The 72,089-nt window shown below is 46.3% G+C and overlaps 1 protein-coding gene across 1 annotated transcript; it reads right to left on the reverse strand.

The window, feature by feature from the left end:
- Nucleotides 1-647: 647 nt before the first annotated feature.
- On the reverse strand, nt 648-39,735 carry e2f2 (E2F transcription factor 2). Its single transcript, XM_072457306.1, has 7 exons — nt 39,448-39,735; nt 24,069-24,165; nt 21,101-21,320; nt 5,974-6,135; nt 4,744-4,858; nt 2,014-2,209; nt 648-892 (listed from the first exon to the last, which is right to left on the reverse strand). Exons 1-7 carry the CDS (start codon nt 39,733-39,735, stop codon nt 648-650), a joined length of 1,323 nt encoding a protein of 440 aa, XP_072313407.1.
- Between the last annotated feature and the right edge of the window lie 32,354 nt (nt 39,736-72,089).

Here is a 72,089-nt window from a genome sequence, read left to right on the forward strand (position 1 = left end):
GCCCCCTGCTGGCATAAGACTGCCCCCTACTGGCATAAGACTGCCCCCTGCTGGCATAAGACTGCCCCCTTTTGGCATAAGACTGCCCCCTGCTGGCTCACATAGAGACACAGGCTAAAAGCTTCATGTAAGTGACATGAGCTTCATATGTACAAATATCACAGCATAAGAGTAACACTGACACACACATTGACACACTCACACACACACTTAGTGTGGCCAACAAGGGCAAGGTTAAAGGTCAAAGTATTTTTGCGATTTGAGCCACGTTTTCTCCCTAAAGGAGAACAAATTCACCTGAAACAAAGACAATGTTCTACATAAGAATAGTTTCAATTCCTGGTCCATATTCTGCTATGGAGGGCGTGTACCTTTAACTATACGCTCTACTTTGTACAACATATTGTACAAGTACTTCATTGTGTACAACAATATGTTGAAGGACTTAAGGGAGAGCTCATTTCCCTGTATTTCTTATTTAGGACACATTTCATAATGAAACTGTGAGTGAAGATCTGCATCACCTGAAACTGCATCATCTGGACCAGTCTAACCCAAACTTATGAAGCTGATGAGTAAATGCAGGTCATAGGTCAAACGTAATGAAGATGACGTGTGTACAGCTGGAGCAGCAGAGTCTGTGACCCTCAGCTCCTGAGCAGGTCGCCCAGGTCGTAGGAGTCGAAGAAGTCGGACACGCCCTGGTGCTCCTCCAGGCTCCACAGGTAGTCGTCATGGTCCAGGGGCGGAGAGAAGCTGACGAAGGGGAGGGAGGGGCCTGGCAGCAGGGAGGGGCCTGGCAGCTGGTCCTCAGTCAACTGAAGCATGCTGGGAGGCAGACCCAACAGACCCTCCACGTCAAGGAGCGATGAGGAGGAGCCGGACACACCCACTGTGTAAATCATGGGAGTCATCATGGGAGTCATCTCATATTTGTACATTCAATATTTACAACAATGTGCGGCGGCGCGTGCGGCGGCGGCGCGCGTGCGGCGGTGGCGGCTCGTGCGCTCGGGCAGAACATGCAGACATCCTTGAGTCCCACACAGGTTTATGCAGCGTGGTTTGAGCACAAATCCACGGGATTCCTGTTAGAGGGCGGAGCATGAACGGGCCTCTGAACACGCCCACAGACTGAGCAGCTGTGCCAAAAGCAGCTTACCGCAGTACTGCCCAGCGGCCTGTAGAGGACACTAAACAACACCATGAGTTCAGCCAAGCGTCAGCAGCAGTGACTGGAACAGTGTAGATGTGACACACGGTCATTGATGGTCTTGACTGCCCTGACCAAACACCACTGCTAACATGTTACAGCCTTATTCCAAAAAAGACTTACATTCATTATTTCCCTCAAAATTCTACAAAAAAAAGCCCATCATGACATGTGATATGTGAAAGGTTCTGCGGATTATTTGCAAAATGATTAAAAATACAAAACAAAAAAAGTATTCACAGTATTTGCCATGTCACACACATGGAGCTCAGGTACATCTGTGTATGTTCCAGTGTCCAGCACGGATCAGGGTTCCCTCAGAGTGGTTCACATGGTCAGTACTGGTTCATATACAGAATCAGGACAGTTACAGAATCCAATATGGCCGCCCTCAACACGCTTCACTGTCAGATACTATTATTAAGACTTAGGGTTGTAAACATCACATGCCTTGTACACTTGAGATATAGACCCAAGAGAAGATGATTCAATTATTGTGTGTGTGTGTGTGTGTGTATGTGTGTGTGTATGTGTGCGCGTGTGTATGTGTGTGTGTGTCTGTGTATGTGCGCATGTGTGTGCGTGTGTGTTGCGCATGTGTGTATGTGTGTGTGTGTGTGTGTGTGTGCGCGCGTGTGTGTGTGTGCGCATGTGTGTGTGCGCATGTGTGGGTGTGTTGCGCATGTGTGTATGTGTGTGTGTGTGTGTGTTGCGCATGTGTGTGTGTTGCGCATGTGTGTGTGTGTGTGTGTGTGTGTGTGTTGTGTGTGTGCGCATGTGTGTGTGTGTATGTGACTCACAGTTGTTGGGCTCTGCTCTGCTGCAGTAGTCGTGTGTGGACGTGGCCTCCAGTGCAGGGGGCCCAGTGGGAGTGGGGACCTCCTTCTTTGGGGTGAGACGTCCCTTGACAGGACTGGCGTCCTCCAGTCCGTCCTCTGGACACAGATACACCTCGATGGGGCCGTTGTTGCTCTTCAGGTAAATCTGTAACATGCTCTGCTGAGGAGACAGTCACACTGAGTGAGACACTTTGATCTGTGTGTGTGTGAGTGTGTGTGTGTGTTCTCTGGTGGAGGGTGCGCTACTTGCTCGTCTCCATGGAGATGTTATTTCTTTGCCTTGAATGTTTCACAGAATGGCCTTCAGCACATTCAACTTCATGTTCACATTATTTACAGGTGTTTTACTAGTCCTGACTCTGGCACCAGCAGGAGGCCGGTCCATGTTTAGTCCTGACTCTGGCACCAGCAGGAGGCCGGTCCATGTTTAGTCCTGACTCTGGCACCAGCAGGAGGCCAGTCCATGTTTAGTCCTGACTCTGGCACCAGCAGGAGGCCGGTCCATGTTTAGTCCTGACTCTGGCACCAGCAGGAGGCCGGCCCATGTTTAGTCCTGACTCTGGCACCAGCAGGAGGCCGGTCCATGTTTAGTCCTGACTCTGGCACCAGCAGGAGGCCGGCCCATGTTTAGTCCTGACTCTGGCACCAGCAGGAGGCCGGTCCATGTTTTGTCCTGACTCTGGCACCAGCAGGAGGCCGGTCCATGTTTTAGACCTCATCTCAGTACAGGCTCTGATGAAGGTGAGGCCTCTGTTTTAGTCTTGCTGGATCTCAGTGCTGCATCCGACACTGTCAATCATGGGATCCTTCTACAGAGGTCAGAGGACTGGGCATCACTGGTACGGCCTTATTGGTTGAAATCCTATCTTGAAAACAGGAAATACTTTGTTGAGATTGGTGACTGTGTCTCTGTGAGCATTGACCTGTGGGGGGCCCCAAGGGTCAATCCTTGGACCCTTTCTGTTCAATCTGTACATGCTGCCATTAGGACAGCTAATACAAAACAGTGGTGTGTCCTATCACAATGATGCAGACAAGTCAGATCTATGTCTCACTGACGCAGGTGATTATGGACCAGTCAATTCACTCTGTCACTGCATCAAACAGATCAGTGTGTGGACCGGCCTCCTGCTGGTGCCAGAGGGCCTCATGCTGATACCAGAGGGCCCCTCCTGCTGGTGCCAGAGGGCCTCCTGCTGGTTCCAGAGGGCCTCCTGCTGGTGCCAGAGGGCCTCCTGCTGGTGCCAGAGGGCCTCCTGCTGGTGCCAGAGGGCCTCCTGCAGGTGCCAAAGGGCCTCCTGCAGGTGCCAGAGGCAAAACAACTTTCTCCAGCTGAACTCAGACAAGAGTTGCAGGATGAAGCAGAGCGTATTCTTTCTTCTCTCTCAGTTGAGATTTGCTCTTGTCATTGAAGAAAGAGACTTGGGACTTGGTCGGTCCTGGTTGGTCCGGGTCGGTCCGGGTCGGTCCGCTGCAGCATGACACGCTGTATGTCGCTGAAGTGGAGGAGCTTCAGTGTAATCGGTCTTGGACACTGGTTTGGGAGCCAGGGAGCAATGTGGACGGTCAATCTTTGTTTAAACAACTTTGGTTGGAAGATTTAGATATTCTGACCTCCAGGTCTCCATATTCTGGTAAATCAGTGCCCAGACCTGGCTCATTAGCTTCATCATATTAGCCCGCAGGATGGAATCTGTCTTTCAAGTCGAAGAATTCCTTTTTGGCTGCTGTAGCTCGGTTATCAATCTGGTTAGTGTTGGAAGTTAGAGCTCTCATACCAGAGAGCGTCTTTATAGTGTCAGTTATATCCACAGAGCTGGGTCTATCCCTGGTCTCCTCTGGAGCGGCGCCGTGCTCAGAGCAGGTGCAAAAGCAGGAGGCGGAGCTAGTTAGCTGTAGCATTTCTAGCCTGGCTCTGGATGTTGGTGTGATTGATTGGTTTAATAAACATTGCCAAGAAATAAGTGTCTAAGCTGATTATATGTCTGCTCCACGCAGCAATGTCACACCAGGTAAAGCCAGAATATAGAGGGATAAATCCAACAAGAGTGTCTCATCTCCCGGGGCGTGGTCTTTCCTCCCTGAAGATCTGTCTGGAACTACTTTGGTCGTCCAATCTCTCTCTCTGGCGCCAATATTCAACCAATCAGCACAAAGGCGGAGTCAGGAGGACGGAGTGGGTCATTTCCCCATGTGGGACAATAAAGGAATATCTTATCTTATCTTAGACATTATATTACCAAATTGCACGGATTAAACATCCTCAAGACATTACAAATCAATGCAAACAATATTGACAATATTTACATTTTACAGTAAATTGTCATGTTGGTGAAGTCTCTTTAAAGAGTTCATTTGGATCCAGTTCTCCTTGTGCCAGAGTCATAAATCCCTGACCTCCAGAACGGGCTGGTGGGCTGTGTAGCAACCATGGCGAAGCTCAGAGGTCATCTCCACTCAGAGGTCATCTTCATGGAGATACATACTGTGTGTTTAATGCCACATGTGGAACAATCCAGGCAAAGCAGTAACATGAGGTCATAGGTCAACAGACAGCAGACCTTTCACCACATAATGTGCCTTTAAAATATGGCACATATAAAATGAATGTAGGACCACGTGAGTGCAACAAAATTATGTGTACTATGTGTACTCTAAGTGTAGTTTTATGTGAGACTACAGGGGCCTTACCCCCGGTGCATCGGGCACTTCCAACTTGGTCTCCGCGGGAGCTTTGACTGCGATGACCGTCTGGTCCTGGAGGCTGGACATGGAGCGCAGGTCCTGGTACGTCACATAACCCAGCGTGTCAAGGGTTAAGGACAACAGAGACATACAGAGACATACACAGACATACAGAGAGATAGAGACGTACAGAGACGTACAGAGGTACAGAGAGGTACACAGACATACAGAGACATACAGAGACGTACACAGACGTACAGAGAGATACAGAGACATACAGGGACGTACAGACGTACAGAGACGTACACAGACGTACACAGACGTACAGAGACATACAGATACGTACAGACACGTACACAGACGTACAGAGACGTACACAGACGTACACAGACGTACAGAGACGTACACAGACGTACAGAGACGTACACAGACGTACAGACGTACAGACGTACAGAGACGTACACAGACATACAGAGACGTACACAGACATACAGAGACGTACAGACACGTACAGACACGTACAGAGACGTACAGAGACGTACAGACACGTACAGAGACGTAGAGACATACAGAGACGTACACAGACGTACAAGACGTACAGAGACGTACAGAGACGTACAGAGACGTACAGAGACGTACAGAGACGTACAGAGACGTACAGAGACGTACACAGACGTACACAGACGTACAGACGTACAGAGACGTACAGAGACGTACACAGACGTACAGAGACGTACAGAGACGTACAGAGACGTACACAGACGTACAGACGTACAGACGTACAGAGACGTACAGAGACGTACAGAGACGTACAGAGACGTACAGAGACGTACAGAGACGTACACAGACGTACAGACGTACAGACGTACAGAGACGTACACAGACATACAGAGACGTACACAGACATACAGAGACGTACAGACACGTACAGAGACGTACAGAGACGTACAGACACGTACAGAGACGTAGAGACATACAGAGACGTACACAGACGTACAAGACGTACAGAGACGTACAGAGACGTACAGAGACGTACAGAGACGTACAGACGTACACAGACATACAGAGACGTACACAGACGTACACAGACATACAGAGACATACAGAGACGTACACAGACGTACAGAGAGATACAGAGACATACAGAGACGTACAGAGACGTACACAGACGTACACAGACATACAGAGACATACAGAGACATAAGGGCGTGTCACGGCTCAGTGAGTGAAGGATATCTCTGACTGCTCTGGTCGTCCGGCAGCTGCTTGAGCTGGACTGTACTGGACTGGATCAGGTTGTCCAATGCTCTCTCTGCCCTCTCCAGCTCACAAAGCTCCTTCCTCAGGACACCGGCCTTCTGCCCGCCGCTGGCCCCGCCCTCAAACACGTCTCCAACGCTTCAAACACAGAACAGCCAATTAGTAGATGGACCTCACTGTGTTATAGAGGTTATGCACTGATTACATCATATGAACAAACACAAAGAAAAAAGAGAACGAGACCAGAGAGATAAAGGACAAAGAAAACAGTACAGGCAAAGAGAAAATCAAGGCACAAAACCCTAACAAAATGCCCCTTTTAGTCCAAAGTCAATCAAATTTGTCAATAAGTCCAAATGTAATTTTTTCCATGCTACGAATGTCCAGTATTATATAATATAGTGTCCAGTAAAGTTAGTCCAGTCGTTGATCGCCGGAGCATTTTGTTTCATCCATTGTTTGTGAGTCTTTCACGCTGCTGCAGGAGGAGGCTCCTGAGGGGCCCCTGAGGCCCAAATACAGAGTCCTGAGGCCCCAATACAGAGTCCTGAGGCGCAAATACAGGGTCCTGAGGCCCAAATACAGGGTCCTGAGGTCCAAATACAGGGTCCTGAGGTCCCAAATACAGGGTCCTGAGGTCCCAAATACAGGGTCCCGAGTCCCAAATACAGAGTCCCGAGGCCCAAATACAGAGTTCTTAATCCAGTGGATGGTGATGTCATAAATTGTCTGTAAGACTTTGTTGATCTCAGTCTAAACTTGTGAAAAACAGGACAATCCCAAAACACATGATAGTGGTTTGTCTCCTGCTGCTACATCCTCTCCAACAAAGTAATCAACGATCTCCTCACCTCTGCAGACTCCGGGGCCCTCAACATCCTGTTACTACTAGACCTCAGCGCAGCCTTTGACACTATAAACCAGGGGTGTCAAACTCATTTTGGGCCGCGGGCCGAATTTTGACGCTCAGGCTGGGTCGCGGGCCGAACATAACGTAAAACATAAAACAATTAAAAAATATATAAGAAATAAATAGCTTCATATAGCCTACGCTGTTTTTGAAACAATTACTGGATCAATTAAAATAAATTACAAACACGTTTGTTCTCATAAACTAAAATGTATTAAGAAAAACAAGTGTCATTTCACCAACACTGTGCTTCAGTTTATGTGCATTACAACTTCAGAGTTGATCTAAAAAGATAAACATTTTGTCTATTGTTAAATATTGTTAAATAGGTATTTGGAACTGAAAAATATTGTATTTGACTTTATAACAAAATAAACTTCTCAAGTTAAAAAAAAACCTTTTAAATGTACTAACTAACATTTCCACGTCTGTGTAGTTCTCTGTAGTTCTCTGTAGTTCTCTGTAGTTCTCTGTAGTTCTCTGTAGTTCTCTGTTCACCTGAACTGACTCACCACTAAATACAAACACACGTGGAGCGTTTAAGGAGGTTAAGTTACGCCTCTGGCCTTGAAAATAATATTTTAGAATAAGTGCATGAGCCACAATGTTCCATCAAACCAAACTCTTTTCTCAAATCGTGGGCCAAATATTATGTACAAAATAAAACAATAAAAAATATAAGAAATAAATAGCTTTTTACAGCTTAGTAATAGTTGTGGAGACTATTGCACAAATGTGCAGCAGGTGAAAGACTGAGTCCATATTCATGCAGCAGCAGGAACAGGAACATGGACTTTTGATGTGATTTATGATATGAAATGTTCATATCACAGACATGTTTCTGCTCAAACTCAATATGAGCTCGCTATTTTCATAGTTTAAGTTGATCTTAGTGACAAATGATTCATGTAATGACTCAAATGAGGTCATTGTGTTTGTGTTGTTCACAGTCACATTAGTGTGGACACAATCATGTTCATACTTTATTACACTCTGTCCTGTGTTTGGACCTGTGGCTCCTGATCTGTCCAGGTTTGTAGAGGTTTGGATGTTTTCCTCACAGAGCATCATCATAGAAGTTAGTTTTCTTGTTGCCAACTGGGTGTTGAGGGCCCTGCACTTGACTGGCTCACATCCTACCTCACCAACAGGCAACAGTTCATCTCCCTCTCCGGTCACTCATCCACCCTCTCCCCAGTAAAGCAGGGGTCCCCCAGGGCTTAGTCCTCGGCCCCCTCCTCTTCATCTGCTACCTCTTCCCCCTTTGGTCACATCCTCCGCCAACTCAACCTGGACTTCCACTGCTACGCTGACGACACCCAGATCTACGTCACCACCAAACCCACCCAAAACCCTCCCCTCACCCACACCCAAACCCTTCCCTCACCCACACCCAAACCCTCCCCTCACCCACACGCAAACCCTCTCCTCACCCACATCCAAACCCTCCCCACACCCACATCCAAACCCTCCCCTCACCCACATCCAAACCCTCCACTCACCCACATCCAAACCCTCCCCTCACCCACATCCAAACCTGCATCTCTACAATAAAAACATGGCTAACTCACAACTTCCTCAAACTGAACAGTGACAAAACAGAGCTCCTCCTCATTGGCACCAAATCCACTCTCAATAAAACTGGTCCCTTTTCACTCACCATTGATACCTCGACCATCACCCCCTCCACCCTGGTACCCAATCTCGGTGTCATCATGGACCCCACACTCTACTTCACTCCCCATGTCAGCCACATCGTCAAGACCTCATATTTCCACCTCCGCCGCATCGCCAAAATCAGACACTGCCTCACCCTCCCCGCTGTTGAATCCCTCATCCATGCCTTCATCTCCTCCCGCCTTGACTACTGCACCTCCCTCCTCACTGGCACCTCCTCCCATTCCCTCCATAGACTCCAAATGGTCCAAAACTCCGCTGCCCGCCTCCTCACCCACACCCGCCTCCTCACCCACACCCGCCTCCTCACCCACACCCGCCTCCTCTCCCACACCTGCCTCCTCTCCCTCACTCACAACATTTAAATCCCGCCTAAAAACATACCTCTTCACCCAAGACTATGACCTACCCTACCCCTAGCCTCCTCTACCCCACTGTCTACACTTCTACCCCCTGTTACATCCCCATCTTTTTCTTTCTACTTCTTCTGTCTTGTTTATTTTATCTGTATATTATTGTGTATTGTACGTGCTGTCCCCCCCCTGTCTGTAAATACCCCCCTTTTTTGTATATGTCAAAGCGTCTTTGGGTCCCTGAAAAGCGCTATATAAATAAAAGGTATTATTATTATTAACAGTCTGCCTCCTGCTGCCACATCCTCTCCAACAGTCTGCCTCCTGCTGCCACATCCTCTCCAACAGTCTGCCTCCTGCTGCCACATCCTCTCCAACAGTCTGTCTCCTGCTGCCACATCCTCTCCAACAGTCTGCCTCCTGCTGCCACATCCTCTCCAACAGTCTGCCTCCTTCTGCCACATCCTCTCCAACAGTCTGCCTCCTGCTGCCACATCCTCTCCAACAGTCTGCCTCCTTCTGCCACATCCTCTCGTACAGTATGCCTCCTGCTGCCACATCCTCTCCAACAGTCTGCCTCCTGCTGCCACATCCTCTCCAACAGTCTGCCTCCTGCTGCCACATCCTCTCCAACAGTCTGCCTCCTTCTGCCACATCCTCTCCAACAGTCTGTCCCCTGCTGCCACATCCTCTCCAACAGTCTGTCTCCTGCTGCCACATCCTCTCCAACAGTCTGTCTCCTGCTGCCACATCCTCTCCAACAGTCTGTCTCCTGCTGCCACATCCTCTCCAACAGTCTGTCTCCTGCTGCCACATCCTCTCCAACAGTCTGCCTCCTGCTGCCACATCCTCTCCAACAGTCTGCCTCCTGCTGCCACATCCTCTCCAACAGTCTGCCTCCTGCTGCCACATCCTCTCCAACAGTCTGCCTCCTGCTGCCACATCCTCTCCAACAGTCTGCCTCCTGCTGCCACATCCTCTCCAACAGTCTGCCTCCTGCTGCCACATCCTCTCCAACAGTCTGCCTCCTGCTGCCACATCCTCTCCAACAGTCTGCCTCCTTCTGCCACATCCTCTCCAACAGTCTGCCTCCTGCTGCCACATCCTCTCCAACAGTCTGCCTCCTGCTGCCACATCCTCTTCAACAGTCTACCTCCTGCTGCCACATCCTCTCCAACAGTCTGCCTCCTGCTGCCATATCCTCTCCAACAGTCTGCCTCCTTCTGCCACATCCTCTCCAACAGTCTGTCCCCTGCTGCCACATCCTCTCCAACAGTCTGTCTCCTGCTGCCACATCCTCTCCAACAGTCTGTCTCCTGCTGCCACATCCTCTCCAACAGTCTGCCTCCTGCTGCCACATCCTCTCCAACAGTCTACCTCCTGCTGCCACATCCTCTCCAACAGTCTGCCTCCTTCTGCCACATCCTCTCCAACAGTCTGTCCCCTGCTGCCACATCCTCTCCAACAGTCTGTCTCCTGCTGCCACATCCTCTCCAACAGTCTGTCTCCTGCTGCCACATCCTCTCCAACAGTCTGCTTCCTGCTGCCACATCCTCTCCAACAGTCTGCCTCCTGCTGCCACATCCTCTCCAACAGTCTGCCTCCTGCTGCCACATCCTCTCCAACAGTCTGCCTCCTTCTGCCACATCCTCTCCAACAGTCTGCATTTCCCTGTGAGTAATGGGCACTTTGACATGGAGTTATAAAGAAACCAGACACAATTTTCCAACAGAATTGCCTCCAAACATGTGATCCTGTGGTTCTCCAGTGAGATGTACTTATACTTTCACATTCTTCATCCTCCAGAACAAAGTGACCCTCTCTTTCCCATTTACCCTTCATGTGTCATGTGAGTGTCCAGAGTGTTAGAACATTTTAAATGTAATTTAGATACGAATCCCCATGAAAGGGACTTTAATGAATGTTTCAGTCAAAAGGCTCTGATGGTCATTACTCTTTTTGATTTCTTGATTATAATAACTCTGTAACTGTAAATAACTGTAAAAGCCTATAAAAGTCCTGTTTCTCCAAGTCAAATGATTCTTTCACCTCCTCAAAGCTCTTCGGATGATTCTCTTTTAAATCTGGTAAAAAACCTTTATACATTTTGTTGTCCAGACTTTAAATCTTGAGTCTGAGTTGTAGGTGTGACATTTGGATTGAAAGCCAGTTTAAGATTATAACATATTTGTATGTTTTGATCAGCTCCTTCCATGTTGTAAGAACAGATTTGACCCAGGGATTCTTCACTTCCTACGTCAGACTCAAACGTCTGTTATCTGCCAGTAAGACCTGTACACGAACCTCCGGTACCACATTACTCTCAATATGAGACCATTGAGCTTCATATTCTGAGTCACACCAGCAACACTCTGATCTGAGCTGAAATAAAGTATTTTTCAGACAAGGTAAACCCCGCCTCCTTTTTCTTTGATAACCTTGCCATACAAATCTAGAGATTGTTTTTTCCACTCAAACAGTCGGTTGGGGATGGAAATTTGGAGGAGTCGAGAACAGATAGAGAAATCTGGGCAAGACATTCATTTTTATAGTTTAAATCCTTTGACTTAGACTTAAGTAGGAGATAAGGATCAATTTATCAAGATATTTTTTTATAGTAATAAAAAGAGGGGTATATTTTTTCTCCAGAATAGTTGATAGATCTCTATCAAGTACAACACCTAAATATCTAAGAGATTCCATTTGCCATTTAAATGGGTAAATCTTTTTAAAGGTCCAATTCATTTGTATCCTGACATTGGACCAACTTCTTTAATTTATGACACTGGGTTTGGACATTTCTGGTTTGGTCAAATACAATAGAACATCATCTGCAGCAACTTTATGTCCCATCAATTGTAACTCTGTGAATTGTTTTTGATTGTCTAATAAATTAGGCCAATGGTTCCAAATACAAAGCAAACAGGAGTAGAGACCAGGCACAGCCCTGTCTCACTCCTCCTTCAAGAGTCAGTGGATCTGTCAGATGACCATTGATTTTAATTCTTGATGTTGGACCATCGTAAAGATCCCCAATATGTTTCATTATTACATAATCTATTTGAAATGTAATAAGTCCAGCTACAGAGTCAAAATCCTTCTCAGCGTCCAAACTTATAACATCTTTGTTTAGTTGTGTTTGCATTTGTCTCATTGTGTGTGAGGATCGTCTTATGTCGTCTTGTGTTTGTCGATTGTCATGAATCCTGTCTGATCTTTGTGGATTCAGTTTGGGAGGATTTGTTCCATTCTTTTGGACATAATTGAGGTGAATAAACGATAGTCCACATTCAGAATAGAAATAGTCTCTATGAGGCACAGTCCAGTCGCTCCTTCTCTTCTTTTGGTCTCAGGGACATGATGGACTCTTTCACACGAGGAGGGGAGGATGTTGTTGTTGTTGTTGTTGTTGTTTTATGGCGGTTGGCATCCGAGCATTGCATTACCGCCAGACTTTATTCCTCAGGCTTTGTCGCAGTCCTTAAAAGTTCTTATTCCATTGCTTTTGTTGTTGTTGTTGTTGTTTTATGGCGGTTGGCATCCGAGTGTTGCATTTCCGCCAGACTTTATTCCTTAGACTTTGTCGTAGTCCTAAAAGTTCTTCTTCCAGTGCCTTGACTTCCAGTGCAAGGTGACCCAGTCTGGGAGAGACGGGAGATGGCGGAGGAGAGTGGATCGGTGGTCGAAGACGTTCTGGACGGCGTGGAGGAGCAGCCTTTTCTGGCTGCACGTGCCCGGAAACGTAAAAAGTCCCTTAGCTCGTCCGAGGGTTCTGGGAATGAGCAGCAGGATGAGGCTGAAGCTATTGATATCCGGGGTGAGAGCAGAGCCTGTAAGGTGATCATAAAGCTTGCACAGGATAGTGCATCCTTTAAGGAGTGGAATTCAGTGGCATTGTCAAAGAGCCTAACTGTAGCTGTGGGAGTGATCAAGAGTTCGAGTGTCCTTAGAGATGGCTCGCTGCTGGTCGTGTGCAAGGACGCGGCTCAGCAACGGAAGGCGATTGGAACTAAACGTCTGGGTGGAAAGGACATTCTTGTGTCTGATGCTGAAAGAAACACGGTCAGAGGAGTTATCGTAGGTGTCCCTACGGCGACATCTGTGACTGGAGCTAAGGTGGTGGACGCTAGGCGGTTGAAGGTGACCCGGTCTGGGGTAAGATGTGACAGCTTTTCGGTAATGGTAACACTTGAAGGGAGGTGCCTGCCTAGTAAGGTGTTCATTGGGTTCATGTGCCATGACGTTAGGCCATATGTTCCACCGCCCCTGCGTTGCTTTAAGTGCCAGCGCTTTGGGCATATTGCAGCGGTCTATAGAGGGAGGCAAAGATGTGGTAAATGTGCAGGAGATCACGAGTATGGGAAGTGTGACGTGGGAGCAAAACTGAAGTGCTGTAACTGTGGGGAAGAACATAGCTCAGCCTACGGGGGATGCAGGTTTAGCAAAAGAGCTGCTGAGGTGCAGAAAATAAAGGTCTCTCAAGGTATATCCTATGCAGATGCAGTCAAGAAAGTTTCAAGTAACGAGTTTAGAGTAAATACAGAGAGAGGAGCCAGCGCTGCTCCCAGCCAGGGCGAAATGAGAAAGGCCAGCGTGGCTCCCAAGAAGTGTGAAGGTTTCAAGAGTGGAGGTCCCAAGTGTGCAGGTTCAAGAATTAATGAGAATACCCTGGTTGTGGATAGAGAGGATTTTGTACTCTTTATGGTGGATGTTGTAAACTGTGCTGCTCAGACTCAAAGTAGAACTGAAAGGATCAGGATCATTGCTAAAGCTGCAGGGAGATTCCTTGGAACAAAGGAGCTTGATTGGGCAGATATAGAAAACAGGCTAAAGGCGCTAAATGGGAGTCGGAGTGATGGGCGTCTGCTTTTGGGGAGTCAGAGTGATCAGAGTGACGAGATGGGGGTGGGGCTGGTCTCCTGTCCTCGCCCAGTCTCGTAGATGCACGGCTACCAAGCGGCGACGTCAGTGGAAATATTAAAGCCTATAGAATAAAGCCTAAAGAATAAAGCTGTACGGTGGAAGCACCGAACGTCAAAGAAGGAGAGGAAGATGAAGAAGAGTCTCCCTGGAATAAAGCCGGTTGGTCTCTGAAACAACAACAACTATTCTAGTCACAAAGACATATCATGACCTCATGGGCTTTGTAACACCAAAGCAATGGAAGGAGTACTTTTACGGACTACGACAGAGTCTGAGGACTACGACAAAGTCTGAGGAATAAAGTCTGGCGGTAATGCAACAATTGGATGCCAACCGCCATCAAACAACAACAACAACAACTTCCAGTGCTTTGACAAAGCCCAAGAGGTCATGAGATGCTGTTGTTGTTGTTTTATGGCGGTTGGCATCCGAGTGTTGTTGTTGTTGTTGTTGTTGTTTTATGGCGGTTGGCATCCAAGTGTTGCATTACCGCCAGACTGTATTCCTCAGACTTTGTCGTAGTCCTCAGACTCTGTCGTAGTCCGTAAAAGTACTCCTTCCATTGCTTTGGTGTTACAAAGCCCATGAGGTCATGATATGTCTTTGTGACTAGAATAGTTGTTGTTGTTTCAGAGACCAACCGGCTTGGATGCCAACCGCCATAAAACACCAAAGCCCTGGACTAAAACTGTGAGGAGACCTTGCTCAACACCCGGTCTGGAGAGACGGGAGATGGCGGAGGAGAGTGGATCGGGGATGGAAGACGCTCTGGACGGCGTGGAGGAGCAGCCTTTTCTGCCTGCACGTGCCCGGAAACGTAAAAAGTCCCTTAGCTCGTCCGAGGGTTCTGGGAATGAGCAGCAGGATGAGGCTGAAGTTATTGATATCCGGGGTGAGAGCAGAGACTGTAAGGTGATCATAAAGCTTGCACAGGATAGTGCATCCTTTAAGGAGTGGAATTCAGTGGCATTGTCAAAGAGCCTAACTGTAGCTGTGGGAGTGATCAAGAGTGCGAGTGTCCTTAGAGATGGCTCGCTGCTGGTCGTGTGCAAGGACGCGGCTCAGCAACGGAAGGCGATTGGAACTAAACGTCTGGGTGGAAAGGACATTCTTGTGTCTGATGCTGAAAGAAACACGGTCAGAGGAGTTATCGTAGGTGTCCCTACGGCGACGTCTGTGGATGAAGTTAAGGAGAATTTGACTGGAGCTACGGTGGTGGACGCTAGGCGTTTGAAGGTGACCCGGTTTGGGGTAAGATGTGACAGCTTGTCGGTAATGGTAACACTTGAAGGGAGGTGCCTGCCTAGTAAGGTGTTCATTGGGTACATGTGCTATAGCGTCAGGCCATATGTTCCGCCGCCCCTGCGTTGCTTTAAGTGCCAGCGCTTTGGGCATATTGCAGCGGTCTGTAGAGGGAAGCAAAGATGTGGTAAATGTGCAGGAGACCACGAGTATGGGAAGTGTGACGTGGGTGCAAAACTGAAGTGCTGTAACTGTGGGGAAGAACATAGCTCTGCCTTCGGGGGATGCAGGTTTAGCAAAAGAGCTGCTGAGGTGCAGAAAATAAAGGTCTCTCAAGGTATATCCTATGCAGATGCAGTCAAGAAAGTTTCAAGTAACGAGTTTAGAGTAAATACAGAGAGGGGAGCCAGCGCTGCTCCCAGCCAGGGCGAAATGAGAAAGGCCAGCGTGGCTCCCAAGAAGTGTGAAGGTTTCAAGAGTGGAGGTCCCAAGTGTGCAGGTTCCAGAATTAATGAGAATACCCTGGTTGTGGATAGAGAGGATTTTGTACTCTTTATGGTGGATGTTGTAAACTGTGCTGCTCAGACTCAAAGCAGAACTGAAAGGATCAGGATCATTGCTAAAGCTGCAGGGAGATTCCTTGGAACAAAGGAGCTTGATTGGGCAGATATAGAAAACAGGCTAAAGGCGCTAAATGGGAGTCGGAGTGATGGGGGTCTGCTTGTGGGGAGTCAGAGTGATCAGAGTGACGAGATGGGGGTGGGGGTGGTCTCCTGTCCTCGCCCAGTCTCGTAGACGCACGGCTACCAAGCAGCGACATCAGTGGGCATATTAAAGCCTATAGAATGAAGCCTAAAGAATAAAGCTGTACGGTGAAAGCACCGAACGTCAAAGAAGGAGAGGAAGATGAAGAAGAGTCAACACTGCAAAGCAGATTCCGCCCATTCCAATGCCAACCGTATCGCTATGAGTTCCGACGTGAAAACAGAAAGGCGATCTGTCAACCTCTTCTTGACCGCCAGCCCCAGGTCAGGCACAAAATAAGCGGCGCCAGTACGCCCACTCTCAGGATCCCTAGACCCGTCGGTATAAATAAACACATCACCTGAGTGCTTATCAATGAGCGCTTGAACGGCAAACTGCGGTGCCCTCCCAGCGACTCCTCTAAGCTTGCCATGCAAGCTAACATCAACAGGAGCCGGGACAAACTTCCACGGAGCTATAGCAGACAAAGCCACCGACGGGCTCACACGCAGATCACCAACCCCCGCAAGCCGCGCCTTCGCATTTCCTACCTGGCTAAAAACCATACCGCCAGCTTCACTCTGCCCCCCATCAACCCTGAGAAAGTCCCTCACCGGGTGAGAGCTCGTATGACCTTGCACATTCACCCAGTAAGCCAACAGAAGTTCTAGCCTCCGGAGCCGCAACGGCAATTCCCCCAACTCAACCTGCAGCGCCGAGACAGGGGAGGTCCTAAAAGCCCTACAGCAGATGCGCAAGGCCTGGGCTTGCTCCACATCAAGCTTCTTTAAGTTAGTCTCAGCCGCAGACATGTAGGCTATACAGCCATAATCAATAGCCGCCCTCATGACGGCCCGATAAATACCCAGGAGCGACCTTCTGCTGGCCCCCCAGTCCTGGCCGGATAGACAACGAAGCAAGTTATTCACCCTTTTGCATTTACCACTGACCTCATCAATGTGCTGACGCCAACTAAGCCTCTCGTCAAAGGTGACCCCCAAGAACCTCACCTCCCTGACCTGTTCGAGCACCTGCCCATGCAGTCGAAGGGAGACGTCCCTATGCCCATTGAAGAAACAGATCACTTTAGACTTCCGTACGGACAGTTTAAACCCCCACTTCAGGGTCCACTGCTCCACCTGCTGTATTGCCCTTTGCAGTTTCGCCTCGTAAAACCGGAGATTCCTCCCTCTCACCCATAGAGCGCCATCATCAGCATAAAGGCTCCTCCCAACAGACCCATCCACGTCGTCAAAGATGTCCTTAATCATAACATTGAACAAGATAGGGCTACACACACTCCCCTGCGGGATCCCATTCTCTACCTCATAGACCCCAGAGTAAGCAGCGCCCACTCTGGTTTGGATACGCCGGCCAGACAGAAAGCTCCGGACCCAGTTAAACAGTTTACCCTTCACACCACACTTCCGCAGCTTAATGAGGAGCCCATCCTTCCAAACCATATCGTACGCCTTCTCCACATCAAAGAGCACCGCAATAACCTTTTCTTTCTGAGCCCTGGCCAGCTGGATATCAGATTCCAAACACAACACGGAATCCATGGTGTTCCTGCCCCTACGGAAACCACTCTGGTGCGCGGGAAGCAAACCCTGACTCTCCAAGAAGTAATCCAACCGCTCGGTAACCATGCGCTCCATCGTTTTCCCGAGCTGCGACGTCAAGGCAATCGGCCTATAACTTGAAGGGTCAGACGCTGGCCTACCCGGCTTCAGAACCGGCACTACCGTAGACTGTTTCCACGCAGATGGAACACAACCTGAATCCCAAACACGGTTGAAAAGACCCAGGACTAGCCCAAGAGTTTTATTAAGGGCCAGTTAAGTTTCCAAAAGGTAAGGAGTAAGTGTGTCTTTAGAGCTTTATACCACTCTGAGGTGTATGTTTAGAGCTTTATACCACTCTGAGGTGTGTGTTTAGAGCTTTATACCACTCTGAGGTGTGTCTTTAGAGCTTTATACCACTCTGAGGTGTGTGTTTAGAGCTTTATACCACTCTGAGGTGTGTGTTTAGAGCTTTATACCATCCGGAGGTGTGTGTTTAGAGCTTTATACCACTCTGAGGTGTGTGTTTAGAGCTTTATACCACTTTGAGGTGTGTGTTTAGAGCTTTATACCAGTCTGAGGTGTGTGTTTAGAGCTTTATACCACTCTGAGGTGTGTCTTTAGAGCTTTATACCGCTCTGAGGTGTGTCTTTAGAGCTTTATACCACTCTGAGGTGTGTCTTTAGAGCTTTATACCACTCTGAGGTGTGTGTTTAGAGCTTTATACAACTTTGAGGTGTGTCTTTAGAGCTTTATACCAGTCTGAGGTGTGTGTTTAGAGCTTTATACCACTCTGAGGTGTGTCTTTAGAGCTTTATACCACTCTGAGGTGTGTCTTTAGAGCTTTATACCACTCTGAGGTGTGTCTTTAGAGCTTTATACACTCTGAGGTGAACCTCGTGGTTTATCAGCTTCTTGCCTTCATTGGCCCAGGTGATGTGCTTTTACTATAGTGATGAAAGGGACTGCAACTGCAGAATGATCTTTCCTCCCTCTGAGACCCCCAACAGTTTGAGATTGTTCCTGCGGGACGTGGACTCAAGACTCATATTTTTGCCCTCCCCCTGGAGCCACATAAGCTTTCACCTCAGCTCGTCTATCATGTCAGAGATGTTCTGTTCTGCTTCAGCAAAGCACGCTCCTCCTCCTCTGCCTTTCAACACCAATATTAGAAAGGCAGATCTTGACTTGTTGTTCACTGCTCTGAGCTCTAAGTGACGCTACGTAACGCTGCACTTCACGTAACAGAAGGACAAACTGTTGTAAAGTTATGTCCCCTTTCCCATCTACCCATGTGGGCCCTGGGCACCTGGAGACTGGCCCCCCTCTGAAGCTTGGGTAGCATTAGCATTGTTAGGCTGTGGGGACGTGGGTTTTCCCCAGAGGCATTGTCTACCTCGCCTTTTGTAGGTTTATTCATTTCTTACAGTGTCTTGTCCTTTGGTTTGTGGGTGAAAAGGAGATTTTAAAGATTAACTAGCAAACTAGTCTGCGCCATACCCAAAAGTCCTAGTCTTTGTTTCAAACTACGCATTTCCACCATGTCTGCATCTAGCTTTGTGCCTTTGTAATCTTGTGCGTTTTCTCCTGCAAAGCTGGGTCTATCTCACTCCTGGACTCCTCCGCAGCGGCGCCCAAAGCCAGTGCGGGCGGAGGTCGGGGCCGGCACTACGGCGTGGTTAGTTAGCTTAGCTGTAGCATGGGTTACCCCCCACGAGTCCGAAGGTTCACAAGTCCGAAGGTTTTAAAGGTTCACTAGTTCGAAGGTTCGCTAGTCCAAAAGTTCCTCATAGTGCTAAAATCAAGGTGCAGACGGCATCGGAATGTAGTCAGTCTGTAAAGTGCGCACGAAGCACGAAGACACGCACTGGGGCTCGTCACAACGTTTAGTGCACCAGCTCACCACTCACAGGAGGCACCCCAAGTTGTACTGTGTATATAAAAATAACAAGGGAACATCTCGAATCCTCCGCTTTATATCATAAGTATAGAAATATGCGTGATCCGATCACCGTAGGATTGGTAGTCAAAAAGGAAATTCAGCTTTTGAAGAATGCCGACTGGAAAACAGTTTAATCCCGGAGTTCATTAATTCATTAATAATACGATAATGAGCTCAGGCTATGCACAGAAACAAGTCGATTTTGGAAAATATTTCAGTTTAATCATAGAAGGTGCATTATCACTAGAAAAGTCTAAAAAGCCAGTGTGTAAGGCAAAGGGAGGAGAGCCCGCTGCGCGGACTCACACCTTCGGACTAGTGAACCTTAAAATTTCTGAATTTTCGGACCAGTGAACCATCGGACTCGTGGGTAGCCACCGTAGCATGGCTAGCCTGGTTCTCGTAGCATTGTACTTGTTCAGTTAGACTTGTTTCCAAAGTATGTGACCAAGCTCATTATAAAGTATGTCTGCTTCCACGCAGAAATATAGAATCTCCATAATATAAACGGATACATTCAACAGATATGACCACAGCACAACAGATATGACCACAGCACAACAGATATGACCACAGCACAACAGATATGACCACAGCACAACAGACCTAAGCCAACATCTAGGATCTCCGAAATGTTATTCATTTTTTAAAAATAAGTCAAATATCAAAGTATATAAAAACTGGGAAGCATTGAACTACAAAGATAAATTAAGTCACATCATTTTTTTCCCTTTTGCAATATCCATATTTCAATATCAGTCCAGTTTTCTCACCAGGATGTTGCTCCAGAGGATTGATTGTGTCCATGGCAGGAAAAATTTACACAATTTTCAAAAGTGAGAAAAGCTTTTACAATGATTTGACAATTGTTCCATCTCATGGGTTTCTTTGACCAAAATCTTAATTGTCTGTTTGTAGGAGGAATGAGTGACATCAGTGTGGAAGCTGACGTGTGGTGATGCAATGGGAGAGATGTGAGAAAAGCATTGCATACATGTACAACGTACAGCATGGTGCAAACAGTTCAGATTAGATTTGACCCGTTCTTGTGTTTGTCAAGAATGATACCCAAGTGTTTGGTTTCTTCAACTTCCTAGATCACTTCCTGGTTCAAGTGTACCTCAAAGGTACTGTTGTTTAGAGCTTGTGTTAACTGCTCAGCCAGTGCAGGTGTTGTACATTGTAAATAAAAGTGGCTTGTGGAACTCCCATATTGTTTGGAATGAGATTAGATTTGATTCCATTGACCTTTACTCGCTGCTATCGTCCTTCCAGATATGTCTTAATCCACAATCGAGCTGTAGGTGACTTTTTTTTAAAGATGTTTTTGCCCGTAGGCTTTATTAGACAGGAATAACAGTGTAATGGGGATGAGATAGATGGGAGGACATGCAGTAAACTGTCAGAGATGGGATTCGAACTCTACACTTGGAGCCTAGCATACGTGTGCTGTGCCATCACACTGGACCACAGGGCAGCAGAGTTGTAGGTGACATTCTAAAAGTCTCTACTGTGTTGTAGACCATTACATATTGCTTCTTCAGGTCTAAAAACACAGCACCAACGTTCTCTTGGTCAAGTGAGACTTCTTCTCGTTCTTGTTCAATACAAAATTAAAGTGTTTATATTGATTAGTATCTGGGTTTTGATTTTGACCACCTTAATTATCTAGAAAAACTAATGCCAGAATTAACTAAGTCCAAAAGTAATGACGAGGCCACACCCCTGAGCAGAAGCAGCATACACTCACAGCCACTGGATGTTGTTCTTGGACTTCTTACAGATGAGCTGCACTCCCTCCAGGACGTTAGTGATGTCGTAGATGCGTCTCTTTTGGACCTCCAGGACTTCCGTGGCCCAGTTCAGGTCCAAAACTCCATTGGGACTCTCGGCAATCAGATTGACAAACTTTTTGGTCAGGAGCCCCAGGGATGTGTCGTATCGCGTCCTCTCACCTGGAGACTTTGGAGCTGAAGACAAAGGCACATGCAATGGAATAAGTAATCACCTGAACCTCCTCGACAATGTTCAGTATGGTGTGATCTCGTAAGGTCTGGTTAGTACTTGGACAGGAGACAGCTGGGAATACCAGGAGCCACAGTGTGTAAACTGCCGACAAGGCAAGACACTTCACCCACAATGGCAGATTGGCAGCCTTGCATCTCTGGCTACAAGCGTGCCTTGCCACAGCTGAGTGTGTCGTGAATGAATAAAACACAGTAAAGCACTTTGGGTGTGATGGAAGGTGCTATAAATCCTATGAATGTATTATTATTTTTAGGCCCGAGCCAGCGAGGGGCTTGTATCCTGGGGCTGGGAAATTGCAGAAATTGAGTGGTGAACAAGGACAAATCTGTCTGAGTTGTATCAGAAATTAGAACTTAGTGAGCTCTAATTTTGAGTGAGGACCCTGTGAAAGACGGCTCAGTAGCGCCACCTCAAAAATTGATTTCACATGGGGCCAATGGGAGCCCGACGCCAATAGAAAGTCGCAGTCGCAGTAAAGATATGAAGCCGGCCATATTGGATCAAACACGGCGCTGACAGAAGTGCACCTTGTCGTACTTTGGCATCTCCTACAGTTTTCATCGAAACACTTCGAATTTGGCCACAAGACACAAAACCCATGAGCAATAACATTTGAATCCGATACACCTTTGGGTGTTGTCAAGGTGATTTTTTAAAGTGTTTGTGAAGGTTTCCAAGCTGAAAACAATGCTATGCATATGTATTGCCAAGCTGATAAAATGGCTCTCCAAATTTTATTTTTTTCAAATAATATATTTGTCGTAGAAAACTGATTCAATTGGCACAATGAGACAAAGTCACTTGATTCTAGCTTGAGTTCTTATAGGGGAAAAATAATGGTCAAAAAAAGTTTCAGTTATTATTTTTCTCCCACAAACCACCTCAATTTTGACCCACTGAACGTTAATGAAAGCTCATTTTTTTTCATCCCAAAATTCCAGGTCTATGAAAAATTTGAATTTTTTGTAACAACTCAAAATGACAAACTAGCTCAACCTCAAATTTCAAAATACATTACGGCAATGACGGGCCTTTTTCATTGATGACTTATGAAACTTGTCAGGACGAGTAAAAATGTATATTATGACCCTGCCCTAAACCCCACAGGGCCATTGTGGACGGAACAAAGTTTTTTACACCTCATACTTTAGTAGAAAAAAATCAGGAACGCTCCTGTACGAATGATGGATTACACCGACATGTTACCTCATACTTTATTTTTTTCCGCCTTTTCTGTCAAAATGAACTACACCCATGTGCTATTAGAGGTAATTATTTACATTTTTTATGCATTTTCAAATGTGGGTGAGAAAATCTCGTTAACAAAATTGGCATTTTTTTAAGTGTTCAAACTTGAGTATCTCTGGCATGTTCTATTTCTGGCACAAATATAGATTTTGTGCAAAATGATGAGCTGAATGCAAAGATATACAGTATATAAAGCTATATTTTACAAAGGCTCTACAGCGCCCCCTTGAACATTTGAATGAAGTCAAAAGATGAACCTAGAAGTAGACAAATAACAGTTGTCACTTCCTCATTAGACTCATTTCTCCTTGAATGAGACTTGTTGTAATAAAACACAGCGTTTTGAAGCTTAAACTATAGAAAACATGATGTGTCTCTTGGACAGAGCGTCCACTGACGTCTTCTTCTACAGCGTGTAAAACACTTGCGCTTCCTGCTAGAGTGCCCCCTTGTGGCCGTTTGCCAGAAAAGTCCATAAATTTGACACACCGTTATAATGAGCGCAGGGTTCAAAGCGTGGGAAAAGAGAAGCAGCAAAAGTCTGAAAAGTACGGCACTTGGATGGCAGGGCAGGAGCCACAGTGGGACATTGTGTCTTTGGGCAAGACACTTCCCCCACACTGCGTAATAGGTGTCTGTGATTGGTGCTTGGAAGGGCCAATGGTGCAGGTTGCCAGCCTTACTTCATTCACTCTGCCCCAGGGCAGCTGTGGCTAAAGTAGAAACTTACTACCACCAAATGTAGAGTGAATGAATATTTCTGTCTCTAATGTATATTATATATTATATATATATATAATATGTCTCTAATATGTGTGAAGTGCTTTGGGTGTCATAAACGCTGTGTAAAACCAATTAGTAAATCATGACAATCACATGATGATTATTTCACTATTTCACAAGCAGGTCAGATCCCAGCTGACTCTTCTCACCCTGGATATAGACTATTTGAGCCACTTCCCTCAGGCAGGAGACCACTCCCCTCAAGGCAGGAGGCTACAGTCCATCAGGACCAGAACCTCCCTCCACAAAAACAGTTTCCTTCCCTCTGCTGTTGGACCCATGAACACTTCTTAAACTCCTGCTACTGTAACAATTATTCAAACTAACCAGAATTGCACTGCTCATCTGTTGCAGTATTCTGACCAACTGTAAATTGTATATGCTGGTATATTCAGACCAAGACATTTTTAATTTTAGGCATGCCATATTTCATATATTTAGCCATTATAGCTGTAAGTTGCACCTAAACGTCGACTGACCTTTTTAACCTTTTTCTGATTCCGATTCCTTATTATTGTAATGAATCGCCTTTTCAGCCCTAATATCAAAATGTAAGTGAACCTTAAATATGAGGGATGTAAAGTATATTCCAGTGAAGTGAGAGGTGTGTTTTATCTCTTGGAAAGTGGAGTGGTTTTCCTGAGAAAAGCAGTGCTCACTTCGGGGGCTCGGGATCCGGCCTGCGATGCCTTTGCCTTTGGGGGTGCGGAACTCCAGCAGGTACGAGGGGTCCTCCAGGTCCAGCTTCCTCTTCGCCTGCAATCACACACATGTTCAGCTTAGTACTATTACATTTATTTTTATAAAACACCACAATTTTGATCATTCTCCACCATTTGTAACTGTTTAAATGTGCAGAGATCACATGAGCCATCCATGCTCTTCATAACTCCACTAAAGAGAGAGAGAAATATGATGAAGCAGGTTCTAAGACAATAACAAATACAATTCACCCTGGAGAGACAAAGAGACCACGAGAATGGACTGTTTAGCAAGCTTTATTCGCGAGTTATTTGGCGCTCAGACCCCGGCGGAAGACGTTGCAATCATGGGCACTCCATGATCTATTTGTATTAGATGTCTCCCCCGGAGCCTGGAGACTGGTGGTGGTAGATGTGAAGAGAAGGTAGAGGATGAGGGGAATGTAGAGGAGGAGCTGGGGAGGTGGTGGGTCGCAGTACGTTTTGAGCGGCCGAGCCATCTGCCTGAGGGCTTAAATGCGACCGCCTGTGCGCTGATTGGGAGCGGGGAGGAGTCACTTTAGAGCGTTGATTGGGGATGAGGAGCGGGTGCGGGGGCCATGGTACAGGCGCCCCCTGTCCTTTCACCCTACTTCTTTGGCCGGGAAAAACTGCATAACCTCTTTGGGATAAGCGCAGAAACCTGGAAGAGTCCATGGTGAAGTGAGGGATCTGACTCTCACAGACGGACAGGCGGGCGCCCGCTTGAGTGCGATGATGGAGCTGGGGAGAGGGGTCCTTCCATGGTGGCCTTGATGTAGATGGATGGAGTTAGGTCTTCCAGGCTGAATTTACGCAGGCTTCATTTGTCTTAAATGTAGTCTAAAAAGACAGATTTTTAATAACACAGAAATAACACTCAAGCCCTTATTGTTGATGTATCTAAAGAAATGTAGAAGCAGGAATTTTGAAAGTGTTGAACCCTCAAATGTGGAGCTGGGACGGGCGTTGAAAAGTGGGTCAAAAAGATATTTCCCCAACAGAAATACTGGACTCCTCCCCCTGTGGCCCCGACACAGAGCCCCAGCACAGAGTGAAGCACGTCCCCTGCTTTCCATGGCTCATACATGACAATGACATAAACCTGTGGCTCAGTCAGGTCTGTGTGAAGGGGGAGGTGGGCCGTAAACATGCCCCTGATCCTGGAGAGCAAAGCCGGCTCATCCTGGTGCACACGGAGCCAACCTCCTCTCACTCAGCCTCCAACTCCAGGCTCCTCCCCCTCCCCCTCTCACACAGAAGACTCACATGACGACACTTCAGTGCACTTCAAGCACTTCAAGCACTTTTACTGCAGCGCTTCAGACAGAGGTGGGACATAGTGTTCAAGGGTTTTTTCCTTTTTTTTTTTAAAAAAATTGGACAAATTTGGACATCGAGCTCGGCACCAGTTTCTGAAACCAAAATGATCAATAAATTGCTTTGGATAAGTTCATGGGTTCATCACATCATAGAGGCTACAGAGGCTAAATGACACTTAAGATGTCATATAGAGGAACACTAAGCAGACCTGAATACTTCTTATATTACACTAAAACAAACAAAAATATAGCCGCAAGCGGCAATGATCGGCCCTCGCCAAGCCGCCGCCACGCCGCAAGAGGAGGGGGCGCTAACGCGCCCAATTGTCCTTTTATTACATCTACTGCTGAATCTGTGACGCTGTCACATCTTCTCCCCTTTGTATTACCATCAAAAATCAATTTTATTTTGAATTCTTGGCAAAATGTGCGGCAAAGCCGCACTGAGACCATGACTCTATGAATAAAAATGTGGATAACTTTTGATGGTCCACCCCTGAAGATGAGTCTCAACAAATTTCAGGTTAATAGGGCTAACACCCTGAGGGGGAGGAGTTTGTGAAAGTCTAAAGTGTAAACATGTTCTGGCGATTTCCCCATTGGAATAACATGGAAGGTTTCGGTCATCGTTACGGCAACGCCATAACAATTATGACATGGGTCTCATTGACTTTTTTGATGGGGATGCCAAAATTGAGTTGTGTGTCAAATTTCATATAATTTCGCAAAACTAAACATTTAACCTCCATATAAAATCTGTAGGGGGCGCTGTGGCTCCAAATTAATTTATTTCACTTCAAGTAGGTTTAGCGCAAAGAGTTTAACAACTGATTCTAATTTGACGCAATTCGGACTTTATCTGCGCAAACGGCAGAAATGTAAAATTTGGGAGATTTCTGAAATTCTTGCTACAGTTTGCGGCTTCGCCGCACGGAGACCGTGACAGGTATCAATGTAATTTGGATAACTTTTGATGTCCCACTCCTCAGTAGCATTTTCACCAAATTTCAGCTTTTTAGGGCCAACGCCCTGGGAGGAGTTCGTAAAAGTACGACGTTTGGAAAAACTCCGAAGTCATGTTTAGCCATTTTTGAAGCAATATGGCAGACATTTGGTTGGGCGGACGGCGTTGCCGTAATAATATTTTTTACTTCTCTTGTCACCATCTACCTCTGCGCCAAATGTCATGATTCTACGATAAGATTTTTTTTGGGTAATTTTCTATCTTAATGCATTTTTGGTACATTTGAGGGCGCTGACACGCCAATTTTTGAAATTTTAGAAAAGGGAGATAGCCAGAATGTGAGGCACGATTTTTAGAGGTGTGTAAATTTTTGTGACTTTTCGTCAATGTTCACTGGGTGAAAAATAGGGGGGTTGGTCCCGAGAAGAAGAAGAAGAAGAAGAAGAAGAAGAAATATAGCCGCAAGCGGCAATGATCGGCCCTTGCCACGCCGCCGCCACGCTGCAAGAGGAGGGGGCGCTAACGCGCCCCAATTGTCCTTTTATTACGCCTACTGCTGAATCTGTGACGCTGTCACATCTTCTCCCCTTTGTTTTACCATCAAAAAGCAATTTTATTTTGAATTCTTGGCAAAATGTGCGGCTTTGCCGCACAGACACCGTCACTCTTTGAATAAAAATGTGAATAACTTTTGACGGTTCACCCCTGAAGATGAGTCTCACCAAATTTCAGGTTAATAGGGCTAACGCCCCGGGAGGAGTTTGTGAAAGTCTAAAGCGTAAACATGTTCTGGCGATTTCCCCATTGGAATAACATGGGAGGTTTTGGTCATCGCTACGGCAACGCCATAACAATTATGACATGGGTCTCATTGACTTTTTTGATGGGGCCAAAATTGAGTTGTGTGTCAAATTTCATAAAATTTCGCAAAACTAAACATTTAACCTCCATATAAAATCTGTAGGGGGCGCTGTGGTGCCAAATTAATGTATTTCACTTCAAGTACGTTTAGCGCAAAGAGTTTAACAACTGATTCTAATTTGACGCAATTCAGACTTTATCTGCGCAAACGGCAGAAATGTTAAATTTGGGAGATTTCTGAAATTCTAGCTACAGTTTGCGGCTTCGCCGCACAGAGACCGTGACAGGGTCAATGTCATTTGGATAACTTTTGATGTCCCACTCCTCAGTAGCATTTTCACCAAATTTCAGCTTTTTAGGGCCATTGCCCTGGGAGGAGTTTGTAAAAGTAAGACGTTTGGAAAAACTCCCAAGTCATAATTAGCCATTTTTGAACCAATATGGCCGACATTTGGTTGGGCGGACGGCGTTGCCGTAATAATATTTTTGACTTCTCTTGTCACCATCTACCTCTGCGCCAAATTTCATGATTCTACGATAAGATTTTTTTTGGGTCATTTTCTATCTTAATACATTTTTGGTACATTTGAGGGCGCTGACACGCCAGTTTTTTTAATTTTAGAAAAGGGAGATAGCCAGAATGTAAGGAGGCACGATTTTTAGAGGTGTGTAAATTTTTGTGACTTTTCGTCAATGTTCACTGGGTGAAAAATAGGGGGGTTGGTCCCGAGAAGAAGAATATTCCGATGCGAAAACAATGTTTCCCATTTTTCAAATATCATAAACTATACATTTTCGGAAAGCGCTCGCGCTTTCCTACCTCATGGTGTGGGTCCCTGGTCACTGACGGGTACTTTCGATAATTTTGAGTGGGCTCCGCCCACTTTGTGTTTTTGGCCCTCTATACAGTAATAATGTTCAATTTTTGCATTACATGCTCATATGCACGGAACATGCAAGAGATGGGGAACGTATTCGTGAGCTACTTAGCGCAAATGAGTGCTTTATATGGGGATGACGATCGCGAACGTCATCCTAATGTAAAGTGCTCGTTTAGTGCGAACTTTTGCACGGGCTTCGCCCGTTTACAACGGTAATGTTCCATTTTCCTACAACTAATTAGTATGCACGGGGCGTGCATGAGTGAAGGAGTGTGTTAGTGAGTGTTTGGAAGTGGGCGAGCGCTTCGCGCTCGATTTCGTGCGCACTACGTGCGCACTTTCGCAGCCGTGCTTCGCACGGCCTTACGAGACTAATAGGCCTCTCGCCAGCTTGTGGCGCTCGGGCCTAATAATAATATTTTTAGCAAAAACAATATAGTCGTTTCCACTATAACAACAAATTATACATCGTTTGAAAGCTCTAAGCCTTCCCCATGCCGCCATCGGGTGGAATCATCATTACGAGCGCTTACGCGCTCGTCACTCCCTATTCCGTCGGGATGCCCCGCCCACTCCCCATAGACTTCCATTGATTTGAGCAGATACAAGCATGGCCCATGCCTGCGGCATGGACTCTGCTGTTGTCAACAATGAGTGAATGGGCGTTGACTATTTCTGTCATAGCAGGAGTAAGTATGCATGATCCATGCCTTCGGCATGGGCTAGTTCACTGTACTTGCCAGGGGCGACGGGGTACCAAACATGCGGGCTGCGCCCGCATGTTTGGTCAGACAGTTGCAACGCTGCCTTCGGCAGGAGCAATAGGCCCTCCGCCCTGCTGGGGCTCGGGCCTAATTAAAGCCGCAAGCGGTATCCAACAGCCCTCGCGGGCCGCCGGCCTTCCGACTCTGCGCTTTCGACTTGATAAAGATGGCGCCCTTATTGTGTGTTGAATTAAAAAAGAACTTGACAGACGGCGACACATTGGACATGGTCAATCCAGTGCAAATGAACACAAGTGTCAGTCAAATTTGCTGCGCCGCCGCACAGAGACCGTAGCACTTAGAATATAAATATGGATAAATTTTGATGCCCCACTTGTGTAGATGATATTTCCCAAAGTAAAGCTTGATCGGGCTATTGCCCACGGAGGAGTTTGTTAAAGTGTGAAGCGCAAATGTGAACATTTCAAAGATTTGGCGTTTTCCCATTTGTGACATATATTTGCGGGTCCGCCACACAGAGACCTTAGCACTTAGAATCAAAATATGGATAAGTTTTGATGCCCCGCTTGTGTAGATGATATTCTCCAAATATGAACTTGATCGAGCTATCGCCCTAGGAGGAATTCGTTAAAGTGTGAAGCATAAAAATGTGGTGATTTGAGCGATTCTACGATTTTCCCATAAGGATAACATGGGATGTTTCTGTCATCGCTACGATTACGCCGTACAAAATATGACTTTGGCTCTCATACTTTTATGATCAGGATGGCAAATTAGAATTTTGTTCAAAATATCATGTCATTTGGAAAAACTCTATTGTTTATAGGCCACTCTGAAGGCCAAATAGTCAGAATTCTGGGAAACGTTTGCGGCTCCGTCGCACAGAGACCGTAAAAGCTATCCTTAAAATTTGGATATCTTTAGATGCCCCACTTGTCTAGAGGACGTACACCGATTTTGAGGTCGGTGGGCAAAACGCACTAGTAGGAGTTCGTTAAAGTGTGAAACATAAAAATGTGGATATTTGAGAGATTTTGCGGTTTTCCCATAGGGATAACATGGGAGGTTTCTGTCATCGCTACGACTACGCCGTAAAAATTAAGGCATTTGTCTGATAGGCTTTTTTGATCGGGACGGCAAAATAGAATTTTGGGTAAAGTTTAGAACATTTTGGTAAAACTAATTTTTGAACTTCAATGTTAATTTAAAGGTCACTCTGTAGGGGGCGCTATCGCGCCCATTTCAATTTTGTCATCATAAACTGGTCCAAACTAGAAAGTTTAACAACTGATTCAAATTTGGTCCTAATCGGACTCGTTTTGATCAAATGGGAGCAATTTTTAGATTAGCAATATCCCAAAATAAGTGGTCCAACTTTGCGGCTGCGCCGCACACAGACCGTAAAAGGTATACAAAAAATTTGGATAGCTTTAGATGCCCCACTTGTTCAGAGGACGTACGCCGATTTTGAAGATGGTGGGCAAAACGCCCTGGAGGAGTTCGGCAAAGTTTGACGTGAACAAAATGGCTAACTCAGCTTGTTTTCATTTTCAAAGGAAGATGGCGGGCATAGGGTAAGTCTGGGGGCGTGGCCACAATGATATTTTTTTTTGTCCTCACGAGAGGAATGCGTGTCCCGAATTTCGTAGCTCTACGACAAAGTTGACTTCGGGGCGTCTCCCATAGGCGCATTGTATTTTGATTTTGACTTGACTTTAATGCAAAGCAAGTTTATTTGTAGAGCACAATTCATGCACATGTTTAGTCCTGACTTTGGCACCAGCAGGAGGCCGGTCCATGTTTAGTCCTGACTTTGGCACCAGCAGGAGGCCGGTCCATGTTTAGTCCTGACTCTGGACACCAGCAGGAGGCTGGTCCATGTTTAGTCCTGACTTTGGCACCAGCAGGAGGCCGGTCCATGTTTAGTCCTGACTCTGGGCACCAGCAGGAGGCCGGTCCATGTTTAGTCCTGATTCTGGTACCAGCAGGAGGCCGGTCCATGTTTAGTCCTGACTCTGGCACCAGCAGGAGGCCGGTCCATGTTTAGTCCTGACTCTGGACACCAGCAGGAGGCTGGTCCATGTTTAGTCCTGACTTTGGCACCAGCAGGAGGCCGGTCCATGTTTAGTCCTGACTCTGGGCACCAGCAGGAGGCCGGTCCATGTTTAGTCCTGATTCTGGCACCAGCAGGAGGCCGGTCCATGTTTAGTCCTGACTCTGGGCACCAGCAGGAGGCCGGTCCATGTTTAGTCCTGATTCTGGTACCAGCAGGAGGCCGGTCCATGTTTAGTCCTGACTCTGGCACCAGCAGGAGGCCGGTCCATGTTTAGTCCTGACTCTGGACACCAGCAGGAGGCTGGTCCATGTTTAGTCCTGACTTTGGCACCAGCAGGAGGCCGGTCCATGTTTAGTCCTGACTCTGGGCACCAGCAGGAGGCCGGTCCATGTTTAGTCCTGATTCTGGCACCAGCAGGAGGCCGGTCCATGTTTAGTCCTGACTCTGGCACCAGCAGGAGGCTGGTCCATGTTTAGTCCTGACTCTGGCACCAGCAGGAGGCCGGTTCATGTTTAGTCCTGACTCTGGCACCAGTACGAGGCCGGTCCATGTTTAGTTCTGACTCTGGCACCAGCAGGAGGCCGGTCCATGTTTAGTCCTGACTCTGGGCACCAGCAGGAGGCTGGTCCATGTTTAGTCCTGACTCTGGGCACCAGCAGGAGGCCGGTCCATGTTTAGTCCTGATTCTGGCACCAGCAGGAGGCCGGTCCATGTTTAGTCCTGACTCTGGCACCAGCAGGAGGCCGGTCCATGTTTAGTCCTGACTCTGGCACCAGCAGGAGGCCGGTCCATGTTTAGTCCTGACTCTGGCACCAGCAGGAGGCCGGTCCATGTTTAGTCCTGACTCTGGCACCAGCAGGAGGCCGGTCCATGTTTAGTCCTGACTCTGGTACCAGAAGATCTTTGAAAGACATTAGGCTTCCCAAAAAAATATGTCAGTTTACCGTGACCCGACCGACTTTAAAAAAAAATATCTCACCGACTCACCAACCATGAAACTAGCCGCTTGAAAAAAAAATAAAAAATCAGCATATTGTTCAAAAAACGCCAAATTCTTTTATTTTTCAAAAATTTCGCCGACTCACCGACCGGTCTTTCCTAAAGCGCTGTGTAGAATAATTTTATAGCGCTGGTAAACCTATCTTTCATCCCAAGGGACAAATAACGCATTATGCAACACATGCATTATCGTTTTCGCCCCTTCGTGTACTTCTGTATTAAACAGATCATGCAGGAGGGAAACTAGATTTTGTTTTACATGTTGATTTGGATCTGTCAGCGCCACTGTCCTGACCACTGCTCATGTCGTTCTGCGTCATTGTGTGGCTTCATTTAAATTTGACTTGCGCATTGCATTCTGGGACGGAAACACGCCCAGCAGCGTCATCACAACAAACATGGTGGCGCCCGTGTCCCCCGCATGTTCCCCCCGCTCGCCTTCGCTACCAAAATAAAGCATAACGGCGTACAAAAGGTAATGAAATATCTTAAAATCTGGACTGTTGAAGCCCGACCCCTGGACTGTTGAAGCCCGACCCCTGGACTGTTGAAGCCTGACCCCTGGACTGTTGAAGCCTGACCCCTGGACTGTTGAAGCCTGACCCATGGCGGTCCCTGAGAGTCAAAAAATGGCGACGATTTGGATCTTTTTTTTGCCTTCAAAGTAAAAAAAATAAGAATTTACCTACCGACCGACCCACTTGAAAAATGTTGGGTCGGGTTACAGCAAACAGACAATTTATTTGGGGCAGCCCTATATCTACTTTTTAGAACTCTGCTACTTCCTGTAACTTGTTTCTCAACCTTAAGTCCTACACTGCTACTTGACTGTGATAAATAGCACAGGTTCTGTACCAGCTCAGCAGGGGCCAGCTGGCAGCTCCTCTCTGTCCCCTGTTTAATCCTCTCTATGGCTCTATTAGCTGCTACAGAACCAGGCTCCAGGGTTAACTTGTGCTTTAGAGGCCCCTGTGAACTATGACCCTTTCAGCCGACTGTCCGCTCTCAAATCTGCTGCAGAAGCGGAGGGACAGCAGCAGGTGTCACATCAAGCTTCTCTCATCAGCCAGAGCGAGAGCAGAAAGGGGAAACTGTGAAATGCACTTACTGAACATGTTCAGAGGACATTTGTCTGACACATCAGCTGGTGCTCTCTGGACTGAGTGGCAGACAGTGTGGACTGTATTTCACGCTGGAGCAGGAGTGTTAACACTGTACACTCTTGATATTGTGGATCTCATCTCTGTCTTCTAACTCCTGACCGCACCCTCTGACCGCACCCTCTGACCCCTGACCACACCCTCTGACCCCTGACCGCACCCTCTGACTCCTGACCGCACCCTCTGACCACTGACCGCACCCTCTGACCCCTGACTGCACCTAGAAATTCTGTCCATAAAAACAATGAACAGAACAGGTGACAAAGCGCAGCCCTGAGGAGTCCCACATGCACTGTGGACCAGGTCCACAGTGCATGTGGGACCAGGTCTGACACAGTGTTGAATCCAGTATTCAGAAAAACACCGTCCTCGTTCTCATCGAGTGCACGTTTTCCTCCTGAAACAGGCTGAAGTACGGGCGTCGCTCTTGCCATGTTTGTTCTGACTTCCTCCCAAACCACAATGCTGCTCTGTGATTGGTTCCAGTCCTGCCTGCTGGCCCTAAATGACATGTGATTGGCCCATTTAACACTGGTAACAAACAAATCAGCAGGAGCCTAACAAGATGGAGTTTGAGTAACTCTCTAGGTTACGCTATTAAACAGACTCAAGTGTTTACAAAGTTGAAAGCGTCCTAAACACAGGGGGCGGAGCCTTTGAACTGGGTCCATTCACAATGCGGATGGAGCAGAAAAAATAAGTATTAGAAGCTATAAACAGTTTTTATAGCTTAGGGTTATTGCTTTGATTATGGAAAAATAAACATGATTTCCTATCGTTTGGAATCAAATCAAACTTATATGGAATTGTGTGGAATGGCATTGAGCTACGTATTCTGAAGTTTTCTTTGTAATAACAGTACACAAAACTGTGGTTTATTATAATGCGAGCTATTGAGGGTAAAATACTTAAAGGCGATTTGAGAACTCAGGTGGAAGTGCGCATGCCACTCCCCGTGCACATGCCACTCCCCTTGTGGACTGATACAACACACAGTGCGTTTGTTTATCAGTGCGATAGATCCCATCATCCCTCGTCTCCTGTAGATTTCCGTCTCTTCTGAGCTCAAACTGTCTTTCTCCGTCTTCATTTTGTCCCGGGAAACGTGCTGCTCTCCTGGGGACGAGCCACACGAGGCTCTGCAGGTGAACGAGGCTCTGCAGGTGAACGAGGCTCTGCAGGTGAACGAGGCTCTGCAGGTGAGGCTCTGCAGGTGAGCAGTAGGTGTGTTCTATGATTGATACGTGGCAGGACTAATCGACAGTCCACGCCACAAGGAAATGAGACTCAGATTTGGACAAAGTCATTAAGAGGTCCAGCTCCGTCCTGGGCTGTGCTCTGGACAGAGGTGGGGGACAGAAGGGTCCTGGCTAAACTCCCATCTATGCTGGACCATGAGTGTCGCCCCCTGCAGGACACTCTGTCCACTCTGGAGAGCAGCTTCAGTGACTGATCCACCCTCGCTGTGTGAAGGAGACGTTTCACAATTCGTAGGGCGGCGACTTGTAACTGGTGGTAGGGCGACTCCTTGTTGCTTTGTTGCTGTCGCGTCCATGCTGCTTTGTGTTTTGATGCACATGTGCAGTGCGGTGCGACACTATCGGCCGCTACAACTCTGGAGCTCTCACGTTTGACACAGGCTCAGGTTGAACATAACGGTGTGTTTTTCACCTGGAAGTCTCTAGAAATCTGACACTTTATTGAACGAAATTAAAAAGAATGAACGTGCCGTTCACAGACACCAGAAAGAACGCGTTTACATTATCGTTCTTCAGCAGTAATACAGGACGTTCAGTTCACGTTCATCAAAATTATGAACGCGTTTATGAATTTTCGTTCAATGAACATGTTCAGGCATAACACTGGTTAGTGTTACAGTTACAAATGTGTTACAGTGTGTTACAGTTACAATGTGTTACAGTTACATTGGTTACAGTTACAGTGTGTTATGGCCGTTCCACACCGCAGCGGCCGAAGCGTCCAGTTTACATTCAAAGTCTATGGTAAACGCGCGTCGAGCACGTAGTGCGTCATCCGCGGCGCGATTTCTTCGTTTTTGCTGCGCGATTGGTGCGTTTTTTTATGCTCTCGACGCTTTGAGCGCGCGTATGAGGCGGCCGATGCGACGAAAGCGGCTTACGCGACGTGTTCAGCTATGTTGAGGTCTCCTGCAGCTGAAGCGTAGCAGCCACCGCAGCAACCTATCAGAGCTGACGCTCCAGTGACGTACGTACTTACGTATTCCCGCGGCGGTCTGTACGTAGCTTTACAGTTACAGTGTGTTAGATACAGTGTGTTAGATACAGTGTGTTAGTTACAGTGTGTTAGTTACAGTGTGTTACAGTTACAGTATGTTACAGTTACAGTGTGTTAGTTACAGTGTGTTAGTTACAGTGTGTTACAGTTACAGTGTGTTACAGTTACAGTGTGTTAGATACAGTGTGTTAGATACAGTGTGTTAGATACAGTGTGTTAGTTACAGTGTGTTAGTTACAGTGTGTTAGTTACAGTGTGTTAGTTACAGTGTGTTACAGTTACAGTGTGTTACAGTTACAGTGTGTTAGTTACAGTGTGTTAGATACAGTGTGTTAGATACAGTGTGTTAGTTACAGTGTGTTACAGTTACAGTGTGTTACAGTTACAGTGTGTTAGATACAGTGTGTTAGTTACAGTGTGTTAGTTACAGTGTGTTAGTTACAGTGTTAGTTACAGTGTGTTACAGTTACAGTGTGTGTTAGTTACAGTGTGTTAGTTACAGTGTGTTAGTTACTGTGTGTTAGTTATAGTGTGTTGGTTACAGTGTGTTAGTTAAAGTGTGTTAGTTACTGTGTGTTAGTTACTGTGTGTTAGTTACAGTGTGTTACAGTTACAGTGTGTTAGTTACAGTGTGTTAGTTACAGTGTGTTAGTCACAGTGTGTTAGTTACAGTGTGTTACAGTGTGTTAGTTACAGTGTGTTAGTTACAGTGTGTTAGTTACAGTGTGTTACAGTTACAGTGTGTTAGTCACAGTGTGTTAGTTACAGTGTGTTACAGTTACAGTGTGTCAGTCAAAGTGTGTTACAGTTACAGTGTGTTACAGTTACAGTGTGTTAGTTACAGTGTGTTGGTTACAGTGTGTTGGTTACAGTGTGTTGGTTACAGTGTGTTGGTTACTGTGTGTTAGTTACTGTGTGTTAGTTACAGTGTGTTACAGTTACAGTGTGTTACAGTTACAGTGTGTTAGTTACAGTGTGTTACAGTTACAGTGTGTTACAGTTACAGTGTGTTAGTTACAGTGTGTTACAGTGTGTTAGTTACAGTGTGTTAGTTACAGTGTGTTAGTTACAGTGTGTTACAGTTACAGTGTTAGTCACAGTGTGTTACAGTTACAGTGTGTTAGTCACAGTGTGTTAGTTACAGTGTGTTAGTTACAGTGTGTTACAGTTACAGTGTGTTAGTTACAGTGTGTTACAGTGTGTTAGTTACAGTGTGTTAGTTACAGTGTGTTAGTTACAGTGTGTTACAGTTACAGTGTTAGTCACAGTGTGTTACAGTTACAGTGTGTTAGTCACAGTGTGTTATGGCCCGTTCAGACCGGTGCGGCAAAAGCGTCCAGTTTACATTCAAAGTCTATGTAAACGCGCGTCGAGCACCTCCTGCGTTTTTTATTATATATTTTATATATATATATTATATATATATTATATATATAATATATCTATATATATATCTATGTTATTTACTGTTCTATTTTTCCACAAAATAAATTATTTTATATTATAAATGTGTGTCCTGTTACATGCATCTTGTTCATATATATAATACTGGGGAGTCTGTGTGAAATTCAGTGGCTATTTAAAGATGTACTTATTTAATTTACCACAATTCAAGATCATAAACAAAAACAAACAAGGACAAGATGAGATAATCCTTTATTAGTCCACACAGAGGGGAAATTTCAGTGTTACAACGCACAAGTAGGTGCAGAAGTAAAGAGAACAGAACTTAAGAGAAGCTTCTCACTGTTTTATTCATTTAACTTTATCTCATTCTGTGTAAACAACATGACATTTGGGCTCAATCTTGAGTGAGCATGTGGTCTTTGCTATAAATATGAAAATCCCTTTATCAAAAACACTTCTGTGTTGTGGACGTCCAGTCCTCTGTTGTGGACGTCCAGTCCTCTGTGTTGTGGACGTCCAGTCCTCTGTTGTGGACCTGAAGCTGCTGGTGATTGTCCTGTAGAAACAACATATTAATGCTATGAAAACTATGTTTAATTTTTACTATCTATGTACTTTTCATTGGTTTTATACACAACCACAAGCAGATACACAGCACATACAGAGCACACACACAGCACACAGCACATACACAGCACACGCACAGCACACGCACAGCACACGCACAGCAGATACACAGCACATGCACAGCACACACACAGCACACACACAGCAGATACACAGCACACGCACAACACACGCACACCACATACACTTTATTATTGCGCTCAGACAAGAATATTTGTGTACTGACCTGATGGACAGATGGACAGGCGTCTGTAGTTGTTGTCCTGGTACATGTCCGCGCACCAATGCAGGAAAACAAGTCATCAAACAGGACCCGGACAAACGAAACTACAGCTGAGAGCGATGTTTATCCAGTCTTGAAGCAAATGATGGTATTGACTCAACTGGGATCACTGGTGGATCCAGACACGCCGCCGAGCGTCTCCGTGTTTGGGCTTTGAAGAGCAAATACGCAAAAGGCACTTTCTCAACTTTGATCCGCCATTAAAGAAGCCAGACTGACAACACCTCCACTGCGCATGCGCACGCGGCAAACGCGCGTCTGCTTACTATATTTCGTCTCTGCTCCGCTGCGTCGAGAACGCGGCGTATTTGCGTTTTTCTTCATGCGTACTTGCGTCCAACTTCGCCATAACGCGCGAATAGGCGTTTGCGGTTTGAATGGGCCATTAGTCACAGTGTGTGTGTTACAGTGTGTTACAGTGTGTTAGTTACAGTGTGTTAGTTACAGTGTGTTACAGTTACAGTGTGTTACAGTGTGTTAGTTACAGTGTGTTAGTTACAGTGTGTTAGTTACAGTGTGTTACAGTTACAGTGTGTTAGTCACAGTGTGTTAGTTACAGTGTGTTACAGTGTGTTAGTTACAGTGTGTTAGTTACAGTGTGTTAGTTACAGTGTGTCAGTCACAGTGTGTTAGTTACAGTGTGTTACAGTTACAGTGTATTACAGTTACAGTGCGTTACAGTTACAGTGTGTTAGTTACAGTGTGTTTCTTACAGTGTGTTAGTCACAGTGTGTTAGTCAGTGTGTTAGTTACAGTGTGTTAGTTACAGTGTGTTAGTCACAGTGTGTTAGTTACAGTGTGTTACAGTTACAGTGTGTTAGTTACAGTGTGTTAGTTACAGTGTGTTAGTTACAGTGTGTTAGTCACAGTGTGTTAGTCACAGTGTGTTACAGTTACAGTGTGTTAGTTACAGTGTGTTACAGTTACAGTGTGTTAGTTACAGTGTGTTAGTCACAGTGTGTTAGTTACAGTGTGTTACAGTTACAGTGTGTTAGTTACAGTGTGTTACAGTTACAGTGTGTTAGTTACAGTGTGTTAGTCACAGTGTGTTAGTTACAGTGTGTTACAGTTACAGTGTGTTAGTTACAGTGTGTTACAGTTACAGTGTGTTAGTTACAGTGTGTTCGTTACAGTGTGTTAGTTACAGTGTGTTACAGTTACAGTGTGTTAGTTACAGTGTGTTAGTCACAGTGTGTTAGTTACAGTGTGTTAATTACAGTGTGTTAGTCACAGTGTGTTACAGTTACAGTGTGTTAGTTACAGTGTGTTAGTTACAGTGTGTTAGTTACAGTGTGTTACAGTTACAGTGTGTTAGTCACAGTGTGTTAGTTACAGTGTGTTACAGTGTGTTAGTTACAGTGTGTTACAGTTACAGTGTGTTAGTTACAGTGTGTTAGTCACAGTGTGTTAGTTACAGTGTGTTACAGTTACAGTGTGTTAGTTACAGTGTGTTAGTTACAGTGTGTTAGTTACAGTGTGTTAGTTACAGTGTGAAGTGTGTGTTATGATAACAGACCCTCTCATGACATGCACGTCTCATCAGCTTGTTTAAGGCTTTGTTCCACAGACCCAGGGGCCCCTGGACATGCAGCATTTACACCTCTCAGTTCATCTTTGTAAAGTTCTATATATTTAAAGGTCTATTTGTAGGACGTATTCCTCATATTTATGAAAGCACACACTTTCATAAAGTGTTTCACGTCACTTCTGCAGACGCACTTTGTAGAACACATTTAGAGATGAAGTCAAGTGTATGAACGGTTGTGTCGCGGACTTACCGGGAGTCTGCCGGTGGACAAGCGCACGGGCTTGGCGTCGGGGCCGTGCGGGGTCGAGTACAGGCTGTGGTGGGTCCTTTGTCCCGCCGCGGTGGTGTTGTGGCAGATCTGTGTGAAGTAACCGGCCGGGACCGTGTGCAGCTGCGGCGGAGGAGGAGGACTGCCCAGAGCCACGTCCGCCTGCAGAGCTCCAGCCTGGATCTTCAGGCTCTTGTAATGTGAGCCCGGGAGAGACGCGGGTGACGGGCGAAGAGGACCGGGAGAGACGCCTCTGGGAAGACGCTTCATGTCTGGCTCGTGTGCTCGTGAGGAAAGCAACGAGACGTGCACTTAATTATATATATTCTATACACATACATACATATATATATATATATATATATATATATATATATATATATATATATATATATATATATATATATATATATATATATATATATATATATATATATATATATATATATATATATATATATATATATAAAACAAGTACGTTCCGAGTAAGTTCTGCAATAGGAGCTGGTTCCCTTTACACTCCTTTTGTTCGACCGGTCACTCAGAACATGTATAATCCTGTAGCTCCGTGTTGAAGCTCCGTGTGAAGCTCCGTGTGAAGCTCCGTGTTGAAGCTCCGTGTCGGCGGCACTTCAGTCCTCTCTGTCCCGGCTCCTGCTGCTCTTCTGGTTCTCAATCCTCGCGCGCGCACACACACACGCGCGCGCACAAGACATCTGTTTTACCGCGAAAACTCCGTCCCGCGAAATTCAGATCTCCCGCGGCTGCATAAGGCTTCTGATTGGCCCGCAGCGGTACGTGGCTCGTGATTGGCCCGCAGCGGGACGTGGCTCATGATTGGCTCATGGAAACAGTTGTTCTTAAAGGGACAGGACGCTTTGACACATGGATCTTGCTGGGGAAAGGAGGAGGAGGAAATGGATGCCGTGCGTTCGCACATCCGGGAACTTGTGCAGTGACAACCGAGTCCGCCATTTTGAAAGGGGCACAACAGCACGTCTACTACATACGAAATCCAGCACACATGAGGCAATAATGCCAAAAAACCTGTGTTCTGTTAGGTCATTGTTCTGTTGACCGACCAAGAAATGATAGCTTTGTTGTGTACCTTAGTTTGCCGTTATCGTCTAAAGAATCTAAGTATTCGTAGCTCATTATGTCGTAGAAAAGGATGCAGTCGTGTTGTTTTTTATATATCGCGTGCCCCTTTTAAAATGGCCGTTATGAGGAAGTCCCGGCTGCAGTGGCGGCTTGCCCATAGGGGGCGATGGGGCGCCACCCCACCTGACCTGACTGCCTGTTTTTATTTTATTTTTTAAATAATCTTTCATTTTGAAAAAATAACCTGTGTTAATTAGATGCTATTGACGATTTTGCTTTATGAGTTTAGAACTCTCCAGAATTTTATTTACATTAACTTTCAAGTTCCACGTTTAAAACGTGAATGTTTATCATGTTTGGTGTAGGAGCCAATAGGCTTGTGCCGGGGCTCCTGTTCGATCAGCCCCATCGTGCTGTATTTGAGCCAATGGCTCCCCTGCAGCTAGGCAAAAAAGAATACACATCCGCCAATCACCGTCGAGGAATTTTATGGGTTTGGAGCGCTGAAGATTAGCGCCCCAAAGTACCAAGATGCATCGCTGCAGCTGCTTGTTTACAGATGTTTTCTTTCAAGCAGCGAAGTGTGTAAAATGGCGACGTCGGATGAATTTGCCGCAGATTCAGTCAAATCCTTACATCTGCTTCACTTTGAAGAAGAACTTTTGAGGAAAAGCTCATTGTAAAACAAGTCGGACCTGACAAGCCAGAAGTGAACATAACCCAACAGACGAGAGAAAAGGGGAAAACATTCACCAGAACCTTTTCCCGAGATTGTGCGTGTGATAGTTGGACTCTGTCTTCATGGCAGGATCACCCAGAGGTTCACTCACAACATCAGGCTATCATTTTTTTATGGTGATGAAATTGTGATATTTATAGGAAGTTCTAGTATTGTGCTCAGCCATGTGGATTCATGATGTCATTGTTTACATAGAGTAGATTGAAGGATAACCGAACAAAACTCTACTCCCGCTTGGCTCACGGGTGCAATACTACATACCGTTTCTTTATATTTGGTAGAACGAAGAACACATTAGTTGTGAATACAATCACTGAGTTTGAAAGATATTTTCCGTTAATAGCGGAGTGACAGCCGATTAAACAAAGTGATGCCGGCTAGCGAGCTAGTTAGCTAGTTTTAATATGAGCACACTAGTTTTAACGGAGCGCTATGCTATTGCATGGCTGATTCAATTTTTTGTTTGGGATGACACACTGTTGTGGTAAATTAGTAGTTCTGTGTGGTTTTACCAAACACCACTGCCGTGCTTTTTACGATTGCCGTAATTAACAGCCACATCGCGCAACAGATTTTCTTGTGCGGGCCACTTTACCGCGGTCGCTCTGGGGGGGAATCTCCCGCTTTACTACTCGTTATCTCCCCCTGGGATGACAAATAGGTTGAGAAGTGCCTAAAATGCACCAGAATGCAGGAAATCTCATCTACGAAGGGCGGCAGTAGCTCAGTGGTAGAGTGCTCGTCTTCTGATCGACTTCTGAGCGATCAGATCCACTGGCCCGCAGGTTGGCGATGTGATCTTTGCTTCCTCATGTGAATACAGCCGTTGTGTCCCTGGGCAAGACACTTAACCCAACTTGCCCCCAGTGTCTGGGTACATCTGGCGTGTGAATGTGTGTGTGAATGGGTGACTGGTTCCTTGATGTAAAGCGCTTTGAGTGCCTTGACGGTGGAAAAGCGCTATATAAAAATGTGACCATTTACGAAATTCAAAATTTTAAATAGCCCCACCTCGCTCTCTCCTTGCTCTCTCCGTTCTCACTCATCACTCCACGCTCACTCTTCGCTCCGCGCTCACTCCTTGCTCGCTCCCCGCTCACTCCTTGCTCCATTTTCTCTCCTCGCTCTCTCTTCGCTCCACGCTTTCTCCTCGCTCCGTGCTCTCTCCTCACTTCACGTTCTCTCTTCTCGCTCCGTGCTCACTCTTTGCGTTGTGCTCACTCCTCGCTCACTCCTTGCTCTCTCCTCGCTCCGTGCTCTCTCCTTGCTCCGTGCTCACTCCTCGCTTTCTTCTCACTCCTCGCTCCTTGCTCTCTCCTCGCTCCGTTCTCACTCATCGATCCACGCTCACTCCACGCTCACTCCTCGTTCCCTTGCTCCCCGCTGACTCCTCGCTCCATTTTCTCTCCTTGCTCCGTGCTCACTCCGCTCCGTGCTCACTCCTCGCTCCGCGCTCACTCAGTGCTCCCTCCTCTCTCCGTGCTCACTCCCTTGCACCGCGCTCACTCTTCACATTGTGCTCTCTCCTCGCTCCATGCTCACTCCTCGCTCCGTGCTCACTCCTCGCTCCCTGCTCACTCCTCGCTCTCTCCTCAAACAAACTCACTCCTCGCCCCATGCTCACTCCTCGCCCTCTCCTCGAACAAACTCACTCCTCGCCCCATGCTCACTCCTCGCCCTCTCCTCGAACAAACTCACTCCTCGCCCCATGCTCTCTCCTCGCTCTCTCCTTTTCTCCGCCCTCGCGCCGTTCTCTCTCCTCGCTCGCTCATTCTTCGCATCGCGCTCGCTCCTCACTCCACGCTTGCTCCTCGCTCACTCCGCCCCGTGCTCGCTCCTCGCTCCGTGCTCACTCTGTGCCCACTCCGTGCTCACTCCTTGCTACGTGCTCTCTCTTCGCTTCGTTTTCTCTCCTCGCCCCGTGCTCACTCCTCGCTCACTCCGCTCCGTGCTCACTCCTCGCTCATTCCGCTCCGTTCTCTCTCCTCGCACCACACTCACTCTTTGCATCGCGCTCTCTCCTTGCTCCGTGCTCACTCCTTGCTCACTTCTTGCTCTCTCCTCGCTTGGTATTGTACTGCTCGTTCAGATCCAAGATGGCACCTGTGTTCGGCCACGCTACTGCTCGACTCCTGTTATGCCGCTTATTTGTGACGATCGTTACAACTTATGCAGTTTTATCAGCCCAGACACTAGTCTGTTGTGTGTCTGCTGTGCGGGTTTATGACCGTGGCGCACTTTTCCGCATCAAAGCGACGATGGAGTCGCTTTTCGACACTTGGGACAGGTACAAACAAGCCTTTCCGCCACGCCTTGTTTGTCCACCCAACTCACCTGACGTTTTGCTGCTGTCCCGAGGCCCGGGGAAGAGGAGGAAGCAGAGGAGACGAGGCACAAGGTCTGGTGTGCAAGTCAAGCGCAGGCGAGCCTTGTGTTCGGAGCACACGAGCCTGGACATTGGGACACGTGCTCGGTGCTTGCGCCTGGTCCCGCTCCTCGATGTTTGCGGCTGTTCACCGTCGCCGTCTTCGCCGCCTGCCCGTGTCATCGCGGCTGCTTTCCCGCTGCCTGCACGGGCCATCGCGGCTGCTTTCCCGCTGCCTGCACGAGCCATCGCGGCTGCTTTCCCGGAGCCTGCCCGGATCATTGCGGCTGTTTTCCCGCTGCCTGCACAGGTCATTGCGGCTGTTTTCCCGGAGCCTGTCTGTGTCATCGCGGCTGTTTTCCCGCTGCCTGCACGGGCCATCGCGGCCGCACCGGTCCTGGAGCCTCCGCGGGATGTGGCGGCTGTTTTCCTGGAGCCTGCGCGCCGCTGGAATTATGAGCGATGGGGTCCACCGTCCGCTTCCTTGTTTTCGTCGGCTTACCGGCGAAACAGATGGGAATCACGTGACCGTAACGCATGCCTTCGACAGGTCCCGCTGCGCTCAGCTGAACCGATGGTCGTGACGTCATCCACGGTCCGGCTCGGCTTGTTGAATGCCCGTTCAATTGCCAACAAAGCGTTTTCCTTGAATGAACTTTTTACAAGACAAAACCTTGATTTCATGTGTCTTACGGAGACATGGCAGAGAGAGGGTGAGTTTATTCATCTAAATGAACTCCGCCCACCTGGCTGCTCCGTTTCTGCGATGCCTCGCCCCGGTCGACGTGGAGGAGGTCTGGCAGTTGTGTCCCAGGACCGTCACATGTGTGAAGTCATCGACTCACACACTTTCACTTCCTTTGAATCACAGATGATTAAGGTTGGTTCTTCAAGTCCTTTTTACTGTTTTAGTCTACCGGCCCCCTGGTCCTGCTGCTGTCTTTTTAAAGGACTTTAGTGACTTTTTATCTTCTATTATAAAACTGGAAAATGTTTTAATTCTTGGGGATTTTAACATTTGGGTCGATGGCTCATCATGCCCTGCAAAGGATCTTTTAACCTTGACTGAAACATTTAACTTTGAGCAGCATGTCTCTGGTCCCACTCACCAAAAGGGACACACTCTAGACCTGGTGTTTTCACTTGGCCTGAGTGTTGTCACCTCTGTGTGGAGGATGTCCATGTGAGTGATCATAGCTGTGTTTTATTTGAATTGAACTTTTGTCCTGAGCCTGTGCCCTCAAACATCAGGTCTCAGAGGCGCATTATCACTGTAAATACAGCCGTCCAATTTTCTGCTATGTTTTATCCTCATTTGTTTATGAATTGTCTTGATGTGGACAGTTTAATTAATTCCTTTAACAGCCACTGTGTATCCATTTTAGATCAGGTGGCACCTGTAAAATCCACTTTGTCATCACAGAAAAAGCTTGTCCTTGGATAAATGAAGATATCCTAAATCTAAAGAGACTATGTCGGAAAACTGAGCGTCTGTGGAAAACCTCTAGTCTTAAGGTCATAAGTCACACCTCAGAGATCTTGTGTCATCTTACAATGAAATGATGGAAAGTTCCAGATCTGATTACTTCTGCCAGCTAATAACATCCAACAAGAAAAACCCCAAAGTGTTGTTTGACACTATAAATTCTATTGTTTGTCCTTCAGCTGCAGTGATTCCTGTTTCCTGCAAAGCTGACAGCAATGAACTCCTCAGGTTCTTTATCGATCATGATCAAGATGATCAAAGACCAAATCCCACTCCTTTTGTGTGATAAAGCTGTTTCTGTGGAGCCTGTTTCCCAAAACTGGTCTTCTTTTAAGCCTGTCACTCTAGAAGACATCTCAGCTCTGGTGACCAAGATGAAACCCTCCTCTTGTACATCAGATGCCCTTCCCTGTAGGCTCTTCCTCAAAGTGTTTGATGTTATTGGCCCCTGGGTTACCAAAATGGTAAATCTCTCTCTTTCTACTGGTGTGTTTCCTGGTCCATTTAAACATGCCATAGTTGAGCCTTTACTGAAAAAAACAAACTTGGACCTGACAGACCCCAAAAGTTTTAGACCTATTTCAAAGCTCCCGTTCATGTCCAAAATCCTAGAGAAGGTGGGCTCTGAACTATTGTCAGATTTCCTTGATCAGTTAAACATTCACGACTCTTTTCAATCTGGTTTCCGCAAACACCATTCTACGGAAACCGCATTGCTAAAAGTGTCCAGTGACATTATGATGGCTGATTCTGGGAAATGCGCTGTTCTAGTTCTGCTGGATCTGTCTGCAGCCTTTGACACCGTTGACCATCATATCCTGTTAAACAGACTGAGGGACCTGATTGGACGATCAGGGTCAGTTCTTCATTGGTTTTCCTCATATTTATCCGGTCGGAGCTTTAGTGTTGCTGCAAACCAAATAATGTCTGACTCAGCTGATCTGTTGTGTCGAGTTCCTCAGGGCTCCGTTTTGGGTCCCGTCCTATTTCTGCTTTATATAATTCCCCTGGGAACGATCATTAAAGAGTTTAGTGATGTGTCCTATCACCTGTTCGCTGACGATATTCAGCTATATTGCTCTTTTAAACCTTCTGAGATCCAGAAGCTGAACTCATTAGTCAGTTGTTTAGTGCAAATAAAACAATGGCTGAGTAAAAACTCTGCAGCTAAATGCTGACAAAACAGAAACTCTGATTATTGCCCCTGATGATGTCATTCCAAGGATAAACCAGTACTTGGGTGTTTTAGGCCAGACTGCTAAACCAAGTCTTAGAAACTTGGGTGTTGTCTTTGACAAAGACATGTCTTTAGAGCTCCACTCCAGCTGTTGACGAGGAACTGTTTCTTTCAGTTGAGGAAAATCTCTAAGCTCAGGAAAATGGTGTCTCAAAATGACCTGGAAGTTATAATCTTTGTGTCTTCACGTTTAGACTATTGTAACAGTTTGTTTTCCTGTCTTAACAAGAAGGAACTCTCTCGTCTGCAGCTGGTCCAGAACTCTGCAGCGAGGATCTTAACCCGCACAAATAGAAGGGCCCACATTTCACCCATTCTTAAAGCCCTTCACTGGCTGCCGGTCTCGTACCGGATACAGTTTAAAATTCTTGTTTTAACTTTTAGAGCTTTAAATGGTCAGGTCCCATCGTACATCAGCGATCTGATTAAACCGTACGCTCCCTCTCGCTCACTAAGGTCCCTGGACCAGAAACTGTTGCTGGTGCCTCGCACCCGTTTTCGGACCAGAGGAGACAGATCCTTCCAGGCTGTTGCCCCCAAACTCTGGAATGATCTTCCGCTCCCCCTACGGTCACTGGACTCAGTTACTGCTTTTAAGGGTCAGCTTAAAACCTTTTTATTTAGTCAAGCCTTTTAAATGCACTTGTTTTAGGGACTGATTTGACTGTATATTGTTGTATATGTATTGTTCACTGTACGTTTTTTTTGTTTTATTCTGTGTTTTGTGAATCACTTTGTGACCTCTGTCTGTGAAAGGTGCTATATAAATAAAATTTACTTACTTACTTACTTACTTACTCCGCAGCGTGCTGAGGGTACTGGTAACCCGACGCGGCCGGCGGCTGCGGGGTCGGCCCGGTCTGACCTGGCCACCACGATGACTCAGGAGGGGGCGAAGGCAGGAGCCCAGACCGCGGGCGGACTCTGGGAGTCGGCACAGGAACCTGGGTTGACTCAGGCGTAGGATCAGGACGCACACGCCGGGTAGCATGCTGGGGGCTCCGCCTCACCGCATCCTCCATCCTCTACATCGGCGTCAGCGAAAGCCAAATTCATTTTGGCGCCTAGGTCAAGGCCAAATCGGTAGTCCGATTCCTCCAGTGGTTCTTCTGACTGGTTCACTGAGTCCCGTTCGCGCCTGAACTCAACTGACCTTGGAGGGTGTAGGGCCTCAGCCCCCGTCGCAGGGTTGGGTGGGGGGAAGCCACAGCCTCTCGAGGTGGTCATGGCGGGGGTCCGGCCTCTCCGGATCCGCTACATCCTGTCCCACCGGGATTGGGCTGGAGTACACTTCCGTCTTGATCCCAACCCACCCTGCATGGGGTGGTGACCAGACCACTCCATCCACCGTACGACTCCGGTGGGGGGAGGTGAACACAAGAGCTCTCCTGATGACCGCGCTGTGCCGGCCTTTGGGCTTTCAGGGTATCCAATCTGCAGCGTAACTCGTCACGCTCCTCCTCCCACGTTGCATAGTCATCGTCTTCACAGGGTGGAAAACTCCGATCATCCTTTTCCATCTTGACGGGCAGAGGCTTCCACATCCGGCTCGAAGGACCATTAATGTTGGAGAGATAATTCCGGACTGTGCGGACTGTAAGGTGCTGGTTCTGGTTTGTAGAAGTCACTGCTCGAGAGTGCCTGTCTGAGCACAACTGGAGGCCAGGAATGATGATCTGAAAGACGAGAAGAGACGAGGTGCTGGTGGTAGCTTTATTCAGGATCACAAGTAGACACTGAAGACGAAGAAGAATGCCATTACAATGCATATCTCCCTCTTATATACCCCGCCAGCAATAGCTAGCTATGTAGCTGCTACGTTGTACCAAGCCAAGGAAGAACAAAGGCGGAACACCGGTGACATCATAAGGCACTCGGTGATGGGTTGGAGGAAAGAATAAAGGGTGAAATGCAGTAATGTCATAAGGCACCCCGTGGTGCTGGCGCACCTCTAGTGGTCGCCCCATGAACTACAAGAACATAGAAACACAGGGACTGCGGGGCCTTTTGTACATCAGTACATCCAGTACATTCAGTACATCAGTACATCAGTACATCAGTACATGAGGACATTCAGTACATCATCCTAAGGAAAACGCAGAGAAGCAGAAGGGCTGGACGTAAACTCCGAGAGAAGTGAGGAGGAAACAGAAAGCCGGTTCCCGCCGTAGTCATGAGGTCCCTTAGAAATAAAATGACGGAAATAGCGAGCCTCATGCGGTCCCAGAGGATTTATAGGGACAGCAGCGTCTTGTTTTTCACAGAGGCCTGGTTAACAGCAGAAATGCCAGACTCTATTGTAGGTATGGATAATTTTCATCTACTGCGGGCGACAGAACGAAAGAATGTGGGAAGAAAAGAGGTGGAGGTCTGGCTGTGTATGTGAACACGAGCTGGTGCAAATCCGAACACTGCACAGTGAAGGAGCAGCTATGTAACAAGGATATTGAACTATTGGCTATTGGCATGACGCCATATTATCTACCCCGGAAGTTCTCACATGTGATTTTGATCGCAGTCTATGTGGCCCCGTCTGCCAATGCTGAATATGTGTCTGACCGTGGCTAAACCAGTTACATGTCTACCCCGGAGACATTTTGAGTTATTCACAGATTCTAAAAGTGTGAATTCAAAGCTTTCCAATGATGTCTCACTCGTGTAGATCTGATAATATTTGAGTAAGTTGTGGTCATTTGAATGTATACATCTCTCAAACCCATTCACTGAGAAAACGGGGCTCAAAGTTTCACACCGGAGTGAGCCCAGAGTCACAGGGGGGCTCATTTGCATCTCATTGAGATAAACCCTCCCCCTGTCACACTGACACCACCTTCCCCCTACAGCTGTCACTGAAGACTCAAGAGGAGTGTTGTTATTGATGGTAACAGGACTTGAATCAGAATTAGAAGTTACTATATTAAAATGGAATTTGGATTACAAAAGGCCCTGAAGGGTTCATTGCATTTGTCGATAAATATAATTCACAGGTGATTCAGTCCAACACAAACAGCAAAACATTGAACACTGAGCACTAAACGGCATGGTATGTACATAATGATGGAACTTATAGGAAGTTTAAAAAACACTCTTAATAGAAGAACTCTTATAAACAGATGCCAGGGCCAGGTATACGAACTGCAACGGGTCCATGGCTTTGAATATATGAGATATGATATGTACAGCACCAGAGTCCAATTACATCAGAGATCACATCCTCATCCTCTTCTTCGTCTGTGCACTCTTCTGTGCTGTGACTCTCGGCTCTTGGCATCAAAGCTGTAAACAAATAACAGGACATTTAAGAAATGGCCAACTATTTCACATAAAACACTCATTAAATATTTATTTTTTTAACACAATGTGAGAGTTTCAATATAAATACCTGAAGTGCTGATAACTCTTGATCTTTGGAAGCCGTCTGAAGAAGGGACTCAGATGCTTCTGCCAGTCGAAGTTCTTGACCAACACTTTGCCATCCGCCGTTATATTATTATTATTATCCGTCGGATATTGAGGTGAGACTCAGGAGAGCTGTTTTCCACTACCTGATGACAAGGGCGACAATGTAAAAAAAATGACAACAGAAGAAACATATCTTAAGCAGAGAGCAGCACTGAAGTTTTGCCAGGCTAATGTTTACACATTACAGTAGTCAAATAATATAAACTAACCTCAGCGATGTCTTCCAAAGTGTCAACCCTGGTCTTCATGTATGTTCGCTTGATAAGTCCAAAGCCACAATCAGGGGAGAATCTGGTATGGCCAGCAATGAGGAAGTGGATGTCCATTGTGTGGTGAAGCTTGTCCCCGGCTGCAGAGGGTTGGACGGAAAGTGTATCTGTAGTAAACAGAGAGAGAAAGGAGATTAGATTAATACATATGACATTTGATTAAGACGTATATGTCTCTATAATTTCTATTCTGCATTTGCACTATAATTAGTACCTGCTGTGCAAAGTCAAAGCTGTAATGCATCCTGATGTCTTTGCTTGCTGGCGGTGAGGGTCCAAAGGCAGCCCATTAGATTCTGTTGTAGAGATCTGTGCGTGGCCTGCAGCTTCTGATGTGTTGGAGAAGCTGTTTCCACAGTGATCTGAAGCTTGATGTACAAACTGCAGGCTCACCTGAAAAACAGATGTTGCTTATGGTTAATTATACTCTAATCATTAAAACATGAAAATCACCAAAATAATGTTTTACACTTACCACGCTCCTTAGCAGACTTCACGTAGAGACAGGTCATGTCAGTCAGGGTGTCTTTGCCAATTCTGAAAAGGGGAAAAAAAGGATTAGGGTTAACAGTAATATGGGAATAACACGCTTCACAGATAACAGTTCATATTGTGACGTTAACGGTGTATTTAAGATGCAAAACGCGGAGATATTGGGACATCTGCCCTCGGCTAGCGATGCTAGCTAGCTCACTTGAGATAACACGGCTCGCAAAAGCAAAACACTTGCAGAACAGCACACCAAAACATAAACATACACTCGAGTTTAAAACCGGCGCACATTAAAGTGATTAAAAGCGGGTGTTTTAGTCGCAAAGCTTACCTGGTTCAGCCGTCCTGTCGTCTCTCCCAACACCGTGCACAGAGAGACACACAGGAAGCTGATAATGGCCAGGCAAGCGCGTGATTGGTTCGAGTGACGCAGTGCGTGCGTGACTTGCAACGTACGTAAGCCACGTGACCAGAAGTGGTATCGGGAGTTGTAGTTTTTTTCTCTTCCCACGCAGAAAAATAACCCGATAACATAGCAAAGTTTAGCTTACAACTTAGCTCCGAATAGCTGCGTTTAGCTCCGGGGCTGTGGGGCTAACAGCCGGTTTAGCACCATAAAACAACAAAGCACGACCCACACAACCCACGGGCCAACCCACGCCGAAAAATAACCCGATAACATGGTGATAACAGCAAGTAGTCACATTAAGCCCGTATTGCAGAGTGCACTGAAGCAACGTGTTAGCTTAGCATTAGCTCCACCGGAGCAGACAAGTAAGATTCTAAAGTGATCACGAGACCGCCTTAAAACACAGCGTTAAAGCAATAATTTAGTAGTAAAGTAAAAGTGTACCTGAGTAAACAGTTCCGTTGCAATGTAGTCCAGGAAATGTAAGCTCTGAAGACTGTGCTCTGCAGACGGTCTGGAGTAATGAGAGGAAAACACGGAGCACGCAGCTGGCCATGCGGATCACGGCTGATGGAAAATGTAAACAATACGTTGGCTAGAAAAAGGTGACGCCCCCCAGGAGAGCAGGAAAAAGACCCGAAAACTCCACATTTTTAACAGCTTAATGTATACGTTTAAGACAACCAATAGTTTTATCTGAAGCACACAGGGGCTTATTCATAACTTCAACTAGCACATTCTGCAAAAAACCGAAAATCACACATTTGAAAAAAAAAATCTTTTTTGGGGTTTATCTCAGTTTCACCGAGGCCGACATATACCGGCATTAGGGCTGCTGCGCCACATATGCTTGTGAAGCACTGCTCTCCTGCACTTGTAGGCTGCAAACACAGCACCCACAGGCTCTCTTTAACCACGCTTCTCCCTCTTCTGTTCTACCAACATACACCCAGTATGTTACCTGCCCCACCAGAAATAATAGAACAGTGGACTTCTTCCCCCCTCACTCCCCTGGGCAGCTCGGACCACAACCTTGTACATCTGAGGCCTGTATATGAACCCATCATGCGCAGGCAGCCTGTGGTGTCCCGTGAGGTGAGGATGTGGTCTGCTGAGAGCGAGGAGCTTCAGCACCACTGTCTGGACTGAGCTTTATGGCCATGGGGAGGACATCAACACCATCACAGAGTGCATCACGGACTACATCAACTTCTGTTTTGAGAACATTGTTCCCTCCCGGACGGTGCGGTGTTTTCCAAACAACAAGCCATGGATTAACCGTGAACTGAAGGCTCTGCTGAAGGAGAAGAAGAGAGCCTTCAAGTCAGGGAACAAGGAGGAGCTGAGGACTGTGCAGAAAGAGCTGAGGAGGAAGATCAGGCAGGCTGAGGCCGGCTACAAGAGGAGGATGGAGGAGCAGCTGCAGCAGAAGAACATTCAGGGAGTGTGGAGAAGCCTGAAAACCATCTCGGGCTTCAAAATCCCCCCTGCCCAGACAGAGGGGGATCTACAGTGGGTGAATGATTTGAATGCTCACTTCTTGAGTTTTGATCGGTCACCCGTCCCTCCCCCTGCACAGCTGCATGCTCCCTCTTCCACAGCTGGACAATGCCCTGCATCTGTTCCTCTTCATTTCTCCGCCCCGGACCATCAGCTCCCCACTTCGCCTGGACTCACCCATCCCCCCAGCACATAGTCCCCCTGCCAACCACTGACTGTCACAGCAGCACAGGTGAGGAGTGAGCTGAAGAGGATTAAAGTGAGGAAGGCAGCAGGACCTGACGGCATCAGCCCCAGGCTCCTTAAGTCCTGTGCAGATGAACTGTGTGGAGTTATGGAGCATGTCTTCAACATGAACCTGAAGCTGAGGGTGGTACCACAGGTCTGGAAGACCTCCTGTCTGGTACCTGTGCCCAAGACACCGCGCGCCAAAGACCTCAACAGCTTCAGGCCGGGGGCTCTCACGACCCACCTGATGAAGACACTGGAGCAGCTGGTCCTGGACCACCTCCGCTCCACCGTGAGCTCAGCCATGGACCCGCTGCAGTTTGCATACCAGCCTGGCATCGGAGTGGAGGACGCCGTCATCTCCCTGCTGCACCGCTCTCTCTCTCACCTGGAAAAGCCTGGCAGCTCTGTGAGGATCCTGTTCTTCGATCTTTCCAGCGCCTTCAACACCATCTAGCCGCTGCTCCTGAGGGACTAGCTGGAGACGGCTGGTGTGGAGTATGACCTGGCAGAGTGGATCCTGGACTACCTCACGGACCGACCCCAGTTTGTGAGAGCACGGGACTGTTTGTCTGACACTCGCACCTGCAGTGTGGGGGCACCCCAGGGCACTGTCCTCGCGCCCTTTCTCTTCACCATTTACACTGCAGACTTCAGACACGACACGGACAGCTGTGTCCTGCAGAAGTTCTCTGATGACTCTGCCATCATCGGACTCATCACGGACGACGATGACGCGGAGTACAGGGGACTGGCGCAGGACTGGTGTCAGCGGAACCACCTCCTCATCAACGCGGGGAAGACCAAGGAGATGGTGGTGGATTTCCGCAGATGCCACCCCACTGCTCCCTTACCAGTGAACATCCAGGGAAGGGATATTGAGAGAGTGGACTCATACAAGTACATGGGTGTTCATCTGAACCACAAACTGGACTGGACTCATAACACAGACGCACTGTACAGGAAGAGCCAGAGTCGGCTCTACCTCCTGAGGAGACTCAGGTCTTTTGAAGTGACAGGGCCACTCCTGAAGACCTTCTATGACTCTGTGGTGGCATCAGCCCTCCTGTACGGTGTGGCCTGCTGGAGCAGCAGCATCACAGAAAGGGAGAGGAGGAGGCTGGACAAAGTCATCAAGAAGTCCAGCTCCGTTCTGGACTCGGTGCAGGAGGTGGGGGACAGAAGGGTCCTGGCTAGATTCACATCTATGCTTGACCATGAGTGCCACCCCCTGCAGGACACTCCGTCCGCTCTGGAAAGCAGCTTCAGTGAGAGACTGATCCACCCTCGCTGTGTGAAGGAAAGGTTTCGCAGGTCTTTCCTTCCTGCTGCTGTCAGACTTTATAACAAACACTGTTAGTCCTGAACACTCGCAATACTGACCTAACCATGTGCAATTCCGTCATATGTGCAATTACTATCGTGATTCATGTGCAATTACTGTGAAATTCATGTGCAATCCATGTGCCGTCGTGACACATATTCATGTGCAATTACTGTCGTAATCACATGCAATGGTATTTATGTATTTATTATTTATTTATTTTTTCTTTATTATTTTTCCCCTCCATCCCTTGTTGGGAAATGGGAGGTTTTGTCTATGGGAGTTTTTGTTTATAGGAGATCTTCTACTGAGAGTGTTTTTCAAACTTCCTATAAGTGATCTGTTCTTTTCTTCTGTATCTACCTCTGTATCTACCTGCATTGCATCAATGAAATTTCCCCATGTGGGACAATAAAGGAATATCTTATCTTATCTTATCTTATAAAGAGAATGTCCTCTAGTCTGAGGAAGACTTTCGACTTTCTATTTTACTGTATTGTGATTTTGAAATATGTAATCCCCTTTGGACATCGCGGAAGAAATACAAAGTTACTGCCGTCTACCGGGTCTTGGCTGATATTCCTCCTGGTTTAAGGTCTTCCCTTTCCTCCATTTATTTAGCCCTTTTGTGCAAAGCCAAGGATGTATATCTGGATACTCAAGAGCGGCCGGTTTTGTTGAAAGTTTCAACATTTGTAGATGTAGTGTGGGACAGGTGCCCAGTTTGAGGAAACAGAAGTCAGGACAGGGACTTTTGCTGTCGTGAGTTCAATGTACAAGAAGCACAAGTAATGCTCATTCCCACGAAGTCAAGAAACATTTACTCACAATTACTCAGATGTAGAATCATTTTCATGTCATACACAACCCTCCTGATGTCTTGCATGATTTGCTGGAAGGTAAAGCTTCCCTTTAGTTGGTCCACTGCATTTCTGTGTTTGTAAAGATAAAGTACTTCATCCTTGAGGAGCTTGAGTTTCCATCCAAGTGGAAAGACGCACATGAGAATTAGTGCCTGTTGAAGTTTTTTCCACTCAAAATTTTATCCAAAGTTCCCAAAGGTAAAGAGGGTTAGGGGTGCATGGCAGTTATTAATGACGTTAAAATATGTTGTTTAATTAACCATGTCTCCCATCCACAATGACGAAAGTATAAGTTTAATCAATTCAAATGTGTGTTTCCACAAGGAAGGCTCAAACCAAAGCACCATTTGTTGAACACTATCCTCATCACAGCTCTCGGCTCGCTTGCATCTTTTAGGACAATGAGGTTTGAAGCATAGCATTGTTTTTTTCTTTAGGTTGTGAGACAAACCTGCAGGTCAGCAAGGAAGTACAGGACTTTATGGCAAAAGAATACCCTGGGGATACTTGTGCACACCGGGCATTCAATGCTGATTTCCAGGGCACCTCAAGTATTTTCCTCAACTTTGCTGAAATGATTCAGATCCTTGTAGCTCCTTTGGTCTTTGCAGTCAGACTACAAACAGCACGGTACAAGGAGCATTTCAGAAGTGATATGCTCCAGTCCAGTGGCATAGTCAGAGTCCTTAAAGGTTGAATGGATGATTTTTTTGGCCCAAATCTGAGTCTTATTTCCTCGTGGCGTGGACTGTCGATTAGTTCTGCCACGTATCATTCATAGAACGCACCTACCGCAAACCTGCAGAGCCTCACCTGCAGAGCCTCGTTCACCTGCAGAGCCTCGTTCACCTGCAGAGCCTCGTTCACCTGCAGAGCCTCGTTCACCTGCAGATTCTCGTGTGGCTCGTCCCCACGAGAGTAGCACGTTTCCCTGTGTCTAAGCGCATGGATCTATCATAATATAGTTCCCTCAGTGACGGGACAAAATTAAGACAGAGAAAGACAGTTCGAGCTCAGAAGAGACGGAAATCTACGGGAGATGAGAGATGCGATGCGATCCGTCGCACTAATAAACAAACGCACGTGTGTGTTGTATCAGTCCACATGGGGGAGTGGCATGTGCACAGGGGAGTGGCATGTGCACTTCCGCCTGAGTTCTCAAGTCGCCGAAAAATCGTCCATTGCGCCTTTAAGCAGCCATAACTCCTCGACACACAACGGCCCATGTCTGGGATGGAAAGCGTATGGGTTCGTTTAAACAGCACATCTGCTTGTCAACTAGGTCCAATATTACAAACATTTACATCATATTTAAATCTGACCATTTATGCTCAATCAACTTTTATGAGCTTTGTTATAACCTAATACACAAAGTCTCTCGGCTGATTTTATTTGATTTCCTTTTGTCAGATTACACAAATTTTCCAACCTTTTTACAACCTTTATTTTTTTAATAAACAAACTGCTTTCAATGACAGAGGATTTGTTGTAGACATCTCTTTCTAAAGACCCAAGCTTATTGTAGAGTAGAGATTTGACAAAATCCAATCTGCAGGATATATACCATCATTTTAGAATCCATTCTTGTGGTTAACCCTTGAACATGTGAATGTTCAAGTGTGTGGCAAGTCTCGCCCTCATTCAATATTAGAAATGACTGAATTTGTGCAGCACTGATTTGTCTTAAGAGGTCCTTCTAATTTTGCTTTTCTTTTCAGTTTTCCTCCTGCAAAGATGTCCTCCTGTGTCCTGCACAAGTGCACAAGCTGACTAACCGAAGGGCCCCCCACACATCTGAAGAGGTTGTGGCCCTTGTACAGCTGACTCTAACAGAAGGGGTCCCCCACACATTTGAAAAGCTTGTGGCCCTTGTACAGCTGACTCTAACAGAAGGGGTCCCCACACATCTGAAGAGCTTGTGGCCCTTGACTCTAACAGAAAGGGTCCCCACACATCTGAAGAGCTTGTGGCCCTTGTACAGCTGACTCTAACAGAAGGGGTCCCCCACTAACATGAAGAGCTTGTGGCCCTTGTACACCTGACTCTAACAGAAGGAGTCCCCCATACACATGAAGAGCTTGTGGCCCTTGTACAGCTGACTCTAACAGAAGGGGTCCCCACACATCTGAAGAGCTTGTGGCCCTTGTACAGCTGACTCTAACAGAAGGGGTCCCCCACTAACATGAAGAGCTTGTGGCCCTTGTACAGCTGACTCTAACAGAAGGGGTCCCGACACACCTGAATAGTTTGTGGACCTTGTACGGCTGACTCTAACAGAAGGGTCCCCACACATTTGAAGAGCTTGTGGCCCTTGTACAGCTGACTCTAACAGAAGGGGTCCCCACACATCTGAAGAGCTTGTGGCCCTTGTACAGCTGACTCTAACAGAAGGGATCCCCACACATGAAGAGCTTGTGGCCCTTGTACAGCTGACTCTAACAGAAGGGTGAAGAGCTTGTGGCCCTTGTACAGCTGACTCTAACAGAAGGGGTCCCCACACATGAAGAGCTTGTGGCTCTTGTACAGCTGACTCTAACAGAAGGGGTCCCCCATACACATGAAGAGCTTGTGGCCCTTGTACAGCTGACTCTAACAGAAGGGGTCCCCACACATCTGAAGAGGTTGTGGCCCTTGTACAGCTGACTCTAACAGAAAGGGTCCCCACACATCTGAAGAGGTTGTGGCCCTTGTATAGCTGACTCTAACAGAAGGGGTCCCCACACATCTGAAGAGCTTGTGGCCCTTTTACAGCTGACTCTAATAGAAGGGGTCCCCACACATGAAGAGCTTGTGGCCCTTGTACAGCTGACTCTAACAGAAGGGGTCCCCACACATGAAGAGCTTGTGTCCCTTGTACAGCTGACTCTAACAGAAGGGGTCCCCACACATCTGTAGAGGTTGTGGCCCTTGTACAGCTGACTCTAACAGAAGGGGTCCCCACACATCTGAAGAGCTTGTGGCCCTTGTACAGCTGACTCTAACAAAAGGGGTCTGTGGACTGCTAAACATTAGAGCAATTTCCTCCAAATCGCTCTTAGTTAATGAATTAATTAGTGACTATAACATAGATCTTCTAGCTCTAACTGAAACGTGGCTTCAACAAGACGACTACGTCAGACTAAATTAGTCCACCCCACCCACCCATGTTAACTTTCAGACTGCCAGGAGCACAGGCCGAGGTGGTGGTGTGGCAGTGATCTCACACTCAAGCCTACTCATGAGCCCTAAAACTAACAATGCATTTCACTCATTTGAAAGCCTTATGCTGTCAATCACATGTCCAAATATGAAAAACCAAAAAGAGTTTTGTTCATAGTTATCTACCGACCCCCTGGTCCCTATTCAGAGTTTTTAACAGAGTTTTCTGACTTTATATCAAACTTAGTGTTAGCCTGGGATAAAATAGTTATAGTTGGAGACTTTAATATCCACGTGAACATGAGTGATGACGCTCTCAGTAATGCCTTCAGCGCCTTGTTAGACAGCATTGGTTTCACTCAGAATGTAAATAAACCGACTCACACTCACAAGAACACTCTGGATCTTGTCCTAACGTATGGAACAGAGATTAGTGACCTCATTGTCCTCCCTCAAAACCCTATATTGTCAGATCATTTCCTAATTACCTTTCAGTTTATTCTTAAAGATCATCCAGTCCCACAAAATAAAGTTATAATGAAAAGGACAATATCTGAAAAATCTATCTCAAAATTCAAAGAAATAATAGAGCCAATATTCAGTGACATGTCATGTGATCCTGCTGAGAACAGTTTTAGTCCCAGTTTAAGTGATCAATGTGTCGACTTGACCATGAATTCTCTGAAGTCTGCTCTTGACGTTGTCGCGCCGTTAAAACAGAAGGTCAATAGGCCAAAGCGCGCCTCCCCATGGTACAACCAAGAACTGCGTTCACATAAACAAAGAGTTAGAAAGTTAGAGGGATTATTTCGTCGCTCTCACACCGAAGAATCCCTAAAAGCATGGAAAAGTTGCCTGCTGTCCTATAAGCAGGCTCTGCGTAAGGCCCAAACCAGATATTCAAATCTAATAGAAGTCAACAAAAGTAACACTAAATTCCTTTTCAGCACTGTAGCTAGGCTAACAAACTGTCACAGTGCAGTAGATCCCTCAATCCCAGCTACACTCAGCTCTGATGATTTCCTCCTATTTTTTAACAATAAAATAAAAACAATCAGAGATAAATTAGATGAAATTACCCCCGCTATTAGCCCTGAACTAGCCCAAGCTGTAAATCTAACGTCTCATATACATCCACCTGTAAACTTAGAAAGGTTCACAGCTGTTGATCAAGCAGAGATAACTTCAGCCATTATGTCCTCTAAAAGCTCAACTTGTGTCCTAGACCCCATTCCAAGCAGACTCCTCAAAGACATTCTCCCCCTAATTATAGACCCTATTCTTAATATAATAAATACTTCACTCCAAAGTGGCTATGTTCCACAGTCCTTCAAACATGCCATCATTAAACCTCTTCTGAAAAAGCCTAATCTAGATCCCGACCTATTGGTAAACTACAGACCTATTTCAAATCTTCCCTTCGTCTCTAAAATCCTTGAAAAAGTTGTAGTAAAACAGCTTTGTCGCCACCTGCAGGACAATGACTTATTTGAAGTTTTCCAGTCAGGGTTCAGAGCCCACCACAGCACTGAAACTGCACTAGTTAAAGTCACAAATGATTTGTTATTAGCCGCTGACGATGGACTGGTCTCAATCCTGGTTCTGTTGGACCTCAGCGCAGCGTTTGACACCATTGACCACAACATTCTACTGCAGAGGTTAGAATGTGATGTAGGTGTTGGAGGAACAGCCCTCAGCTGGTTTAAATCCTATCTATCTGATAGGTTCCAATTTGTTAATGTAAACCAGAGCTCCTCACCAAGCTCTAAAGTAATTTACGGTGTGCCACAGGGTTCGGTACTCGGTCCAATTCTGTTTACTCTTTATATGCTGCCATTAGGCAACATTATCAGAAAGCATGACATTAACTTCCACTGCTCTGCAGATGACACTCAGCTGTATTTATCAATGAAACCTGATCAGAGCGATCAAGTAGACAGACTTAGTACTTGTGTGAAGGAGATAAAAACCTGGATGACACTAAACTACCTGCTTCTTAACCCTGAAAAAACCGAGGTCATTGTGCTTGGCCCTAAGCATCTACGAGACTCTCTATCTGAGCAGATAGTCACACTGGACAATGTCAGTGTAGCCTCCAGTTCTACTGTAAGAAACCTTGGAGTCTTATTTGACCAGGAGCTCTCATTTAAAGCTCATATAAATCAAACTTGTAAAACAGCCTATTTCCATTTGCGCAACATAGCCAAAATCAGAAGAATCCTGCCTAAAAGTGATGCCGAAAAACGTATCCATGCATTTGTAACGACTAGATTAGACTACTGTAACTCCTGCTCACAGCGTGTCCTAAAAGCTCCATAAAAAGCTTTCAACTGGTTCAAAATGCAGCAGCAAGATTACTAACAGGAACAAAAAGAAGAGAGCACATTACGCCAGTGCTGAAGTCTCTTCACTGGCTCCCCGTCGAGTCCAGAATCAAATTCAAAATTCTACTCTTGACCTACAAAGCCATAAATGACATGGCCCCATCCTACCTCAAAGATGCTATAGAACCATATCATCCAAACAGAGCTCTTCGCTCTCAGAATGCCGGCCTTCTGGTGGTCCCAAGAGTCTCTAAAAGTACAGTAGGAGGTAGAGCGTTTAACTACCAAGCTCCTGCGTTATGGAATTAGCTCCCGACCCATGTTAAATATGCTGACACAGTCTCTTCATTTAAGTCCAGGCTTAAAACGTTCCTCTTCGAAATCGCTTATGGTCAGACTAGTTAGGAACAGAAACATAAACCCACAGCTTTAGCTACGCTGCCCTAGGAGTAACTGTGCTGGGGGAAGTATGGCAGCTTGAGCACTATCCTCTTCTTCTTCTGACTACTTATGCTATCAAACAATATTTATTTTTTGATTCCACTTGCAAATTGTTCACCGCCTTCTTTTCTTTCTCTCACTCCTGAGGACCTGTGGACCCAGATGCCCCTCCCCTGGTGAAGTGGTCCCTGCCCTGTGTGGACGGTCCCTCATCTGCCTGAGGAGTGGGTCCAGCTCGCCCCCGACGGTCCCTCATCTGCCTGAAGAGTGGGCCCAGCTCGCCTCCGACGGTCCCTCATCTGCCTGAAGAGTGGGTCCAGCTCGACTCAGACGGTCCCTCTTCTGCCTGAAGAGTGGGTCCAGCTCGCCTCAGACGGTCCCTCTTCTGCCTGAAGAGTGGGTCCAGCTCGCCTCCGACGGTCCCTCATCTGCCTGAAGAGTGGGTCCAGTTCGCCTCAGTCGGTCCCTCATCTGAAGAGTGGGTCCAGCTCGACTCAGACGGTCCCTCTTCTGCCTGAAGAGTGGGTCCAGCTCGCCTCAGTCGGTCCCTCATCTGCCTGAAGAGTGGGTCCAGCTCCAGTCTCCCTCGTGTCCGTCTGTCCGTCTGTGAGAGTCGGATCTCTCCTTCACTGGAACTCCTCCAGGTTTCTACGCTTTTTTCCCAAAGAGGTTTTTTTTGTAGTTTTTCCTGGCCGAGAAGGAGAGTCTAAGGACAGAGGACCCTGGGACATCGTCCCTCGCCACCACAGACATTGTCTGACTCCATCGCCACCACAGACATTGTTGATTCATTTCTCCCTGTGGCCCTCAGAGGCAACTGTTGTTGTGATTTTGGGCCTTACAAAAATAAATTGATTTGATTTGATTTGATCTGAAGAGGTTGTGACCCTTGTACAGCTGACTCTAACAGAAGGGGTCCCCACACATCTGAAGAGGTTGTGGCCCTTGTACAGCTGACTCTAACAGAAGGGGTCCCCACACATGAAGAGCTTGTAGCCCTTGTACAGCTGACTCTAACAGAAGGGGTCCCCACACATGAAGTGCTTGTGGCCCTTGTACAGCTGACTCTAACAGAAAGGTCCCCAAAAAGCTCTTCAAATGTGTGATTTGAAGAGCTTGTGGCCCTTGTACAGGATAACTTTCGCCTCAGTGGGAGCCACTCTGTAATGTCTATGGACAAAGATTTAAAGGAATAATAGAGGATTTTTGCTGCGCAATCTGAGTCTCATTTCCTCGTGGCGTGGCCAGCCGAGTAGTTCTGTCAATCATTCTGAGTGTGTTGCTGCACACCTGCAGCCTCGTTCCCAGGACAGCAGCACGTTTTCCTGGGCCATGGCCATTGTGGATTTTCTCCAGGTTCAAAAATCTGTGTCAACTTCAAACTTTTTGTTTCCTCGAAAACACCTGAGACACTTTCTCTGACAGGAGCTCGAGCTGCGGTGGTGACGCGGTGGGATTGTCTTCTTCTCCACTGGGCCTGGTGTGTCACTGCTGAACCAAATTAACTGCAGTTTCTTCTTGTCTTGTCATTCCTTTTCATTTACACACGGCACTTTAAAACACTTCATCAGATGTGGCTACATGTCGCACTTGATACTGTCAGGATTGTCAGGATGGTGTGCACGAGTAAGCTTTGGACCAAGGCAGGATTATATTTCAGACCTGACTCTTCTTCTTGGGATGTGAAGGGTTCACCTTTTACCTTTGTAGAGCGCGTTCACGCATCGAGAGAAGAGATGACCAAAGTCGTCCGAATCAGTCCCAAAACGTTTATTCAACCTAACAGAGGATTACTAATACAGGCGCGCCTGGGCCTTGAGCTGACATCACACTTCTACTTGTGCCTTTAGTCAGACAAAAGGACCACACATATCTCAAGAACTCAGGCTTAAATAGTCACTGAATATAATTGTGCAATGTGTGTGGACAAAGTCAGGGTCACGGAGCCCTCTCTTGGTCGTCCGGCACGGCCCCTCGTACGACTCCACAGGATGGACAGGATAGGATGAGACGGGCGTTTGTGTTGCCCGTACGATTCCCCAGGATGTCCCAGGGGTCGTTGGCCCTGGACCTTGAACTTGTTTTGGCAGCGGAGGCTTTTTGGATCGATCGCTTACGCAACTAACACCCCGCTCTGGTGATTTCCCCCTCACTACCAGGCACATATAAGGACATGATCATGATTTATCATTTCTAGCATAATCATAATCAATTAATATCAATATACAGAAGTACATGAGCATAATTATCATAGTGGCGATATTTAATATACTTCAGATGCAAAGAGAATCTTCTGCCGAAGGTCGAAGATTCTTAAAGGAAGGAAGTTTTGTGGAGACTCCTCAGTTCAGTGGCTCCTCTCACCTGAGAGTGAGACCTGAGGATCCTCCACAGAGCAGGAAGAGTGAGGCCACCTTTACCTTGTAGGTAGCTCCTCAACTGCAAACCTGGTGATGGTACGGATCACTGCATTTATCATCTCGTCTTCTTTGTAGCCTTTACTGAACCCACTTTCAATTTGCAAGGCCAAACTAGAGAATGTGAGCTTATCTTTTGTCCGGGCTCACCAATTTAGCCACTATCTTAAAGTCCTTGCATAGGGTTATCGTGAAGCGCTGAGGCTCGTCTTTGCACTGGCGTGGGTTGTGGGGTCAGGTTTTTAGTAATCTGCTGCATAACTTCTTCTTTTCCCTGGTTCGTAAATCATTTAACTCTTTTTGTAAATCTTCTCTTTCTTTGTCTTCACCTTGTCGGATGAACTCCAACTCTGGTATTTTAGCATTTTAAATACAGTCTTTAACACTGAGTAACTCATTCCCTCGTCTTCTAGCTCAGCTAATTCAGCTCTTTCAACATGGCTTGTGATCAGTGCAATAACGTGGCCTCGATTTTTGTCTGAGTTGCTCTTTTCTCAGTCCAGATATTAGTGTCTCGCACACGTTTAGCAGTTGTTCAACATTCAGTTCATATAATGCACCTTTCATTTCTAGCTGCAATGTTGCTACCTCCGACTCCATTTTGTTCACGTACGTGGACAAAACGAGGGCTTGTTCAACTTGATGGTCTTGCGGTGCCCTCTAGTGGTGGTTGTGCGCACTTGAGAAACGACCCGTCGCACGTGTTGACAAGCCACGTTGTCCGCGGTGCCTTGCTGCTGATGCCAGGTTCCAAGAAGCATATTCTGGTCGAGCTTCCACTCACGGCTGGTGGACAAACATCCCAGCAGCGCCTCCAAATGTTGCACCCTCTGCTCCGACAGAGACATTCACGTCCTCACTCTTTCGTTTTATTTATAAAAAGAACAACCAGAGCTTTACGCAGGCGCATAACACACATTTACGCTAGCCAATAGAAATTAACATTGTAAACATGTCAGATGTACTTTTTAGTATTTATACTTGTACTGAATACAGTTTAAATAACAAGAATGAAATCAAATATGAAACTAGTAAGTGTCTTATGACAATTGTTCTAGATTTTAAATCCGTGACTCGCTTTTTTACCCTGTCACACTGTCATTTAGAGATACTTGAGAGATGCAGATGCAATGTTCAGCTTCTCTGTGTAGAGACTGTATCTCAATGGCCTACAAATATTGCCCGTTGTTCAGGCCCTAATGAAAAGGCATCTGAGCTTTTGGAGTCTGCCACATTTTACTCAGGATTGTACGGATGGCAGCAGCGTCTAATGTATAGAATGAACAATTTTCGAACCAAACTGCGAAAGCATGAAGTACCGTGAAAAGAAAAGCTCCTGCAAAAAACTGTAAAAGACCAAAATGTGCAGGGGTCAATTACCTACCTCTTTGACCAAATGGAGAGACCGGAACGGAACCTTGGAAGTGCTCAGGAAGGAGCTTCAGGAGGATTTGAATGAAGAAATGGCCCAAACCTTCTCCTCCAGAAGACGTCACATCATTAATGTCATTTTACATTGTAATTGATCTCAATCATCAATAAGAAGTCAAATCTATCTATTTGAAAGATTTTGATATTTCTGCTTACTCTGCTTGAATACTGAAATATTCAGTATTAATAATAATTAAAGCCGTACGCGGCGATAAAGGCCCTCGCCCCTCTTGCGGCCGCGGGGTACTTGCCACCGCGAAGAGAACACCTCTAATCCCTCGACATACATCACCCTTTCCTCACAAACAGTACAAACTGTATAATACTTAATTCAACATTTTCACAACCGCATGGTTCGAGATAAAGTTATGTCCCCACTGGCTTTTATGTTCATTGGGATGTGGAGAGTAAGTACCAAATTTTAACTGTTAATGACAAAGTATATGTTTAAATCCCATTCAAAATGCCTGTAAGCCAAAACGCATGTAAGTCCATGGCAGTGTTTGTCATGTTGCCACGGTAACATGCTTGCAGCTAGATGAAGCTCTCATTGGCGTTTTTGTTTAAAATGGCAAGAAATTATGATAAGTTTGTTATCTTAAGTTTTGCAGCAGGACCATTTCCCGTGACTAAACTATTTAGGCATCCAGGTCAGACACATCATTTGTGCACCTTCCTCCTTCCCTCTTCTAATTATCATTGTAATTCATGAGAATAAACACTTTGCATCTTAACTGCGGATGTGGTTTTTGCTTGTGAATGATGTCTGTGCCAAATTTTATTCGTCTACATCAAAGTACATTTTTTTAACCTTTTCAAAATGCTTGTAAACCAAAACACATAAATCAATGACAATATTTGTCAGGTTTCTACGGTAACATGCTTGCTGATGGAAGTATGCCATCCATGGATTTATCAATCAGAATGGTAAGAAAAATGTGTGTGCTGAATTTTATTTGGCTATATCTAAGTACATTTTTTGACCCCATTTATATGTTCAAGGGGGCGCTGTAGAGCCTTTGTATAACTTAGCTATATATGTTATACATCACTGCGTTCAGCTCATTGTTTTACACAAAATGTATCTAATTGCCGGGAAATAGGACATGTCATTCCAGAGAAACGCAAGTTTTATCACAAAAAATTGCCATTTTTGTTAACGAGCTTGCCACGCCCACATTTGGAAATGTATCAGAAATCTAAATAATTACCTCTAATCACACATGGGTGAAGTTCATTTTGACACATCTTCAAGAAAAAAAAAATATTTCACCGATCCTGAATGATGTGTCAAAAAAAAATAAGTTTTTGTTAACGTTCAGGGAGTCAAAATTGGGGTGGTTTGTGGGAGAAAAATAATAATAAAAATTAAAGCCGCACGCGGCGATAAAGGCCCTCGCACCCCTTGTGACCGCGGGTACTTGCCACCGCGAAGAGCACACCTCTAACCAACCACTTAGTGATGTCATGAGGCGTTTTTTTAAAAAGAAAAAGAAAAGAACGACAATTATTAACTGAAGCCAGAGCGGGACTTGAACCCTTGTCCCCTGAGTCCCAACCCAACGCTGTACCTATTGCACAAACCATTTAGTGATGTCATCTTCCGTTTTTAAAAATAATAAAGTGAAAGAACAACAAGAATGAAGTGAAGCCACTGCCAGCCCTGTGTATGAACCTATTGTGCGCAAGCAGCCTGTGGTGCTCCGTGTGGTGAGGATGTGGTCTGCTGAGAGCGAGGAGGCTCTGAGGGACTGCCTCAGCACCACTATCTGGACCAAGCTTTACAACCATGGGGAGGACATCAACACTATCACAGAGTGCATCACGGACTACATCAACTTTTGTTTTGAGAACACGTTCCCTCCCAGACGGTGCGGTGTTTTCCAAACAACAAGCCGTGGATTAACCGTGAACTGAAGGCTCTGCTGAAGGAGAAGAAGAGAGCCTTCAGGTCAGGGCACAAGGAGGAGCTGAGGACTGTGCAGAAGGAGCTGAGGAAGAAGATCAGGCAGGCGGAAGCCGGCTACAAGAGGAGGATGGAGGAGCAGCTGCAGCAGAAGAACATTCAGGGAGTGTGGAGGAGCCTGAAAACCATCTCGGGCTTCAAAATCCCCCCTGCCCAGACAGAGGGGGACCAACAGTGGATGAATGATTTAAATTTGCACTTTTTGAGATTTGATCAATCACCCGCCCCTCCCCCTGCACAGCTGCATGCCCTCTCTTCCACAGCCGGACAATGGCCCACAACCGTTCCCCTTCACACCTCTGCTCTGGCCCATCAGCTCCCCACTTCAACTGGACTCACCCATCCCCCCAGCACACAGTCACCCTGCCAACCACTGACTGTCTCGGCAGCACAGGTGAGGAGAGAGCTGAAGAGGATTAAAGTGAGGAAGGCAGCAGGACCTGAGGCATCAGCCCCAGGCTCCTTAAGTCCTGTGCAGATGAACTGTGTGGAGTTATGGAGCATGTCTTCAACATGAGCCTGAAGCTGAGGGTGGTACCACAGGTCTGGAAGACCTCCTGTCTGGTACCTGTGCCCAAGACACCACCCGCCAAAGACCTCAACAGCTTCAGGCCGGTGGCTCTCACGTCCCACCTGATGAAGACACTGGAGCTGGTCCTGGACCACCTCCGCTCCACCGTGAGCCCAGCCATGGACCCGTTGCAGTTCGCATATCGGCCTGGCATCGGAGTGGAGGACGCCGTCATCTCCCTGCTGCACCGCTCTCTCTCTCACCTGGAAAAGCCTGGCAGCTCTGTGAGGATTCTGTTCTTTGATCTCTCCAGCGCCTTCAACACCATCAGCTCCTGAGGGACAAGCTGGAGACGGCTGGTGTGGAGTACGACCTGCAGAGTGGATCCTGGACTACCTCACAGACCGACCCCAGTTTGTGAGAGCACGGGACTGTGTGTCTGACACTCGGACCTGCAGTGTGGGGGCACCCCAGGGCACTGTCCTCGCGCCCTTTCTCTTCACCCTTTACACTGCAGACCTCAGACATGACACGGACAGCTGTGTCCTGCAGAAGTTCTCTGATGACTCTGCCATCATCGGACTCATCACGGACGACGATGAGGCGGAGTACAGGGGACTGGCGCAGGACTTTGTGGACTGGTGTCAGCGGAACCACCTCCTCATCAACGCGGGGAAGACCAAGGAGATGGTGGTGGACATCCGCAGACGCCACCCCACTGCCCCCTCACCAGTGAACATCCAGGGTCGGGACATTGAGAGAGTGGACTCATACAAGTACCTGGGTGTTCATCTGAACCACAAACTGGACTGGACTCATAACACAGACGCACTGTACAGGAAGAGCCAGAGTCGGCTCTACCTCCTGAGGAGACTCAGGTCTTTTGGAGTGACAGGGCCACTCCTGAAGACCTTCTACGACTCTGTGGTGGCATCAGCCCTCCTGTATGGTGTGGCCTGCTGGAGCAGCAGCATCACAGAGAGGGAGAGGAAGAAGCTGGACAAAGTCATCAAGAAGTACAGCTCTGTCCTGGGCTGCGCTCTGGACTCGGTGCAGGAGGTGGGGGACAGAAGGGTCCTGGCTAGATTCACATCTATGCTGGACCATGAGTCTCACCCCCTGCAGGACACTCTGTCCACTCTGGATAGCAGCTTCAGTGAGAGACTGATCCACCCTCGATGTGTGAAGGAAAGGTTTCGCAGATCTTTCCTTCCTGCTGCAGACTCTACAACAAACACTGCTAGCCCTGAACATGTGCAATACTGATGTAACCATGTGCAATACCATCATATTCATGTGCAATACCTGTAAATAAGAGTGTTCTATTTTGTTTTTTACACGGTTTACTTACCTGCTAATAGCTAGTCTTGTGCTAGTTATTTTTACTTTATTTAATTTAAGTTTTGTTTTATTCTATTATCATTATTTTATTATTATTATCTGATTTTTATCTTTATTTTGTATTTTTTATTATCTATTTTATTTTATTTCATTTCCCCCCCTCCATTCCCTATTAAGATAGGAGAGGAGTTTTGTTAATAAGAGTTTTTTGTTTTGTTCATAAGAGTTCTATTAAGAGTGTGTTTTGAAACTTCCTATAATCTGTCCTTTCCTCCTGTTTCTATTGCAGTGGAACAAACGAAATTTCCCCTTGTGTGACATTAAAGGATTATCTTATCTTATCTTAAAATGGAGTGGGACTACAAAATTACCCGGACTACTATAGAGGTCATTCACGTGACGTCACACGACAGCCCTCACGCTCCCCCCACACTCACCCCACGCTCCCCCTACGCTCCTCCAGGCTCCTCCAGGCTCCTCCAGGCTCCTTCAGGCTCCTCCCGGTCCTTTTGGCCATGATGTCCATCCTCAGTGCGTGTCCCCCCTTTACAAGCCCATTCTATACCACAGTCTGTCTGCTTCGATTTACGATGAAACACGGTTCAAAGAGGCCCAAAACTTCATTAATGATATCGCACGTTTTACTATAATCACAATGGTGAAGGTTTATGTGGCAGTGGAGTGCAGCAACCGGGAAGATGAACGGAAAGAAGTTCTATCCCAATACCGAGAAACACGGAAATAAGAGCGCGATATAATTACCTCTAATCACACATGGGTGAAGTTCATTTTGACAAATGTTCACGCCTTTTAACTGAAAATCCAAGGTGGGAAAAAATAAAGTATGAGGTGTTAAAATACTGGGTTCCACCTACAATTGCCGACTCCCTCTGGGGTTTAGGGCGGGGTCATCATACAATTTTTTACTTGTCTTGACATGAGGTATGTTTGTACCAAGTTTCATAAATCTAAGACAAAATTGGTCCATCAGTGTAGATGGCACTAGCGAGTTATTTTGCTACTGAAATTTTTTTTGACACGAAAAAACTAATTTTTCACCGATCCTGAAGTATGTGTCAAAAAAAGTTTTCGTTAATGTTCAGGGGGTCAAAATTGGGGTGGTTTGGGAAAAAAATAAAAATAAAATAAGAATGGAATCGTTTTTTTTCCACCATTTTTTTCGGAAATAAAAACTCAAGCTAGAGTCATGTGATTTTGTCACATTGTGCCCGCTCACAACCTAATCTGTTATAAATATTTTCAATTGTCTACGATAATTAAATCGTCTTTTACAAATTATTAAAAATCAAATTTGGAGAGGGCGCTAGAGAGCCATTTTATTAGCTAGCCACTACATTTGCATGTTCAACTTTGAAATCTCCCAAAACGCTACGTCAAAACTTTCCCCCCAAAAAATGTGTAAGAAATGTAGACATTTTTTAATATTTCCAGAAATTGCGATTTTGTTTAAAATTCACGATGACCATACCATAAAACGTATCAGCTTCAGAATTCAAACACTACTTTACTCATGGGTTTTGTGTCTTGTGGCCAAGTTTGAAGTGATTTCCATCAAAACTGGAAGAGAAAATGCCAAATGTACGACGAGGTCCACTTTTGTCAGTGCCGAGTTTATCCAATATGGCCGACCACCTGTATGACTTAGGGCGGGGTCTCAACATTATTTTTTACATGTCCTCACATGAACTATTTTTTGGGGTGAGCGTCGAATTTTTACAGCCACTTTTTTTGGCGTCGGGCTCCCATTGGCCCCATGTTTATTTGATTTTTGAGGTGGCGCTACTTAGCCGTCTTTCAATATTTTTTCACGAAACCTTCACTCAAAATTAGAACTCGCGGAGTTCTAATTTTTGATACCACCCACGAGCATATACGTCTTTGTTTACTACTTGATTTTGGCGTTTTTCCATCCTCCGGTCGTCCTTTGGCTCGGGCCTAATTAACAGGACACAGAATACTCCAAGACTCCTCTTAATAAGGTCATTCATCTTTTATTTGTTTACTTTTGTTTCCCGTTTACAGGATCAAACTACCGTTATAAGCCTTTATGTTAAGTTTATTCATGTGCTTTATTCCTATGAACTATTCCTATTGTCATTTACATTCATAAAAGATACAAACACATGTAAATCACAATCATGAACAATATAATTAAATACAATTAAATATTGCATGACAGATCATTGATTATTTTAGTTTGTTCTCATTTGATAATAATCTGGATACAAACCAAATTATATTCTGTAAATAAATCAAAAGCTAATGACAATACAATAAAGTCAACTATGAGGGTGACGACCTTTGCACCTGCAAAAAGGCAAATTTTGTTGTTTAAATTGGACTTTAACATTGTTCTAATGTAAACAGACCGTTTCAAGTCGACATATTCCAAAATCCCGCACTTTCCCGTAATCTGCTGTGGGCGTCGCCAAAGCATTGTAACCAGGACGTGATGCGGAAGTCGGCCATCTTGGCCCGATGGCCAACTTCCTGATTGAGGGCGGGGTCATAATATCATGTTTTACATGCACATGAACAATTGTTTTTTTTTAAAGAGCATCATATTTTTACTGCGACTTGCCCCGGGCCCCCATTGGCCCCGGGCCCCCATTGGCCCCATGTGAATCCATTTTTGAGGTGGTGCTACTGAGCCGTCTTTCAAGATTTTTTCACGGGGTCTTCACTCTCGGAACTCCCGGAGTCCTTCGGCTCAGGCCTAAGAATAATTGCGCTGATAATCGCGCTCTATAAACGGCAACGCCAATAATATGTGCGTCAGTAATACTTTTCTGGAATATGAACAGAAGAGTGACACTTTAGAATGAGGCATAGACACAATACAACATTAAGCTTTAACCCTAATCTTAACCCTTGTAAATGATGATTAAAACGATGAATGCTTTGCATCTATGTCTTATACTAAAGTAATACTCACATAGCTGTTCAAATCATTGCCAAATTAAAATTATTTGATCGGCAAAATTCCAAACCTGTTGATTAAAATAATGAGACTGAACAGCAATGGCCTCGATGAAGTTCAGTGTTTTACATGAGCTGGACTTCTGTAACGCTCAAGCCCGAGGAGAGAGAAGCTCTAAAGCAGAATTCTAAAGACCCCCACGCCTGCTGCAGATACTCCCATCCACCACAAGAGGGTGCTGTTCCATCACATACACACCGCTAATGAGCACCCCACATGCAGTACTACATGCAGTACTACATGCACAGTACTACATGCAGTACTAAATGCAGTACTACATGCAGTACTACATGCACAGTACTACATGCAGTACTACAGTTCCACGCCATTTCCATGGCTTTGCACTTGAGGTTTCCAGGATGATGTGTATATTATTCTGAGTAATGAAGAACCGTCTTGTGGATGGAAAATGTGCATCAACGCACAGGAAACTCCCTTTGTCTGATTTCCAACCTCAAGCATCGAGCGCACACTTCCTGTCGGCAGCATCGCACCGCAAGTGGAATATAAACCCAATGTGTTCCTGTACTTGTAATGAGATACTTTTGATCTACAGTCGGTCAAAAAATAAGAGGAAAA

The sequence above is a fragment of the Eucyclogobius newberryi genome, unplaced genomic scaffold, assembly GCF_026437365.1.
Source record: "Eucyclogobius newberryi isolate DKJ021-1_F unplaced genomic scaffold, fEucNew1.0.hap1 SCAF_21, whole genome shotgun sequence".
Taxonomy (NCBI): Eukaryota; Metazoa; Chordata; class Actinopteri; order Gobiiformes; family Gobiidae; genus Eucyclogobius; species Eucyclogobius newberryi.

Coding starts and splice junctions, on each gene's coding strand:
- e2f2 (XM_072457306.1), bottom strand. CDS start 39,735: ATGAAGCGTCTTCCCAGAGGCGTCTCTCCCGGTCCTCTTCGCCCGTCA. Junction 4,859..5,973: donor GACGACCAGAGCAGTCAGAG/ATATCCTTCACT, acceptor AACCCTTGACAC/GCTGGGTTATGTGACGTACC. Junction 2,210..4,743: donor AAGTGCCCGATGCACCGGGG/GTAAGGCCCCTG, acceptor TCTCCTCAGCAG/AGCATGTTACAGATTTACCT.